This window comes from Thalia democratica, chromosome 1 (genome assembly GCF_965202585.1).
Source record: "Thalia democratica chromosome 1, ktThaDemo2.hap1.1, whole genome shotgun sequence".
Taxonomy (NCBI): domain Eukaryota; kingdom Metazoa; phylum Chordata; class Thaliacea; order Salpida; family Salpidae; genus Thalia; species Thalia democratica.
This window is the reverse complement of record NC_139165.1, coordinates 66982326-67054414: the sequence shown is the minus strand read 5'-3', so window position 1 is coordinate 67054414 and position 72089 is coordinate 66982326. Positions and strand designations below refer to the sequence as shown.

Below are 72089 nucleotides of genomic sequence, written 5' to 3'. Positions count from 1 at the left end.
AGCTAATTCAAATTGCAGACAAAAAAGGTTTAAGTATTCCTAAAACAGACAAAGTTTCTATCAAAAAAGCTATAAATCGTTTAAAGAAAGCATTTGTCAAAAACGATATTAGTATACCTAAATGTCTAACAACAGTTGACGAAATTGGGCAACCAAGAAAAGGAAGCGAAGAGGAGTGTATCAATAAGGAAAGCTACTTTCTTTCGTTACTACTCTTCATTACTAGACGTCCTTGGCTTCAACAGGTAGCTACGCAGCAAACTAAAGTCGAAACCAAGGCGGCCGTCGACAGAAGAGATGTAAACCGACTTTACGAAATTTTGTTGCAAGTGAGCATTTCGCAGGGAGTTGAACCGCCACCAAAGTGCGAGTTTAACAGTACGATTCGAATAGAAAACAACCGAAACTGCACGTTACACATAAACTTGCAAGATCAAAGTTCAGTTGAAAGCATCATGGAACAGCTTAACAACTTGATAGAAGATGAAATAACTGAAGAGACTTTGGAAACTATAAACAAGCGCTACGGGTCCAACATAATCACCAGCTCATGCGAGGAAACCAAAGTATTTATCATATAGTATTGAATAGTTATTTGCCTTAACTAAGAATGCTCAATTTACTGGGGTGTAAAGAGCTTATTTAAATAGTATTTATATAGTATTGATTAATTATTTTATACTATAATAGTTATCCAAACTTTAAAAATATTGAAAATATGCTTCTGACCGCACTCAAGACGCATTACTTTTTTAGACGATTTTATTTTTACCTGCTGGATGTTAATTTATATAAAAAATTAGCTAACGGATCTAGAGTAAAGTATATTACTTTTCTGTTGATAAAGCTTTTTTAATAGTTTGTAACAACTTTTTATTTAATAATTAAATAATAGTCTAGATATTTCGATAAATAAAAAACCTTAGAAGTTTATTCAAAAAAAGCATTTGAAGTCTTTGCAAAAATATTAATGTACTTGTAGTAAAAATTACAACATCAGATTTCTTCAGTTAAAGTTTTGTTGTAATAATAAACTACAAATTATCCTGAACAAAACAGCTTCTTTTAAAAAGCTAATAAATACCAAAGTACAATAAGAACGATTAAGTTTATCAAAATACATTGCGTTTCATGAACTGAGTCAATGTTGAAAAAAAAACAAACAAAAGCTAACTTTAACTTTTATTTTTAGCAACCACAAAAGAAACAGTCAATAGCTCCTTACGACTTATCAATTTACTTGAAGTTCATGCTGATGAACGAAAGTAACAGTGAGCTGCGCAACGTGTACGGACCTTTGTTACGTTCAAACATAACCTGGTATGAAAAGAAAGAAATGTTGGCAAACAACAACACCTTCTACGAGCTGCTCGTGCCCACTACACTAAGAGAAATACTTAAGGTAAACTTTACTTTCAAATTCGGTACAACAGAATGAATCGTCTTAAATGCACATTTCGGTTTAACGGATGTTTATTCAACTTCATTTTTAGCGAGAACAGCGGGATGTCCCCGATGAGTTCAGAGACCTGGTTTGGGAGTTATCACCCCAAGAGTTAAATCAGACTCTTCGCACTAACGTAACCTTGCAAGATGTAGTGTTTGGGGAATCGGCAGCTTTCTTCATGCGTTTGTACTCACAAGAGCAAAACCAGAAACTTGACAAAGCTCTCGACTTTTTAGTCATTATTGCTTTAATGTGTGGAATGACTTCTTTAGGTTAATTTTAAAAGTCTACAATATTTTGTTGAACAAAAATATCAAGTTTTTTAAGACCGTTTAGTTTCAAACAAATTGTGAAATTATGTATTTAGTATATGCTTATATTATAAAAGGTATATTTTTTATACACTGCGAAACATTGAAAAAGTATTCAAGAATTTTTTTAAACTATTGTTTTTTTCAAACTTTTAATTTAATTTTTTAAATAATGTTTTTTAAACATTTCATAAACCAGTCTTTTTGGTCGTAAGTAAAATAATACTGATATGAAATTAATCTAAGCGCAAAAACTTCCATGAAAAAAAAGCTCTCGGTATACTGAAACCATGATTTAATTTTTATTGAAAGTAATTAAGAAATCAACGCTAAAAAATTTTATCAAATAGCCTGATGAATAGAAAGACCTCGCAGTAATCGAGATATACGCCACTTTTTTTTTACTTAATTGCGGTATTTAAATAACATATTTTAATTGTAAATTTAAACTTTCATAAAAGAAGAAGAATCAAATATTTCTAAATTATAAAATCAAAGTACGACTTGTAACTCAAATACTATAAAAATTGTATTTTAATATTTTCATCATTATTCGATTTGAAAGCAAAAAAAAAAAAAAAAGTTGTTTTTGTTTTAATCGATAAATAAATGTTTAAACTAATTTTATATACAATGTAAAAATCAGGAAAACTTTGACTGACTAGTACTTATAATAAATTAACAACATAATGAGTCTATCGAGAACTTGTGATATAATGAAAGGTGTGATAAAAACTTAAATCTAAAACTATAAATTTACTTTTGCTTCATGTTACTATAATTAATTTTCTTGTTTAACTATTATTCCTATTAAAAATATAAAGATCAAGTATTAATAAAAGATAAGCGAACTGCATACTATAAATTTTAAGGTTGCACAATGACTTTCGAGGAAATTTTCAAGCACGCAAAGAAACCAAAAGGAGTAATAATAGCGCTTTTATCCCAGTTTATAATCATGCCTGCAGCCTCTTACCTGCTTGGCGTGGCCTTTAGCTTAGACACGTTTGCCGCAATTGCTGTTATGATAGCAGGTTGTTGTCCGGGAGGAAATTTATCAAACTTGCTTGCGTATGCACTTCGGGGCGACATGAACTTAAGGTACGCTGCTATAAATAAATTTACTGCTAGTTTACTACAACAGACATATAACAAAACAAACAAACAAATAATTTTTGTTTAATTAGTCAAGATAAAGTTCTGTTTGTTCAGTTTTTCTTTAGTTTATTTTGTATATAAGTTTTTTCCAATAAAAAAGTTGTTAAAAAGTAATTAAAATGTTTGTTTTTAATCCATTATAGTTTTTACCTTTATAGCGACAAATGTTCTTCAACACTTTTTTTTATGGTATAACGAATGTTTGAGTTGTTTGAACTATAAAGAAACTTTGAAAAGAAGATTTTAAAATATATAAACATTCAAAATGAAATGTTTGTTTATATCTATGACTTAATATTTTAAACAGTATACTTATGACTACATGTTCTTCAATTGTGGGACTAGGAATGATGCCTTTAAATATATTCCTGTACTCTCAGCTCATAATACCTGTAGACGCTGGCAATATAGTTCCTTATGGAGAGATAATACTTAATATCACTTTAACACTTATTCCTGTTATCGTTGGAATTATGATAAGAAACTTTAGACCAGCGTGGGTGGATTACATACTAAAAGTAAATGACCTTTCATTTTGTATGTGTTTTAAATTTAATATTTGAATACTGTTTATTATTCTATTATAACAATTTGTAAGTACTGTGGTAATACCAAAAAGTTTTGCTAAAATTTTTATAACTAAGGGTGGATTTACGTTGATGATATCGGCACAAGTTGGTATTGCATTTTGCGCTGGTTTTCTTTTCAAAGACTCATTCTTTAGATTCTTTCCGCTGGAATTAGTCGGAGTTTGTGTTTGTTTTCCTTTCATAGGTTATTCACTGGGTTACTTCTTTTCATTTGTTGCACGAGAAAAACCAAAGTGTTGGTAAGTGATTTAATCAAAAGCTTTATAGTTATAAATATTATAATAGTAATACGTGTTTAGTACCAAAACTGTATATAATATATTTTTATAATAAGGTATGAAAGTGGTTTTAAAATAATAATAATTTTATTTAAATTATCAAGGATTTTTTTAAATTTAACTGAGTATTTTTTTTATTTTTTGACTGAAAAATAAATCTTTTAATAATCAAATTAAGATGTATACAACTTTTTTTAATAAACTTTTAGTTTATTAATTAATTTAGTTTTATCACGTAAAAACTTAATATTATTTGCAAAAAAAAAAGCTGTGTACAATGATTTTGATTGTACTTTTTGCTTATAGTCAGATTTTTTAATTCACACACCAAACTCCAATTTTTACAACCAGATTTTGTTATGGTATCTGGTATACGCACAGTCAGTAAAACGATTAACGAAGTATAAAAAATAAATCCAAAATTAATACTAATTAATATTATTTAGATTTATAGCATCTATAACTACTATCTTTTTTTTTTGGCTGTATATAAACTAAACAATAACAAGTATTTAATAGCAACAAAAAGGGAAAAGCGTAAAAATTTACTTTGAAAACTTGTTTACTGCTTAGTAAAAAATGAAAAATGTTAAATGAATAAAACTTTGACAATATGCATACTCTTTATAAATGATTGACAATTACATTTAATATAAATAAACTAAGCTAAAAATTAATTTTGAAAACTTATTATATAGTTTAACTTTTAGAAAAATCGTCTTATTGTTATCAGAAAAGTATATACATATAATAAAATTAATTTTGAAGGTTTATGCGTAGCATCAATTTATAGATATTCAACACTTTTTTTTCTCAATGAATCAAGCTATTTTGAAAACTAGTTATACTAAAACAATTACATAATAAGTGCCTTGATGTTTTATTACCATTTAAAAAAAGTTGATTATAAACACAGAAAATTAATAATAATCCCTGTTTTTTTAGTACGATGTAGTTTTTATAAGCTCCCAAATAAAAGTACCTAGTTAATTTGTTGATGCTAAAACTGTAAGTTTTTATCTATGGTTTTTAAATTAATCTATGGTTTTTTCAGTACGATGTAGCTTTTATAAATTTCCTAATAGAAATACTTAGTTAATTTATTTGAGGCTTTAAGTTCTTCATAAGTACCTTATTTGTTACAGTCGCACCATAATGGTAGAAACAGGATGTCAAAACGTTCAGCTCGCTTCAACCGTCCTCAGGCTCGCATTTGACCCTCTTGCCATCAACATTCTCTTTCTCATGCCCCTCATTTACATGATATTCCAGGTTTTTGACGTGAAAATATTTGTTTACAAGTTTTTTCACCTTAATGTTGTTGATTTGTTTTGTTTGTTTTTCGTTAGTTCATGTTGGTCCGTAAACACTATTGCGTAGTCTTTAAAGTTTAGCAGCCTTTTAAGAGATTTTTTTATCACGTGTGATTTTATCTTGGTGTGTTTTTAAGATTTAGAGTTTATGACGCCAAAAAGTTTTTAGATAATTGTTGAACAACTAAGCAGAAATTACGGAATACGGTATAGATTAGGTAAGCAATAAGGTAAAAAAAAGTTGCTTTTAGATTTTTTTAAAGTTTAAAGAAACTACATTTTAATAATCAGTTTCCATTATAATAAAAGCTATTTAGTTGAAAGGTATAAAAATACCAAGATATATATTCACAATAATGGCTTTTTAATGCAATAAACAGCTATATAATGGGGATGGCTGGTTAAGTTAAGACTATGAATAAAAATATTTTAAGAATAAATGGTCAGTATAAAAGTTAAATGTGATCGACTTTTTTTATTGTCTGCCACTTTATTATTATTTTTCTTTTAATACTTTGAAGTCAAAAAAACTTCATACGGAAAAAATACTAAGGATTATTTAAACGAGGTTGTGTTATTCAGATATTATCTTTTATAGCTGAGAGATCTTTAGAACAATAGAATTTTCTTATGCTTACTTTAGAAAAATTAATCTGTAGAGTTGTTCATGTTTTACAATCAGCGAAACGTCGTCAGTCAATAAAGTTTTTGCGAACAAAAAAAAATGTTTTGTTTTTCAAATGAACCCTTCTCTAAGATCTCTAAGAATTAATACCTTATACGTTTTTATTGATAAAAACAATTAAACAAAAATTTCAGTTGATAGAAGCTTTTGCTGTAATTGGATTTTTGCGGTTAGCAGAACATTGTAAAAATAAAGGAAAGTTGATTGAAACAAAAGATATAGATGAATCAGATTCATTTAGTAAAGAATATTCCGATAAAGGTTACTTACTTAAAATTTCTAAATCGTAACACATATAAACTTTTAGAAGTAATACTGTAATAATTTAAACGTTTTCCTACTTTTAAAAACTAGCAAATGTAAACTATCATAATTATTTAAAAGTTGTTTTCAACACCAATTAATTTCCTTTCTCGGAATTTTTTTTATTTTATTAGTATTAAGTTTAGTTTTTACATTCTGATAAATTTTTCAATGATAAAATTTTTGTTAAGACTCCACTTTATGCAGAATTTATGTTTTTTTATTGATCGTAAGCAAAGTTCATATAATAATGAATTTCATTATTTTCCTTATTTTTCTTACATCCATAGAAATAAAATCAAATTTAGCAGCAAAACAAGTAGCAATTTGAATTAATTCAACGAGTAAATAAACAGTTTAATTAATTTAAATTATATAAATGGTAATAATCAAATCACTGCTATACAGATTCAATTACAAAAAATCGCGATAACAGTGAGCTTTTGACATTAGTAATACCAGAGGCATACAACAAACAAGCTCAAAATGGAACACCAAATAATCAAAGACCACATAGCGTCGAGGCTTTAGATATTAAAGAAGCATGGCCATTGCAAGGAAAACCCAGCGAGTCTTGTTTAAACTCATTCGAACAAGCGAAATCTGAAAAATTTCTTTAAAACTATTCTTTTTACTAATCTAAAACTTTTTATGTTAAATTAAGTCCTTTTTGTACTTTTTTTATGTAAAAATTCGTTTTATTTTTTTTTCAATGTCTTAGCCTCGACTTTTTAGCAATATTTAAAATATTTTGATGGCAACTAAACAAACTTCGATAATATAATTTTACTACATAGAGTTCTTTTTAAAACACTTATACATGTTAATGCGAAGAAAAATAGTTATTAAAATTTTAAAAAAATATAGTATTTCCTTTTGATCATGATTGCTCGGAGAATAAAATTTAAACGTTCTTTATTATCTTATTTAGCTTAAATCTTCCTAATTAGTATCTTTTAAAAACATTTCTATCAATTTTTCTTATTAAGTTTAATTAAAAACAAAAGTTTATAGTAGTAACTTTATATAACTGTGATTAAACTAGTTTTACTTAAATAATAAAGTCTTAGATTCCTTTTACTTTTTATTTTCAATTGAAATCTTTTAAATCACGTTTTTTTGTACAATTATAACGTTGTATTTTAGGTTGTTGAAAAAAGTATATATTTACTCGTAGATTTTAAAAATATTTAAATACTGGTATGTATTTTTATTTGCATTAAAAGTGTGGCTTAAAATATTTAACTGTAAAAACTATTTTTAAAACTTAATTTTGTTAGCTAAAAACAAAATACAGACAATATTTGATAAATTTTTAAAATCTTTTGCAAGTTATTACTTTACGTCTACTTCTAACAATTAAAACTTTAAACTAGGTCATACACAATTTTAATAGACAACAAGACTTAATTTTTTGTATTTACATTTTTGTCTTAACATACTTAAAAAAACAGTATGGATATATTGTTATTAATTTATTTACTAATAATTTATCTCTTAAAGACATTTTAAATTTATGTTAATACTAATTTATTAGCATGTCATATACCTTTAAACAATATAGAACTGAAGTATTTTTTGTACTTTTATCTCTATTTTTTTAACTTGCTTTTGTTTAAAGTAAAGCCTGCAAAGCTTGTATACACGCGTCTTAAATATTTAACAACTCAATAGATCAAACTAAAAAACGTTTTTTGTTGAATATATTTAGTCATTTCTAACTAGAGAAACATTGTAATAGAAGTGTTAAAAATCGCGAGGACTAATAAACTTTTTTAGGTTATAAAAATCAAAAAAAATCCAATTAATAAACTTAAGTTTTAGTTAACGTCAGTAGAGACAGTTTTCAAACACAAACTTGAAAATATTTTTTTAGCCAAATATACATTTTTAATCCTAACTTAGTTATATGAACTAAATTTGATGATACAACTATCAAAAATCGTTTATTATGTAAATAAAAAATAAAATATTAACAAGGTTATTACTATATTTAAAAAATACAGTACAAATAATTAAAAATTAAAGTAATTAAAAGCTTTGCTCATATTACATTATATTTTTTGTTGCTCAGCAGAGGTTAATTGTATTATAAAATATATATATATCTTAATATATTTATTCTATCGTTGTGATAATAGTTTGTTTTTATGACATTCAGAAAATCTTGAAAAATTTATTTCATGAGAACAAACTTTGTTATATTTCTTTTGTTCTTTAATATCTATACTTTAAATTCAAAAAACCTAAACATCTTGAACTATAAAAATCACTTATGTAGTTTTAGCATACTTTAAAACAACACCATGTATAATATACATAGTTACATATAAATTGCATATATGCTTACTGTAAATTACTGAGTAAAATTGACTGCTAACTATAACTCCTTAAATTAAAGCACTACAACAAAGTTAGTCGTTTGTCACCAAACAAATGTGCTAAATTTAAAAATTCTTAACTAAACTTTTATTTGTTGTTCATGTATGTATTTTTTTTAAACTTTATGAGATTTTTAAACAATTAAATAAAAACAATCAATAACCTTTAGTCCCAAAAAATAAGAATTTACAAAGCTAGAAATATTAAAAAATGACAAAGACGCGTGGCAGAAACTTTATTTATGGAAGAACATTTAAAAAAAAATTCATTTCGATAGGATTTTTATTTTACATTAAAAATCAACTACAATAAAAACACATCAAAAAAATTTTATATGTAATGTAGTTTAGTTTATTTTAATTTGTTAAAAGTAATATTCTATACAAAAAGAAAGTTAATTTTATTAAGAGCGTAAAAGCCTTTGGTCTCATTAAAAGAATTTTGAAAAATTAATTAGTTAGTTTTATCAAAAAAAAGTGCAATATATAACAGTAGTTTCTGTAGATAAATTAAAGTATTTATGTTTGTTTAGGGTCGCCAATCTTTTGAGCAATCATAACATGAATTACTAGAAACTGGCCTAATTTATCTGAAAATTTCTTGGTAAAGTCAAATAAACTTGGCACGTACGGTAATATTAACTTTAAGCCTATGGCTGTTTAAAATTTCATATACTCCACAACTACTAAGAATAAGACAATAAAGTTTGCAAAACACCTAATTTGTTTAAAAAGGGTAACAAACTTGACAAAATGAAACTTTAAAATATATAATTGCATAGTATGTGATAAGCTTATTGTCAATTAATTTTATAGAACTGCCTAATTTTTTTTTACACTTGCGTTTGGTAGGTTTACTTATAATTTTTCTAATATATAAAACAGCTAATATCAACATGTATTAATTGTGTTAATTGGCAACTTACTTTTAACACTAATAGTAAATGAGAAGATACTTTGAATGTCTATATAACAAAATACAAAAATGTATCAAGTTTCTAATCACTTACAACCTAGCTTCAACTTTCCTGAGTTAAAAAAAAATCAAGTTAGTATTAGTTAATTCGATTGAGTGACAACCCTGTTATATGAAGAAAGTTAGTCAAAAATAGTACATAAAATATAAGGCATGATATTTTTCATTATAGTAAACTAATCGAATGTTAGCAGAAACACAAAAATCAGTAACAAAAATTTTGAAAAAACAAGATTTATAAAATAATAAGGCTTTTATACCATTTGCTTCAAAACATAATAACTTAAATTATCCAAAAGTTTCATTTGTAAAAATAATCTAAAACTATTTCAACAAACAAAAACATCTACTACTAACAAATATGATACTAGTGATCACCATTATTAAACAAACAGTTTACCTAAACTATCTTGAAAGTTTATGTACTAATTTTTTTTTATCTTTAATAGAAAATCCAAATATTAGATGAGGAAATCCAGTTTTAAACAGTTGTATTGGCAATGAACAATGTTATCTGTACAAAGGAGGCTGCTGTTCTGGGACGATTCCATTTACTTTCATGTAACTGGTCACTTGGTCGGGAACTTCAGCCAAGACAGCTTTCGCCAGACGAGCTGAACTCATGACTGAGCTGCTGCCAGATTTCATGTAATCCATGAAGGGTACAAACTGTTGTAAAAAAAATAATCTTTTTAAGTTAAAGTAAATTAAAAATTTTAATGAGCTTTTTTCACCTTTTTATTATTTATAAAAAAGTCGTGTGTGCTCACCTTGAAAAGAAATCATTATTTAATTAAAATCAAAACTAATATAAAAAAAAATGAGTGTTGAAATACTAAACACTACAAACTTGTACGATGTCCCTTACAGCTTTTTTTCCTCGACTTTCCAGTCTAACATCATCTCCATCTAATTCATCCATAGCTGTTATAAAACATATTTTTAAGTAAGTTCTAATTATTCACCAATTTAATAAATTAGTTCTATGTGGTAGTTTTGGACACTAAATATTGTTCACTTAAATTTTTAATAGTGCTAAATCATAATGATTAAATTAATTAAAGATATATTGATATGCTATAAGATAGAAGAACACTAAAAATTTAACTATTTTACATATTAAACTATGTATTCTTGAAAACAAAGTGTAAATGATTTTAATGATTATTGTGAAATGTAAAATATTTATTTTTTATTATTTTAAAAATGATGGGTAAAATAAGTTTTTACACAATATTGCTAAAAATTACATAAAACTCTTTGTTTTTCAAAAAAAACATTTATATATTATTTTAACAACTTATAAAGAACCTAACACAACTTAAACAAAGTTTATTTGAACTATGAACTTAATATATGAACTTGTTAATAATACTTTTTATTTACAGCGGAAAACACGCTAACCCTCAAAATCGGCATCTCCAACGCCAACTATGATAATGGACAGTGGAAGACTTGACGCCCTGACAATTGCGTTCTTGGTGGCTTCCATGTCTGTTATTATGCCGTCTGTTATCATGAGAAGGACGAAATACGACAGCCTCTGTTCACCTTGCAGCGCGTCTACAGCCATCCTGTGAATTTTATCAACTTTTTCTATTACTTTTTTTATTAATTCACAATCATCTTGTAGATATAAGTTTTTTTTTATTACAAAAATAAATATATATGTTTTTTTTTACAATCTTTTAACTACAAAATTTTTATAACTACTACCTTTCAAATGCAACCAAATAACTAACTGTGCAACGTTGTTGATGATGGGTGAGAAGTTAGTAGGGCCGTACAGCTGCACACTCCTGATGCAAGACTGGTAAGCGGCTAGAACTCCGTCTATTCCGTGGCAAGACGGCTGATTAGGATCGAAGTTCTGGTGCATATCAAACAAAAATAATGGCATTTTCAGATTAAAACAAAATTAGTAAAATTACTGGCTTCTTAAATATAATTTTAATTATTAGGTTTTTAAGTAAAACAACTAAATCAAGATATTGAATAAAAAATCTAAATTGTTTAATTATATTTTTCTCTTACATAACTTGAAAAATATTAGTAATGTAAAACTTAGTTATTCTACATGCTTAAAAAAACTTATTTTTATATATTATTTATAAATAAAATGTTAGTAAAAAATTGTGTTTTTAATTTATTTCTTAGTTTTCTTACTGCAAATGTAACAAACCACTGCGAAATTGTGAGAAACTTGTCCACTTGGGGGCAGGCGAGCACCGAACCCATAAGTTGGAAACATTCGGTCTGTATCATAGTCTTGAATGATGCCACCTACCGACTGAAAAATGGTAGTACAAAATTAAAGATAATAGGATTAATATTATTGTAGTTCAACTATCTATAACTTTCTAATCCGTTAAAAACTGTAACCATTAAAATTTACGAAGTCAAAACAATCAATAAAACTTTTAGAGTTAAAAAAATTAAGTGCGTAGGTGATTATTTATATATATAGTTATTACATAAAATAATATTGCAATCAAATAAACCTTTATAAAAAATGATTAAATTTTTAGATTTTATCAAAATATATACGCTACAAAAACAACTAAGAAAGTTAATTATTAAAAGTTATAATATATTTTCTTAATTGTTTAAAACAAATTAAACTAATTTAACTAATTCATTAAATTACATTCCCGCTTATTGAAAAAAAAAATTATTGTTCGATACTAAATATAGAATATGAGTAAACATAGCTTAACAATTACTTCTATTGTTAAGAATTAAAGTTGAATTGTAAACAAAAACGCTTTCTTCAAAGTTTTTTTATAGTCATTGTTAAGAACTAGTTTTTAAAACAGTCAGTTTTTGCTTATTTTGAAATATTCAAACTATCAGTCATACTTTGTTTCTTATAATTTCTAACTAAATTTGAAATACTTAAAAACTATCCTATCAAACAAATTTTGCTTAACCTTAATTTTACAATATACAAAAGCTTTATTAAGTACTAATCAAACACTTTAAATTAATAAGTTTGAAAATATTTAACCAATTAAATTGTAATTACTTATACTCAATTAACGAACCATAGTTGACGATTGTTTACGCTGAACGAAAACCAATACTATAGGTTAAATAGTTCAATAGTTAAAAATATTTACTTTCTCAATACAAGTCATGTGATAAAAATAAGTAAATACCAATCAGTACTTTCCGCAAAATATTTCACTGCATGCTTTTTATAAAATTTTCCATAAACTATCAAAAAATCTACCAACTAAATTATTAGATTACTGTTATGATAACGATGCAAAAAAAATTGAGATTAATGAAAAAATGTTGTACGCTTAACTTTTTTAAGATTACTTATAAATAGTTGTTAAAAAAAAAGCTTTATGTTTAAAAAAATATTAATTAAGTAGTTTTTACTAAATGTTATACTTAAATACCTAAAATTACAAAACCTGAGAAAATTACAAATTTTAAAATATTCCAATAGATAATTTTATGAATCTACTTAGTACAGTTTAAACAACAGATAAATAAAACTTGAAAACAAACAATTCAAACCAACCTGTATGGCAAGCGAATACTGGTTAGGGCGTTGAGGGTGAATGTAATGCAGTGAACTAGGTTGTGTTGGGTTTCCATTTGAACCGGTGAAATCAATTGCAACAACAAAATTCATGTCTAACCTGGAATGTTAAATATAAATTATAAACTTGAAAATTTAATACTAGTAAAGTCATAAATTTTATGTCAGCTTTATAATAAGATTAACAGCTCTTTTTTACATATGCTGGTGTAGCGAGTTTAAAAAAAAATCACACATGTTTATTTGTTATTTGTATATTAAACTTTTTTTGTTCAAAACAAACTTTTATTTGATCTAAAGATCCTTTAAGATTAACATTTATAAACAATACTGTATTCCAATAGTAATGTTAGTTTTTTGCAAGACAAACAAAAAAAATACTGCAAAAGACAGGACTTAAAGATTTTATAAATCTTAATTTATATATATGTATGTGTATAAAATTTAAAAAAAAGCACTAAAGGCTTTTAGACTAAAAAAATATAAGGTACAACAGGCTATAGACCTATCATTGACGATTAAATATTAATAATGCATAGATTTTTTATTAAACTAATTATACAAAACTACAACAGCTCGTTTTAAAAATATAAAAATGTTTATTTTAATAAAAAACTTTAAAAACTTCAGATTTGCAATATTAAAAATACAGCTTTATGGTTTTATTAGTTAAAAAACTATAAGTACTAACCCTCCGCGTAAATATTCTAAAAACGAGTAATTTTTACGAAACTTGAAAAAATTAAGATGTATAGTTCCAGGACTTTTTTTCGATTTTTTCTTCGGATGTTCGAGCTGAAATTTAAAAGGAGTTTTTACAAAGCTGTCCACATTAAACATTTTATTTATTTTTAGAACTAACTAGATAGATTGATGTAAATTTTTAATTGAGAACTTTAGATATAATATTTTTAGTACTTAAACAAGTTGCTTCATTAAAGATTAATCTATACGTGCATATATTTGTAAATTTGTTTCAAACTATTTTAACAACAAAATTTAAAAAAAAAACTGTATTCCTTTAAAAAAAAAAAGTGTCAACTTCTTTTTTTAATTTTTTTAATCGAAATAAATTTTGGCATTAATCTGCTTATTAGTCCAAAGTTTTTTATACGTCAGAAAAATTAATTTTATAAAACTTACGGGATAAATATTATCATTTCCAACTCCATGTTCTAATCTATTCACAGATGTTTCAAAAGTTCCAATTAAGTGGTGGCTGCTTAATTTACAATTTTTTCACAAAAATATTAAAGTTTGTTATTAAACAGCGTAACATCTAATTTTAAAAAAATACTGAAATTTCTATTGCAGACCTTGTTAAGTGCGGTAAATTTATTGCACTAATGTAAACAAACTAATTGTTTTAAACGAAAATTAGCAAGTTTGAAATCGAAATCTTAACATATATTTCAAATCAAAACTTTTGTCAGGTTAATTTACCCTAATTTTTATACTTTAATCCTTATAAAAGAAATATAGAACTTAGTGTTCTGTTCAACTCTTATAAAATATAAAACAAAAATAAAAATGTACATTATATATTCAATTAATCACAAAACTTAAAAACTTACGATCCGTTAGAATAATAATCATAGACTTCAACTTTTATAGTTCTATCTCTGTCTCCGTTACAGAGTTTTTGAATTGAGTACTCCTTCCTTCTCCAAGACGGGTTTGCTCCACTAGTTGTCTCTGTTTTCGCACAAACAGTGTACCTATGAGACGATTATTAAAAATTATCAAAAACTTAGAAACTCTAAACAGCAATGAACATTTTTCATCGGCACAAACATTACTGTGATGGTTGCATTTAAAAGATAATAAAAGTGTAATTTTTAAAAAGCACTTCATATAAAACACACTATGTTATGTTTTTTAAAATTTAATGCTGAACCATAACATTGTTTTACTTAAATAAAATAATTAAAAAATAACAACTTAATTAGATATAAATCTGAACACTTATTCAGAACTTAAATTTCTTTTGACTTAAAAAATTACTTAAAAATTATGTAAAAGTAAATTTTTAGTGATCTAATTATATTTTTTTTAAATGACCTATCACGAAAAAATACTTCAATATTATAAACTCTATAAACAAACCTAAATGCTTTAGAAATATACCAACTAAGAACTATTTGTAAATTTATAGTTATTAGAACTAAAAAAAAATATTATAATAATTCAAGATTTATGAATACGTAATTTATAACATAACTGTAACATTAACTGTAATAATCAATTTAAGTATAAACTTATAATTATTGTAAACTTATACTAACTTATTTGTTAAGATTAGTATAGCAACGTTTAATGAATGAAATAATTCATTCAAAGCTGATTTAATGATTTTAGTAAACCTCCTATAAACTTCTTGAGGCTTTTCTTTTTAATTTTTCAATTTCAACAGGTGCTTTTCTGTTTGTTTTTATTTTTTTTCAATAATTGTTTCTTGCCAGAAAAATAACTGCCTATAGTAAGGGTATACTGGCAAATTTTTTTAACACAACGATCTTAAATAATAAGGACTTTTTATTAGAGTTTTTTAGTAATTTAATAATCAGGGGTGCCAAATGTTAAGATAGATTTTTCCTATAAACCGAAACTTCAGTACTTTATATGTACAATTATTTAAAAATCCATGATTTTCAGTAATTCTTTTTTTTTTTTCAAAAACTTTCAAATTACATTTTTCCAGGTTTTTTTATAACCTAAATTGTCAAACTCCAGGTTTTTTGAGGATTCAAGGTTTTATTGACAACCATGAATAATGTAAAACGAAAACAAGTTAACTAGAAAATATAAAAAAAATCACGTTTGTAAACCAACCTGTTGTCCTCGTTGCACCTTAAGAACACCAGGAAAGGGGAAAGGCCACTAAACCATTTCTTGTTTTCTAAATTTTTTCCATTAAAACCCATTTCTAAAGTGTCCTTACACTGACTAATTTCTTCTCCTCTCAATATTATCTCACCTTGGTCTCTAACTCTCCCTTCGCCTCTGTTGTAAAAGTTTTAGATAAAGAGGGTTATAGAGTTTGCAACAAAAAGTATGTATGATGATTGTGTTCTCACTTTTTACTTAAACAAAGTGACTCATATGACAACTAGTTTTTGATGTTCACGTATTTATTTTTAATAATCTATGGGTAAAACTATAAACAAAATAGTCTGAGTTTTATAAAAGTTTCATACTTCAATAAACTTACTTCAGACTTCTTTTAAACGTGGACGACGCGGAGACAATTTCACCTAAAGTGCATGTAGCACTTCCAAGAAAATCCTGTGTAAACGATAATTTATGTTGTTATCTATTTTAAACTGAAATAGACATCTTTTATTTCAAAACTTTATAAAAACTGATTATTTTTTCTATTAAATATGAGATATAAATTTTGAATAAACCTTGGAGGAAAGCAAGAGAAACAATTATCTCACCAGAAGTAAACTTGTTCAAATTATAGATAGAAAAATATAGAACTTAACTATATAAATATGATTAAAATTCAGTTTACTTTTTATAACAAAATTTTGCAAATTTAACTTAATAAATAGCTTTAAAAACACTAAAAAAATTTAAATTACAAAAACTTATTGAAAATAAAGATTGGTAATTTTATTAATACTAATAATACGTTATATGAATAACGTTAATAAACATTAATGTTTTAAAATGTGTTTAAACCACTATTATTTTGTATAAGTAAGTTTAACTTACATGATCAGATAGCTTTGATGATTCAGAGTCTATGTCATACCTTAAAATAAATATTTGTTATTTAGCTATTTACATAAATATAATTTACAATTACATACTAGATAACAACTTATAATTACAAAAGTACAGGCTGTTTATTTTTCTACTTAAAGTGTGACCATATAGAATTTTTACACAAAATTGCGCTAAAACATACGAAAATTATTATTTGTTGCAATTATAAAAAGATAAGTAAACATAATTTATTTTATTTTTTTAGAATACTTTAACTATTACTGTAAGTTAGTGTGTAAAGCTTGAGATGAATCTACTAGGTTAAAAAGGACCGAAAAGTTTGAAGCATCAAACAGAAAAACACTATAATTTTTTTAATTATTTAGTATGACGCACAAATATATTTACATGCTTATACATATAAATCTTAAATACTTATGTTAGTAAATACTTACTTATATGAAACGTTTATTTAACTATTTTTTTAATTAGAATAGTTACTAAAACACAATTTATGCAAAAAGAATAATACAACTTTGTTGTGTACAACTGTTGTTTGTTTTTGTCAGTTCAAAATATTATTCATTTATTTCAAATAACTAAAACAAGTATTTACTCAATAGTAAAACTATTTATAATAATACTCAATAATTTATGGTAATAGAAAAAAGACATGGTTGTATACAGATTATTTAAATATTTATATTCTAGCTAAAAAAAATTATTTAAACTTTAACTTCTTAATTTTTTTTTTGAGATAAACGGAATCAAGGCGTTTTAAAGTTTACAGGATACTTAGTTTAAACTCAACATTTTTTTTTGATACCGTGTACATACTAGAAGAAATCACTTTAAATATTTTTAAATAAACTGAAAGTTCAATTACAAAAATTTCATATTGCATTAAAATTTACTACCACTAGACTATTTAACTTATTTTTATGAAGTATTTATTTTACTTATATATTCAAATCATTCAAATAAACAAGAAAACTTTCCTGGAGTAATTATATTGAAAAATATATAAGGTTGAAATTTATAGATTTTAGAAATATTAAAACTTATTCACATTTTTTGTATATAATAGTCAGTACCATAAGAACCATAGAAACAATAAAACAAATACATTTATTTCAACTTACACATCAAAACGAAGATGCTGTCTTTCTTCAAAAAAGTAATCAATTACAAACTTTCGTACAAATTCAGGTTCAAGTGTGTTTTGAATTGCTTCTGTTCTACCAAACTAAAAATTTTTTTGAAAATATATTAGATTATTAAATTAGACATTATAATTATTAGAACTCTTTAGAAAAAATATTTAATTAAAAGTTAACAGTATAAAAAAAAGTGAACAATAGTTAATATTTATACCAAAATTGCCACTTTTTGAGGCAAAAACTCGAGCCTGAGTGACCAAAAACTAGCCTGAAAAACTTCAAACTAGCCAGAGTCAGTCTAAGTTTTTGCAAAAATAAAAAAAAGCAAAGCAATAAAACAAGAAATAAAAAATTGTTGATTGAAATTGTATACTAAAAAACAAAATAATGATAATAATAATAATTACAATAATAATAATTGTAATAACAATAAATATAATAAGACTAATATAGTTGACAGTACAACTTTAAAGAAAAAAGGTTAATCAAATATTCATAAAAACTAGCTTGAGATTTAAAAAAGATAAAATTTTCAAAAAAAAAGTTTAAACTAGTCTGAGTTTTTTAAACAACCTAAAAAATTAAACTAGCTTAAGTTGACCCAATTGTATTGTAAGCCTTAACAAATTATCTAAATTTAAGAATACTATTATTATAATGTATTTAAATATACTTATACTCCTTCTAACTGGAAAAAAAGATAATGTGTGATTTAAACTGTATCAACATAAAAATACTATCAATGATATGATAACAAAATTTAGCAGCTAGTGTTCTTACATTAAGGCCATAGGGGGAGTCTGACATCTTTTTTTTTTTTAATTAACTTTGGCTTTTATATGAAAGCTTTAAATACAAACTACAAGCCTATTTTTATTGAATTCAAAAATATCATTTAACTTTTGAGATATTTTATTTTTTGTAAAAAGCTTGTATGGACCGCAAATTTTTGGAGGTCAACTTTCTCGGGCATTTAAAAATTCAATAAAAACCTATGTCCTCCTTCATTTTTCAAGCAATCTTCTTCAAATTTTCAGGAAATTTTCTTATATTAAAAGGAAAAAATATTACTTATGAATTTTAATAATATAAAAAATAAAAATTTTATCACCAAAATTAAAATAAAAAGATTCTAAAGTAACATTTTTTTGTTATTTTATAAAGATTAGACTGTGAAAGTTTGAAGAAGATTGCTTGAAAATGTAGGAGGAGATAGATTTTAAATAAAATAGTCTTTTTTTGTTGTTTTAATTTTCGCTTCCCATAGGGAACCTAATATGCGGCCCAACTTTGACTAATCATATCTCAAAAAATAATTTGAATTTTTTACAACGATAAAAAGCATTTTCAAGCTTAGAAAAAACTCTATAAAATAAGATCAACTTGTAAAAAACATGGCTTACCCCCCCCCCCCCTATGGTCTTAAATCACAAATGTAATAAAAACTATTGCTACAAAACTAATTGAAAAACGGTTAACTTTTTTTTATGATGTTTACAAAACTATTAACAGCATATATCAAATGTTTTGATAAATAAGTATCTATTTCGTACGTTTTGTAAAAATTGTTCATAGAAAATTATTGCAGAAAATAACAATCGACAGTCATTTGTAATTACCAACATGTCAAAACATACTAACTAAAAACTACAATGAATTTAATGTATCGATCTAAACATTTAAATTTGTTTGTTTTAAACAAACTTAGATTAAATTAATAAAAACTGTTATTTATTTAAATTTTTGTAGACAAAATGTAAGCAAAAAACAAATTACCAAGCCATTTTATAATAAAATTAATAACAAAATTAGCGCGTCTGCGCCTTAAAATCATTGTAGTATTGATATCTTAAGTTTTCAAAACAAAATAAAACTTCTAGTATTTAAAACATTTACCTCTCTCCATTCTTTTGTTCCAAGAGCTTGAGTAAACAGTACGACCACTAAAAAATAAAAACACTTCACTATCCTACACTAGTTTTAATTTTAATCTATAATAACTAAATTCAAACAAAGTAGTATTTTAATTATAATACAAGAAAATATCACTTAAAGAACAAGGTATTAAATAATTAACTTACTTGGATCTGACTTTGAAAAGTAATCTGCATCAATAAGGTTTCTGAAATATAATAAATTTAAATTAGTTGTACATATGCTAAATTTCTATCAAATGTTTTCCTTTTTTTTTGATTTTTTACTAAAAAGTATAAGGTGACATGTTTGATTTATAATTAAGTTTTATTAAAGTAGAAATAATTGTTTTTAGAATTTACCAGTGTGATTTATACAATTTTAGCTGCAAAGAAATCAATTTTTATAAATCATTAAAAACATATACACATAATTAAGCATGTAAAATAAGATGGTAAAATTCATTTTATATTTAGTTTATGAGCTGTTGATGTAAAGTAGTTATTAATATATAAGTATATGTCAAATATTTTTTCAATGTTTATTATCTAACTTTAAACTTATTTTGTGTTTATAGTACTAAAAGTAGTAGTTTTTACATAGTTTTCTATTTTACTTTGTAAAATTTTCAAAAATCTTACACTTTTTTTTCAATCACTAAAACAGGTTGGTGACATGTTTTTATGGAAATTTATTCAGTAGTTTCAAAGTTCACACTTTACTGCTTTTATTTTAGTGTTATTGACAACAGAATATAAAAAATTGAATAATTTAACCTCATAAAAATTTATTTTATTTATACTATTCAGAAAAGAACTTAGTTAATTGTTGACCAGCAAATCAAAAGAATTCAAATTAAAAAATTTAGTGATGATTTTTATGCATGGTCTATTTTTAACTAAATGATTGATTTAGCAAATCTCTATTAAAAACAAGTAATAAACTTCTTTTGTCAGTTTGGAAAAGATTTAATTACTGATTTTCTAGTATTTAAATAAAACTTATAACTATTAGATATTAGTATCAATACTTAAAAGTTAAACTTAAATATAACTGTTTATACAACCTTTAATTATATCTGATAATTTTTTTGTTTCTAATTCAAAAAACAAAAAAAAAAAACCTTTGTTTAGTTTGAAAATTTGGATAAAAAAAAGTTGCAGTCCGTATGTTTGTATTAAAAACTTTTACATAACTGACTATATCTCAAAAATTAATTGCAAATTTTATTTTCTATTAAAAATCACTTGTATTTCATTTGTTAAGCATTCACATAAAACACTAGGGTTTTTATTAATAAAGGTCTTAAATTTATATAGCTTTAACTTAATTGAACAATTCTAATGATATATTTTTTTTAATTTAGTGTACTAATAAAGTTGTTGAACAAAAAGCACCAACATATATTGATAAATTTTTACCTGCATGAAACTGATACTTCAACTGATGAAACTGGCTGTGCATTTGTTGGATCTCCGCCTGCTCCAAACGATGGAGAGTAAGGAGGAGGGTTTCCTTGAAATGGGGGAGCAGAAGCCATTATTGTTGTTTGTTATCAAAAAATTAATTAACTAAAAGTCTAAACGTTAATAATTTCCACTATTAAATTTTTTGAAAACATTATGTTTAAGTCTTAAAACACTGGTGTCCAAATAAAAAAATCATTATACTTTCTTGAAAAGCAATATTAAAAACAGTAAAAACCATGAATACAAAATAAAATTTCATGAAAATATATTTGATCTATAGCAAAAGATCAATAAACAAAAACAAAGAATTGTATTAAAAATTATTTAATTTTAGCAGTTTTTCAACAGTAAGTAGAGTTTTAAGCAAAATTTTCTAATGCAGCAAATATTATGAAAAAATAAATTATATTGATGAAAAATTAACTAAGCAGTTTGAAATGTGAATTTAATTTACAGAAATTAAAAGTATACATTTCAGAATCAATTGTTTTTTTTAATTACATATGAAAATATATATTTACAAGACAAAGACAAAATACTATACTGCAAATATAGTAATGATAGTCTTTATATGAGATCTTAAATAAATTAAAAGATTAACTAAGTGGTACAGATAAGCGGCATAATTTAAATAAAATTTCATATTCTTTTATCAGGGTTTTCAATAAATCGTCATCTATTTTTACATTCTTTCAAAATTTCCTTGTAAGTTTTTTCATAATATTTTAAGAGTTGGTTTACAGCATGTTTCTTCATTGTCTCATATGGAATAAACCCAGCTTTATTGCAGTCTGTATACAATACTAAACAAAAAAGCACTCCCTTCTCTTCAGTTATGCCTAGGACTTCTCCTATTAATGAGTAACTTTTGAAAAATGTTGACTTTTTATTTTTATATTGTTGAAAAAAACCATTACTGTTTGTGATAGCCTCATATTGAGCAATCAAGTGTTTTGGAACTACATCTGATACCAACCAATCATCAGATTTGATTTCTTCAAATTCTTTAAACTGTACTTTATACTCTACAATGCCATTTTTTCCTATTCTTTTACCAACGATACAATCTATTTTGAGCTCTTCAACAGGGATTTGATTAATTTCTTCAGCTAAATTGTACAAAATATTTTTACAGATATCAACCTCTTTTTTACTTGGCTTTTCTCTTCTTAAAAATAATTCCGTAAAACTTTCAGTAGAACAATTTATATTTTCAGAACCAACCTGCGAGCTTTTTCTTTCATTTGTATGAGACCTTTGACTTTTAACAGCTACTTCAGTAAAACTTCTAGCTTCTTCTGTGCAATTATCATAAGCATTTTGTTTTAACTTAGACATAGTTTTATCAAAAAGCTGAAATAAAAATAAATAAGTTTGTTGGTAACAAACATGTAGGGGAGATGTATACTTTTTGCAATAATAATTATATAAAGAGCACTTTTAAAACTAATTTTTAGGACCATATGGAAGTAAAACAGTCTTTTTACATTTTAATTTGCAGATAAGTTAACAACAGCTTTTTCCTCTTTTTGAAATTCAAACTATAATTGAGATACAGTTAGGGTTCCAATAAAATTTCATAAAACTAAACCTAAGATTTTAAATCAAAATTGCAGGGTAATTTTTTATTAATTTTTCTGCTAAAAGGCCTAGATATATTTGAACACATTTTTATTTAAATATGTTTCCATTACTCTTTCATGGTACATCTAAAAGTTTAATTAAAATTAGTAAAGCTGCCATATAAAGCTTTATTTATATAACAAAACTATTTAATGAACAACTTGGTGTGCACAGGACTTTTCCATTGTTTATCTACAATGTACAATTTTTTAGAGTTAGATAACCACAACTTAAACTTTAGTTCATCTTAATCTTCCACTTATTTTCTAGGGCAGTTTATTCATTATTTTTATTTTTATACAACTATTTTTTTGTTTATTCATTTTATGTTCTTTATTTCATCATCGAATTTAAATTTACTTTTATAGAACAAAAATTGCTTCTTCATTTTTTTATTTTATAAGTTTAAAATATGCATGTTAACAAAAAGTATAATTAGCAATATATTCACTATCAAACTAAGAGTATGAGCAGCATACAAGTAGATAAATATAACAGATAATATATCATAGGCCTTCTGAATGCCATTATAAGACTAAAACATTTTTTAGTCACTCAAAATTTACGGATTGCACTCTTTGAGGTAAAATAGCCAACTTGAGTGATAAAAAAATAGCTTGAGTTTATAAGAAAAAATACAAATAAGAGAATTCAATCCAAAAACTGAAAAAAATACTGTTTATCAAGCTTAAATACCTAATACGACATAAGGATATGAAATTGATAAACATAAACTCAATTTTTAAGAAATAAAAAGGACTTTATAATTAAAAACTGCCTTACATTTAAAAAAATTTCTTAAGCATTTGTTTATATACCATTTGCAACTTTAATTGTTTATAATTAACAGATTACTCATTTTATTTTATATTTAATTTCACAAAGCTTTTCAAAACTGTATTAGTTTTATTGTCAAGTGGTAAATGTTAAATGAATTTGAAATTTTTTTTTGGTTATTAAACAGTTAACAAAAAAAAAGTTTAAATTAGGACGTATGAATTAATTTAAGTAAACACAAACTTTAGAGATTTAGCAAGTAAAACAACAGTTAAGATATACTAATTAATAAATAGTTAATAATCTTGCTTTTCCATCTAGTGCTATTTGTGTATTTAAATTGGTTGCTCTTCCTTAATCAATATTTATTCCAGGCTGTAGAGTTTGCTTTGTTTACAATGTTTCAAAACTTTAAAGTTTTGAACTTAGTCAGAGTTTTGACAGTGTGTGCAATCAAAAAGATGTTCAAATATTGCGCTGTTTTTATCTGTTCCACAGTGGTCTTTAATTAGTCGGAAGATTTGTTGTGATGTTTCTCTAATGTAGGAGATGCTCTGATCGGCAGATCAATTTCTTTAGTAATGTAAATTTTGCATAAAAATTCAAACAACCTGAGTTAGCTAAAGCTTTTTTAAAAACTTAAAACTAGCTCAGTACTATACAGTTAAAATACACTCAGGCTAGTTTTTAATTTTTGAAAAACTCAGTCTGACACTAGGTTGCTTGAATTTTTTAGTAAACTCAGGCTAGTAGGGGTATTTTCCTTATATCTCTGAATAGATTTTTAATTTTAAATCTTTTTCTGAGTTATGGAGAGTTTCAAGGCAAAATAACAGCATGAGTGACCTAAAACTAACATGAGTTACATAAAAGTCAGCCTGAGTTTTTGAGAAAATTAAAGAAAAGAAGTATAAGGAAAAAAAACTGTCAATCAATCTTTAATAGCTGAAATACAAAAATAATATCAAAAGGACTTGAAAGCTAGAATAAAATATCATAAGTCATTAAGAATACTCTGAAATTACACAAAATATCCAAACTAGCTTTAATTTGGTAGAAAAAATAAAACAAGCCTTAGTTTATCTTAACAAAATTCAAACTAGCCTGATTGTGTCTTACTAAGTTTTTTTTGCCATTATTTTGGTAATTTTAGGTACTTAAGGTTGATTATTATCAGTTCTGATTTTGGCTCATACTATTTTTTTTCAATTTTCTTATAAACTCAGACTAGCCTGATGTGACAAGTAGAGAGATCTCAACTGCTGGAGGAGAAGTAATATATTTATTTCTTTTATAAGGGATTTCATGTTCAAATAATGATAATTTTAGTAAAACGTGAATGGTTCATGTCTTACATAAAAACATTTTAGAAAAAAAAAAGTGTGGACCATTTAAAATAGTCATAATTAAGTGTATTAAAATAAACACTTTTTTTTTTGCTACAGTGAGTTAGAAAATTGAAGGTCTTTGAAATTTACAATCAGGCATATTTGTGTACAGTAACCTCTCGCTTATTTACGCACATTGTGTTCACATAAAAAGTGCGTAAAGATATGAGAGATCGTAAAGAAACGAGAGGTACCAAATATAATCACTATAATGGCTGTTTTTTAATATTGCTCCTAGTTAAAAGCAGACTGGACACTTTCCCACTTTTAACTATTTGTTTACTTCATTTATATATATGAAAACAACAGATAAAACTAAACATATAACAAAAAATAGATTTGAATTTCTATAAAATAATAACAATACGAGTAGAAATAATTTTACTATTTTAATACTAAGTAGAAATTATCTTTATCTTTATTTATATGTGACATTTATATTCTATTCTACTTAGAAAATTCAATTTATAATTAAGCATTTCTTAACAATTATAGTGGTGTTTATTAATATATAGGGCAAGACTGCTGTATTATTTCTTTGTGTTTTAAACTCTCATTATTTCATTATACTTTCATTATTAAACACAATCATGTTTATTTCAGAATTTTGATTTAATCTCTTATTGTTAACAAAATTTCTGATATACTGAAGTATAACTTAATGTTTATCAATTAGTCAAGGACCATAAATTTACAAAGTCTAAAGATATAGAGGTGTGTTAGCATTGAAAAACATGTTTTATAATAAAATATACATTAAACCTAATTTGAGCAATATAAAAAAAAAAAAATTTATTTTCTGAATTTTATAGAATTCTGAAATGCGTAACTAAACGAGAGTGCGTAACGTCACGAGTGCGTAAAGATCCGAGAGGTTACTGTATGTTATCAAAATATTAGAAATTTGGAAAAAAATTTAAAGACCCTTGAGAACACAGCAAAGTAAAAATTAAAAAAAAAAAATTTTTTCTAAGGGGCCCACTTAAAAACTCATACCCAAATCCAATGGATTTGTTTTTTAATCAAAGGCAAAGGAGTGTTCTCTAGAATAAAAAAATTCTTAGTTAGCTTTAAAATTAAGGATAATAATTGGATCTTAAGTTAATGATGTAATTTTGTTTCGGAGAATTCTCATATAAAGAGTCAAAGTTGGTATAAAAAAATGGTATGGGCGTCTTCCCTAAGGTCTGTAGTTTTGCAATTCAGTCTTTAATTTTTAATTTTTGACGTATTTTTTTTCAAAATTGACGTCACAAAAACAAGTCATTTTTCGTCATAAAAAAATAGTTTCGGAGAATTCTCGTATAAAGAGTCAAAAATGGTCTTTAAAAGAGGTATTGGCGTCTTCCTTAAGGTCTGTACTTTTGCAATTCAGTCTTTGATTTTTTATTTTTGACGTATTTTATTCAAAAATGACGTCACGAAAAAAAAGTCATTTTTCGTCATAAAAAAATAGTTTCGGAGAATTCTTACATAAAGAGTCAAAAATGGTCTTTAAAAATGGTATGGGCGTCTTTCCCAAGTTCTGCAGTTTTGCAATTTAGTCTTTGATTTTTATTTTTTGACGTATTTTTTTCAAAAATGACGTCACAAAAACAAGTCATTTTTCGTCATAAAAAAATAGTTTCGGAGAATTCTCGTATAAAGAGTCAAAGTTAGTCTTAAAAAGAGGTATTGCCGTCTTCCTTAAGGTCTGTAGTTTTGCAATTCAGTCTTTAATTTTTAGTTTTTGACGTATTTTTTTTCAAAAATGACGTCACAAAAAAAGTCATTTTTCGTCATAAAAAATTAGTTTCGGAGAATTCTAACATAAAGAGTCAAAAATGGTCTTTAAAAATGGTATGGGCGTCTTCCCTAAGGTCTGTAGTTTTGCAATTCAGTCTTTGATTTTTATTTTTTGAAGTACTTTGTTCAAAAAAGACGTCAAAAAAAAAAAGTCATTTTTCGTCATAAAAAAATAGTTTCGGAGAATTCTCATATAAAGAGTCAAAGCTGGTCTTTAAAAGTGGTATTGGCGTCTTCGTCTAAGCAAGTTGAAATAAATAAATGTTTCTGAAACCTATAAAGTTATCAATTTACTACACAATATTGTTGTTCATATAGTATGTATATTCTTTTTGTTGTTAAGTACTTTTTTCGTAGATAAAAAAAAATTAAAATACATGTTACAAATAGTTTACTACCATCCAGCTTTATAATAAATTAAAAAACTAAGCTTTTAAAAGCATTTTATTAACTATAAGTTAGTTGGAAATTAGTTTGTTTTACTTAATTATTAAAATCAATCAAAGTTTAGCATTTAAAAATCAAAGAATTTTAAAATAAACAAAATTTAAAGTAGCTATAGTTTAGTAAAAATAAAGAGAAAAATAATCATCAGTAATAACTTTTTGTAGATATAAAGTTGACTTAAAATGTAAAGAAACTTTTAAAGCAATTAATAAAGAACTGCTTTAAACAGTAACTTTTATTTTAAGACACTTAATTTGTTTTCAGAAGTAAATAATAACATCAAAAATTCTAAAAATAATACAAGAAGGAATTTTTGATTGAGAATTTCACCCCTTCAACATAAAACTCTGTAAAAATTAACTACTACAGTAGAATTTTTTGATATGTTTGATCTTTTATAAACATGACCATAAAAAAAACACCAAAAATCTACTTCTTTGTTCAAAAATAAAATAAATTTCAACAACCTAATAAAACAAAAAATAAAGTTCTTCTTAATACATTTAAATATATACAAACAAAAAAAAGCATTACTTTAATAGCAGCTAATTAAAAAAATCAACACTCTACTATAATGCAACGAAAAGTAAAGAATTCCAAAACGAAAAAGCTGACACTTTCTTCTTAAGAACTTACTTTTGTGATGTTTTCATTCTGCCCTCTTTGCTTGATTTTCTTTTCAAAATTTTTTCCATTCTTCTTCCAAACACGTAAAAATTTTTCAATAAATCTTCTCATAAATTCTTTGGATCTTTTTCCTTTAATTATTGTTTTTAAGAACACTTCTGCAGCTGTTCTAACACTACAATTTTCTATGTGATATAGTAGAGAACAGTCAATAGCTGTCTTAATAAATAGCTCCTCATCACAAAGTTGGCTCAATGGTGAAATATTTTTTTTTGGCATTTTATTTAGTTCTTATATCTATAATTTTTTAACAAGTATTATTATTATATAAAAAGCATAATGTTGCTAAAAATATAGTTTTAGAATTTAAAATACTTATAAATTGAATTTAATAAAGAAAGTTTAGATTGTTTACAAAAATTGTTTACACAAAGTTAAGTTAGAGTTTGTTTTGCTGTGGCAACCAAGAATCGTAAAACTATGGACTTTAAAAAATATGTTTTTGTATTCAAAGCAGAAATGTAAAAGTTTTGATAGTATAAGAAGGTTATAGTGATATAAAATTTAAAAAAGCTTTTATAACCTATCGCTGATTAATTAGACAAGTTATTTAACAATAAAAAAAAAAAAAAAAAAAATGAACATATAAATATAGCATCGTCAGTAAAAATTCCTCTGACATTATAGTTTTTATTTTTATCGTTTTTAAAGAACAACAAAAAAAGGAAAACTATACTTCTTATATTAATGTTGCATAAAAAAAACATGATAATCAAAAATTTGTTTGTACAACAATTTGATTACTGAATGTTTTAATACAAATTACACCACAATTTATCTAGTTTGTTTTACAAACTATAATTATCTTTTCAAACGATTATCAGTTAATAGCTATTTACAAAAACCAAGTAACTTGTTTTAGTTAACTTTAATCTGAATTGATTAAACTAGTCAGTTACTCTATTAACTATACTTTTATTTTTAAAATTAATTTTAAATGTTATTACTTATTGTGCTAGTGTTTTGAAAACTATTTTAACTTTGACAAATACATATTTTATTAACTTGTTTTTATAACTAGTTATATGTTTTTTTTATGTGCCGTTTCTACTTTTTTTTGAAAATTTTTGTAATTAAACTTTATTTTATTGAATAGAGTAAATTAATATTATTAAAAATTATATAAAGAATTAAAACTTTAACAATCTTTTTGGAAATTGTTATGTAACCATTAAAAATTATTCAATGTAAAAAACTTTATAAGTCATTATATATTAGATTGACTTAAAAATTATATTTATAATCAATTTAGGTTGAACAAACTAATTTAAAACTTAAAAATTAGTTTGAAAAACTATTGAGCAAAAAGAGGACGGAACGGAAATACTTTTTTTAAGAAATAAATTTAAATTTTTTAAATCTAAAACGTCTTTAAAACAATCAAAAACTGATTTGCAAAATTACAAAACTTGATAAAGACTCTTAATCTTTTCTTATCACTTAATATTCGTTATGAGGTAATACACTTAAGAAATAATTAAAAAAAAGATTATTCTTCTATGACTTAATTGTAATAGAATCGATAAACAATAGTCAATTTTCAAAAAAAGAAATCTTGAAGAAGGAGCCTATTCTATTCTGAATAATTAATTTTAATATTTCTAGGAGAAATGTTCGAAACAAGTTTTTTAAAGCAAAAAATGATTTTTTGTGACGTCATTTTTGAAACGTTTTTAAAACAATCAGAAACTGGTTTGCAAAACTACAAAACTTGAGAAAGATTTTTAAGTTTTTTTATTACTTTATCTTCATTATTAGGAAATACTTTAAGGAAGTGTTTTAAAAACGATTACTTTTACATGAATTAATTTTAAAAAAATAGAAAGTCAAAAAAAATTTCAAAAATAAAATTTTTGAATAGATGCAAATGTCCCATACTATTCTAAATTAACAATATTGCCTATTTATAAGAGTATTCTTTGAAACAAGTTTTTTAGGGCGAAAAATGACTTTTTTTTATGACGTCTTTTTTGAAAAAAAAACACGTCAAAAATTAAAAATCAAAGGCTGAATTGCAACACTACAGACCTTGAGGAAGACGCCAATACCATTTTTAAAGACCATTTGTGACTTTTTATAGGGGAACTCTCCGAAACCATTTTTTTAACGACGAAAAGTAACTTTTTTTTGTTACGTCATTTTTGAACAAAATACGTCAAAAACTAAAAATCAAAGACTGAATTGCAAAACTACATACCTTAGGAAAGACGCCCATTCAATTTTTAAAGACCATTTTTGTCTCTTTATATAAGAATTCTCCGAAACTTTTTGATTATAGCAATTGTTTTTTTTTTCTTTGTGACGTCATTTTTGAAAAAAAATACATCAAAAATAAAAAATCAAAGACTGAATTGCAAAACTACAGACCTTAAGGAAGACGCCAATACCTCTTTTTAAGACTAACTTTGACTCTTTATAGGATAATTCTCCGAAACAAAGTTTTTTTAGGATATCAAGTAGAGAAAAAGAAATACTACTATTGTGACGTAATTTAAGGTAATTTAAAACTTATATACTTAAAAAAAAAAACTGTTTTCTAAAACTTCAGACCATCCAGAAAAAGAAGGTACTTTTTTTTTTGGTATATACTTAACTTTTATATGATAAATTATCTTTTTAAAAAAACTTCGAATACTTGGCGAATACTTGGCGAATACTACACTAAATGCTGCAACGTAACTACACTACAGTAGCCAAGCTTATTCTAAAAATTTACTGAAATTCTGAGTAAAAGATAGTAATTCTACAGCTTTGGACTAATATTCACAAAAGTATTAAAACTGTAAACTAGATATCAGCGACCTAGTTTTGGTATAATGCAGCGGTTCTTATCTTAACCTTTTATTCATGTCTTACCCCTTTTTGGAGAATATTACCAAATTTACCTCTTTTTGGAAGGTAATTACCAAATTTACCCACAATATATAAAATATTGTAAAACTTTGAGGAAAAAAACTAATATGTTGTTTAACTTTAAACTTTTTATATATAAAGTCGTAATGTTATAGAGTTTATTTATTTAAAAAAATTTTAGTTAAATAATAATTTTACAATAAAAATACAATAAAAAACATTGATTTACATAACTTGTAATAAACAAAATTTACCCTCTAAAACAAAAGAATTTACCCCAGCTTAAGAATTGCTGGTATAATGCAACATTATGCAATCTTTTCTAAACTTAACTCATAAGTCATAATCTATATAAATAAAGACGAAGTTACTTTGGCCAGAGTAGCTTTTTTTACAATTATTAAAAAATGTCCAAACTTTAGATCTAATTATTTTTTTTATCTTTAACTCTAACTTGGAACTTTTTTTGATTTTAAAGAACGTTCTTTTGCCTTTAATTTAAAAAAAAATCCATCTGATTGGGCTTTGAATTTTTGAATCGGGTCGGGCCCTTTTAAAAAATTTACGTTTTTTTAATTTTTTCTACTTATTTTAGCTCTTCCCCAAAAATATAATAACTATTTTTTTTTTAACTTACTAATTAAACTAGGTTTATTGTTAAGGATTTTTTTTACCCTTAAATTTTTTTTTATAAGATATGACATTTTTCCTTTAAATGTTTTGTTTCCAAAATGTTTGAATTTATCATGGCTTAACTGCAAATATATAAAATATAAGTTTTATATTAAGAAAATGTTACTTTTTTCGATTTTTTATTTTTCTATTATATGACCAATGCAAGTTTTATATAAATTTATAGCACTTGAGCAAGAAGTCCCTAGATTTAGCTCGATGACCGAAAGGTCTTTCTCCACACCAATCCATCGACCTTAGTTGCGAGCGTTCACATTTTTCTTTCTTTTTTAATGTAAACTATGCTATGAGTTAATGTAAAACTTGCATAGGTCATATAATAAAATAAAAAATTCGGAAATACTAATATTTCCTTAATACAAAACTTAGTTAGATAAGCATATTGATTTTTTTTTTCAAAAACTTTATATATTTGCAGTAAAGCCATGATAAATTTGAACATTTTGGAAACAAAAAATTTAAAGGAAAAATTTTATATTAAAAAAAAATACTTTAAGGAAAAACATAATTTTCTTAATAATAAACATAGTTTATTAAGTCAGTTTAAAAAAAATACAGTTTTATTTTTGAAGAAAAGCTAAAATAAGTAAAAAAAATTGTAAAAAGACGTAAAATTTTTAAAGAGGCCCCACTCAAAACTTTAAACCCCAATCAGATGGATATTTTTTTTAATAAAATGCAAAAAAAAAACATTCTTCAAAATAAAAAAAGTTCTAAGTAAGCTTTAAAGATAACGAAAATAATTGTACCTAAAGTTTGGAATACTTTTTTTATTACAAAAAAAGCTATACCAGCCAAAGTAACCCTCGTTAGATAAAGATCGATATTTTTTTAATAAAAATACATTAAATCACATTCTTAGCTTTAAATTGATAAAAAGGCAAGTTGATTTGCATAAAATTATTTTGGGTTAAATTTTTCTTAATTTTATAAAAAAAAGTTTGTTAAAAGTTTAGGAAAATAAATTTATACTGTCCTGGACATAACGTTAAAAGGTATCCGTGGTGTGCGACCCGATAACCGAAAGGTTTATTTTCCAGGTTTAAGGACCAAGTTTTTCGAGCGTTTTTTTTTGTCGTTTAATGAACTGTAATATACCTTTTCTAAAGTATTTTTAATGTTAAAAGTTTTTTAGCTACACTTTTTTCTACACTTATACACAAAGTACTGTATGTTAATTTATTTTCTTACTAAGCTAAATTGTATATTCATAACAGCCAAAAAATATAAAAGTTTTTTACTTTGATAAAAGATAAAACATCGATTTATAAATGTTTTGTTTTTTGGAAAATTATAAAATATATAAACTCCTATCAAAATAAAATCTAAAACAGTTTGTCTTTTTAAATTTAATGTAATAATGGTTGGAGGAGCTTTTTTATATAGTTTATTGAACGATGAAAGAAAAAAGCTTTCAATGTTTTGTTTTGACAAAAGTCATAAACTTATTTTATTCTAATTAATATTATTAGGGAAAGCATTATATAAAAATGTTTTATAAAAACGTTTATAATATTTTAACTAAACGGTTTTTATTATATTATTAGAAAATGTGTAACTCGAATTTAGCTAACGTTATGTTTTGCTTAAGTAAAGGAGTTACAATAAGTAAACATAAGCTTATTTTAAAAAATTTAATTATAAAAGTCCATAGCTAAATAAAAATAGTTTTAGAGTTTACTTATATATGCGGCACCCTTTTTCCAAATAGAAAAAATTACGTATTTAAATTTAAACTTAAACAAGTTTTAACTTTAATTAAAAAACGATAACGAGTTTTTCAGTATCAGGAAATTACCAAGTTACGCTCAATCCCATTTATAAATGAATTCGAACAAAAAAAAAGTTTGAACAAAAAAAAATATATATATATTTTTAAAGTAGGTTATGCTAACAAAAATAAAATGCCAGCTAAGTTCATTATAAAAAAGTATAAAATTTCAATAATCATAGTGTAAGCTAGAATAAATTGTGAAAATAAGTGAAAATTATCTTAGGTTGAAAACAGTAACATTTGTTTTAAAACTATAAGAGTTACGCATTTTAGTTGATTTAAAAAGCGTCTCGTATTTTATCCATTTCCTTGGTTGTTACTCCCTGTTGTAAACAAGTAAACCAAATTTAAAATTTAAAAAATGCATTTTACCACATATAAAAAAAAACAAGATTTTATTACGATTGATTAACTTTTAGGTTTTTATTTAATTAACTAAATTATATTAATTTATTTTTATAAATCTTAATGATAACAAGAATTTTTTTATAATTTAATTTAAAATAAAAATTCCATACTAGTAATTAATATAAAAAGTCGAAAAAAACAATAATATAAAATTACTCGTAATAGTTACATGACAATTTAAATTAAAGTATTTAAATTTTTAAATGGTTAGAAATTTGCTGAAAGGCTTTTATATGGTAGTTAAATTATCTAAAAGATATTTGATAATAATCAATAAAGTAACAGAAAAAAAACAAGATTTTTGAAGTTTTTTTCACGTATAAAAGTAATAATATAACAAAATTATAAAAGCTTGCAAAAACAGTTCTTAATATAAGATTTGAACTTTGTTGTTACTCTTTTATTGCTTTTTATTTTTAATATAACAAAATTGAAAAAAAAAACTATACTTGATTTTTAAATATGTTTTTTTAATTTACCATAGTAAGTTTATATTTTTGTTTAGTATATGTTATGGACTAAAAATTCAAACAAAAAAACTAAATTTGTTAATTATTAAATAGCTAAACATTTTAAGTACTTTTACATTTTAATGAGAACTTAATTTCTTTTCAAATTTAAGTTTATTATTGGTCCTGGACAAGACGTTTAAAATTATCCAAGTTGTGTGCGACTCGATAACGTGCACCAGTTCCTAGGACCAAATATGTTGAGTGCTTTTTTGTCGATTAATAAACTACAACTGTATCTACAAATTTTCAGTTCTTAAGTTAGAACTACAAATAATAATAAAAGTACTGTTTATTAAATTTACTAATTTGTTTAGAGTTTTAGTTATATGTTTGTAACCACAGCTTTTTCAACAAACTATTTATACTTTTCTCCATTTTAACCGTTATGTTTTTACTTATTAAACGGTTAAAAAAAACTTTAAAATCTATTTTAAATACTGAACTCTTTATTAAAAAAAATAATTAATTTGAATTATTAATAATTGTTAAATTTTCACTAGAATGACTTTTTTTCTTTATAAAGTAAATTTGTTAAAAAAAAACTATAAAATTAAAAGATTAATCTGAAGTTGTATATGTGTATTTCAACTGGTTTAAAAAATGGGATACGGAAACTTTATAAAAACTAAGTTTAAGTTTGTCACTTTTTATTGAAAGTTCTAGTCATATTATGATGGCGAGTGAAAAGATACTTTTGCGAGTTATTTTTAAGTAGTTTTTCACTAGTCTCAAAAATGTTAATAGATTTTCTGTGTTACAAAACTATATTACGATAAAGAAAATTAAGTACAAAAGTTATAACACTAGCATTTAAATGTGAACATATTCTTAACCTCGTGAAAATTCAAAAAACAGGCTCAAATGATTTCTATAGAAGCATACTTTAAACTTTAGAGTTAAGAGAAGAATACTTATGATTTCTATTATATATTTTAATTACATAGTAGTACTTAAAACTAGAAGTTTAGTTTGTAATAGTTTCACTCAATTAAAAATGGAGTTTTATCGGATACTTATAGAGTAGTAATATCAATACGATACGTACTTAAACAAGTATGCTTCCGCGTAAGGTATGCAATAAATCTCGAGTGTATTAAAAATTTTATGATTAAAAACGGTTTTGTGATAATTTGTAAAACGCATTAGACAAGCGGTTAGAAAATTTTCTTAATACGATTATTTGAAATATCACAAAAGTGTTTTTTTTTAAAGCTTTAGAACTCTAGAATAAAGTAAATTTGTCCGTATATTTTTCTTAGTAAGTTGATTTAAGTACTTATTCGGTATAAAAACGGATATAATTTGTCTAAAACTGCATTGTACGCTTTTCACGTAAGACAATATTTTTGCCTGATGCGTAATTTTGAAATTATCGATATCCATATTGTAATTCATTTATTTTCAAACACAGGTAAAAAGTAAAAGATAATGAACAGTGGCATTGTAAAGATTTATATTTAGAACTAAAAAGTTACAAAATAAAAATCAATCTGTTAAATACGTTTAATTATAACTTAGCAATTTTTAATAACAAACACAACTGCTAATAAAAGTGAAATAAAGTAACTATAGATTTTATTCTCCATTACTTTTTTTTACAAAAAGTTTTAGAACTAAGCTTAGTTAGAAGTAGCATAGTACAAATAGAGTAAATTATTTACAAAATGTATATTTATTAATACTTAAACAGTTTTTAGTACGCATTATTTTTGATTAGACTTTTAATCTACATCACTTAAAGAATAATAAATTTGAACTTAACGTAGTTGAAACAACAAAAATTTAAGTTTAGAGTTATTTGACTGGTAAAGTTCTTAAACAATATAAACATACATTTCCACTTTAAGTTTAAACAAGTAAAATGTACACGACTCTCTTTTTTATTAAAGCTTAAAGAAGCGTTGGTAGTTGAAAACCTAAAGAAAGAAGGTTATATAGAGTAAAGACAAAAACAAAGTCGTACTGAGGTTGAAGTTCTCTGAAACAAATAAAAATTCCTAAATAGTAGTTTATATTATTTTAAGAAGAATTAGGACAAATGCTTGTTTTAATTGTCATAACTCGTGATACTTAAACTATTATCAATGTAATTCTTATTAAAATAACAAAATTTATAACTTGTTACATTTTTCAACTGCATAAATTGAAAAAAAAAAACTAAAATTGTTTAAGTAAATATAGTTAAAAGTTTGTTCCTTATTTTTACGTTTTATTTGATATTTAAAGCTGCTTGTTGCAGTATTTAAGCTTATGTTGTTCAAGTTAAGGGATTTTATTAAAACATATTTGTCTTAGTTTTAATTACTTTTAAAAAATCAACATAATTTGATACAATTTTCTAGTTTAATATGTTTAAAAATATAAGAATGTAAAACAAAACTAAAATAAGCCTAAATTTGAATTAAAATATATCAACAATAGGCTGATTTTATTAAAAACACTGGTTGCTAGAAAATATTTTTTTTAACAAACTACAATTAAATACAAAGAAATAAAAGTCGCTAAGTACATAAAAGTTGATAAAGTATTACTTAATTTTTTCATTTTTTTTTGTTTACACAAGTTTACAAAACTATTTTCAACATTTAAAAACGAATGACTGGAAATAAATATCAAACTCCTTTTAAATAACAGCTGTTTTAAGTATTTTCACCTATAAATAGCTTTACAAAGAATAATTACAAACGTATAACTCAAATGTAAAAATATCAACGGTAATGAACGTTAAATTACAAATTTTATGTTTTTTCAATACCAAAGCTTAATATGATAATTTTATGGGAAATTTAGCTTTAAGATTATTCATGTAAATCATATTATTTTAAAATTATAGAAATATACGAAAAAGAATAATGACACAAAAAAATGTAAATGCAAAATAGTTTACAAAAAATGTTTACAAAAGGAAATTAAGAGTTCAAATATTTTACAGGTGAATGCATATGTATAGTCGGTGTTGTATGAGAAGCTATCGAGTTAATCAACACTTTCGAAATTCAATACATCGTAACACTGTGTATTTTTTTAATAAGTATCTCGTTTTGAGTTCGCTTGTTCGTTTGCCTTGTATAATTTTTTTAAGACTGAAATACAGAGCTGTATGAAATTATTTTAAACATTTTTTTTAGGACTTTAATAACTGTGTTTACCTATTATTAAAATAGAAATATGTATAAGGAAATTGTTTTTTAAATTTAAAAGAGGTTTTATTTTACATATGTACTCTTTAACAATTTTTTTATTTCCCATACAATTTTTCCCAACAGTTTGAATCTTTTTATTCATAGAAGTGTAGCAAGTTTGGCTTAATATAAATCTAATTTAGATGAATGTTTTATCAAAAATATTAAAGCTAAAGCAAAAAATCTAAAAGACAATTATTCCTTATTAAAAAGTTTAAAAATTAAACAATAACGAAAAAATTCAAAGATTGCTAGAAAAACTAAACATAAAAAATCTAAATGTCCTAAGGTTATTACTTTTAATTGAGGATCCCGAAATAAACTACTACTTGTATATTAAGATAACTTTATAAGAAAACTTAGTGAGAAAATTTCATTTTTCACTTGTTTTTTTCATAGTGATTCATTGTGCAATAGTCGGCGAGAAAGGCAAAGATAAAAGCCACCGTTATCAGCTATGCTAGTCTTTGGATTTCGCGTTTGTATTTGTTTTTACTTAATGAGACTAAAGCATACTTTTAAGTCTTCAGTTTGTCTTAATTGTTTTGGCATGTTTTTTTTTGCAGATAAGTTTATTTTAAAGTCATGGTCTTGAGATTAGACCGCAAAGTGCTAAACAAGTTTGTTGTTGAGTTTAAATCAATATACGTCGTAACCAAAAAGAATGAAATTATAGATATAACTAAAAAAATAACTACCTATAGTTTTTATTAGTAAAGAATATTTTTTCTTTTTGTATATAGCAAATTAAAAATAGCTTGACACAAAAAACTAGCCTTCTTGTCATATTATTATTATAAAAATTTTATTGAAAAATTTAGCTTTAAGTGGTGCTCATGAAAAGTTTATGAGTACTTATTCACTTGCTCAACTTAAATTGTTTTGTTTTGGTCGAAATATTTAAATATGCAAGTAAAATATGAGATTAACTTTTTAGAAATTTCTGTTGTTTTTAAGTAAAAGTAAATAAAATTAAAGTACTTTTCTTTGTCTTTTGCTTCAATATGGTTTAAGTAAGTAAGTATCTACTACTTTGTTTTAGATACTTCAATTTTTTCTATCAGTTGTTATTAAACAATAATTCAATATAGTTAAAAAATGATTCGTTAACTTTATCGAACTTTGTTTAAACTATTCAAGCTGATCATATAATCAGTTTGTTTTTATCTTTTTTAACAAAGGACTTAGTAACAGATACTTAGCTTTCTTTAGTTGACAATATTGCATTAAACTTAACACAACTAATGTTATAGAAGTTAAAAAAGTTCAAATAGAGCATAAAATTGTACCTACATAGGCGCAGTAGAATGAAATTACAAAGTTTAAGTTTTATGGTTGTAAATTTTATTCTTTTGCTACTAATTAAGCACAGTAAGTTTTTTTGTTTGTTTTATACTAGTGTTTAAATACTTTATAAATTTAATAGTAATAAGTTTAAATAAGCTATACAGTTTTTATGTTTTGTTTTAATTAATAAACTTATAGTTATAAAAATTGATGTTTCAAATTACCACTGTAAATTTTGTTACATGTGTTGAAAAATAGCTTAATTTTGTAATTAGCTAATTTTCTAAGTACATCAATAGTGTAGTGTTACACTTTTTTCTTTAAAATTTTTTATTGAAGCAATTTCTTACAGTTAGCTCTTCAACATTATTGAAAAACTCATCATTATTGATAAATTCAGTCTGTAATAACGATGAAGATTGTTTTAACAATGGTACATGTGAATACAGCTTTGATAATAAAAAGATTTGTCATTGTGAAACACAATTTTTTGGTTTAAACTGTGAACATGTTAGTAATGTCTTATTACATAACCCTAATTATAATTAAAGTTTTTTAGATAAAGAAGTTAAAATAGGTTTTTGTAATTTTTTAACATTAAACCGTTAGATATATTTTCGCTAGCAAGCATAATGCTTTATTAAAAACTTTTATAAGTTTACAGCAACCTTTTTATTAATTTTTAAAGGTCCTATTTTGTCTCACTGAAACCGGGTAATAAATAAAATAATTATAACAGTTTACTTTTAATTTACACTATAAGTAAAAACTTCTACTAACTATAGTTTAAAGGTTTCATCAAATGCTTTTTTAGACAGTTTTCTTATTTTAAAGTATAAATATTTTTTCTAACCTGATATTTTTTAATTGTTTTTTTTTATTAAATAATATTTATTATATGTTTAGTTATACTTAAGTTATCTAAATCATATGCTATAATTACACTATGCTTAATAATTTTTAAAGTTATAATTCATTAATTTTTTAAATCAATAACATAATATCTAATTCTAAAAGTTATATATACAACAATAGTAAATAGAATAAAAACAAAATATTAATTAAATAAATCTTGTTTATAATAATTGAAAAACCAGTTTTTTTTGTTACAATAGTTTTTAATCAAAAGTCCAACATGTAACGCATTTTGAATTTTAAGTATTGCATAAAAATGTGTGACATTCAAGATAAGAGGAACATGCCTTGCTTCAAACTGCAATGACAAAGGAAACTGTTACCACAACAATCGAACCGATCATTCTCACAAAGCTGATTTGTTGGCGAATGGACGCAACGATTTCTTCTGTCAATGCTTCAAAGATGCAGGATGGGTAGGGGACAGGTGCGAGACCAAGCTGACTTGTGACCAGTTTCAATGCCCCGATGAGAACGAACGATGTTATGACGATGGAACATGGCTAATGTGCTATTGTAAAAAAAGTATGAACCAATTTAAATATTTGTAAAAGGAACCAATGTTTTCAAACGACCTTAAAACTCAAATTAACTAATACTTAGTTTAAATGCATTTTAGTTACAGTGTTAGCTTTATGTACTAATCTAATTTCATGGCTTTTTAAAGTTTGCAAAAAATAGTACATTGAATATTTTTGTTTTGGTATTAGTGTATATTCCAAAAATGGTATGTCAAAAAGTTTTTTTTTTTAATCTTAACTAATGTTATTGTTAATGAATTTTGAAAGTGAAAACTACATTAGCTGTTTTTTTGTTTATTCTATAAATTCATACACTCAAAATTTATTCAACAAATAAAGTTAGTTTATTTAATTTATTTAGTCTAAAAACAATAAAATTTTATCCAGATACTTACTACAATACAAAGTATAAATATATTTAAACTGAAACAATATCTGATAAACTTTTTAGACTTGTCTTATACTTTAGTCTAAGTTAAAAGCTTTATGATCGCGTCAATCAACAATAAAACTTGTATTTATATTTAATGCCGTATAAAATGGTAAAGTTATAGGTTTTCTACACTTTTTATTTGTCGTAAAATATTTTTTATTTCAAAACCAAAGTCAGCTCGAAACTCCATATAGAAAATAAATTATGATACTAGTCTTGTTTTAGGACTTTGTAAATAAGTATTTCTTTCTATGATTGATTATATAAATGTTTTAAGATCTTTAAGTTGTATTAAGCTAGTTAGATGCATTAAGTCTACTTAGTTTTATAAAGGTTGTTTAATTATAGTAAGTGATTTCCAAAGTATTTGGTTACCGCTATTACAAGTTAAAGTTTTTATCGCTAGCTATTTGCTACCTTTATTTTCAAAACAACTTTATATCTATTTATAAGATTTTACTGTTTATTATCATCAATGTTTAAATTATCAATTAAAATTTCAAACGTTAACAAAACTTTGAACCCAACAGATTTCTACAAAGACGAATCAGACACATGCATCCTTCCTGCAAACAATCAATGTAAAGAGTGGAAGCCTTGTAAAAATGATGGACTTTGTGTTGATTCCGAACAAGGATACTCATGTAAATGCAAAAGTGGTTAGTGAAGACCGTTTTTAATATGAACTCACTAAAAGTGAAGTAATTATGTTTTATTTCTTCGAGTCAATAAAAGGTTCAAACTTGTGTACATTTATTTTAAAGCTTTTACAACTTTTAGGATACAAAGGTGTCAACTGCACCAAATACGAGCCATTTTCTTGTTTCAACGAAAATAATGAGGACCTTTGTCAGAACTCGGGATTTTGCAATATTGAAAACAGTGGAAAGTACGATTTATTTGCTTTTGGATAAAAATATTTGTAACTATAGATATCATTAAAAGTACTTATCTAATTGCGATTTGTGAAAGCTTGAGTCTATTTTTTTAATCCTATCGTTTACCACTTTTCTAAAAGAGTTTCTCATTTTGCTTTGTTACGTCACTTAAAAAATATTTATCATAGTCGTTCCATAGAAAAGCATTTATTGTTGTAGTAATATTTAATTAGAGCTCTTTTTCAAACAGCTATCATGATTTGTAAAATTTGCCATGTGTTTATGAGTTACTTACACAAAATTATATTGCAGAACTTGTACTACTATTTACTATAAATAAAAATATTTCTTTTTGCATATTATTTAAAAACCAAGTCAGAGCTATATTTTATACCACTTATTATCAATATTTTAGTTTTGAAAAGCTACAAAAACGTTCAACATTTAAAACTTACCACATAAGTTAAAACTCAAGTGGTTTTTTGTAATCCAAAATTATGTTTACAGTGACGTATAACTTTATTTAACCATAAAATTGTTTTTGAAACTATTAATGATCAACAAACAACTTTTATATTAATAACAAAAAGTAATAGTATCAAACCTATGTTATTCTCTATATAGAAAATTTAGGCTTATAACTAGGTTTTGAATTTCGATTAGTTTACTATAAATCTTTTTAGAATGCAGTGCTTGTGCCCGAAGTTTTACAACGGATCTTTTTGTGAGCAGTCTACAAGCAGATGTGATGTGAATAATCCTTGTGAGAACAACTCAACTTGCATTGTGGACTACCACCGCCATCCCTTCTACATGTGCAAGTGTCTGCCTGGCTGGGAAGGAGTAAACTGCCAAGATGAGGTGGACGAGTGCAAAGTTAAACCGTGCTAGTAAGCCTGAGTTTATTAAAATACTATCGTGATTAGAACAAGTAGCTCGGTGATATTCCTTTATCCTGGAAAATGAAGTTTACCTGTATCCAAGTGGTATACGACTTTATAACAGAAAGGTTCCTCCGTACACCAAGTCTTTGAACCAAATACTTTGAGCGCTTTTTTTGTCGTTCAATAAACAATAAGTGTCAACTAATTTTTTAAAGTCTTTAAATATTAAAGTAAAGATGTAGCTTGCACAGTAATTAGAAGCTTATTATCATTAATTGCAAATATTTTATAGTAAGTTGAAATTAATTTTATTGTTTAGAACGTATCTATTTTATATGTTTCTAGATAACTTATTCTAAACATGAATGACTAAAACTTTAAATGTTTGTATATTGTTTCATTATTGTTTAGTAGCATTTTTATTTTAATAACTTTTTTATGATAAAAAAATCTTTGACTTTTGTTACAATTGTTAAACTAAAGCTCATAGTTATAGCAAATTAAATGATTAGTATGGATTTCTAAGTATCATAAAGTTTTTTTGTCATATAAAACTTATATCTAGTTATTATAATAATTTTTATTTTTAGATTTTAACACTAAAAAAGTAAAAAAAATTGTCTTATAATATATTTGTAAATTTTAGCAATGGAGGAACATGCGAGGATAAATTGAACGGATTCACATGTGAATGTAGGTACGGGTGGCAAGGTGAGTTGTGCGAAATTGATGTAGATGAGTGCAGGAGTGGAGTGACTGACTGCAGTGGAAGAGGAAAGTGTTTAAACACGGTTAGTTGTAGTTTTATTTAACGATTTTTTTATAAAAATTTGTGCTAAGAGCCTGTAATTTTAGGTTCTATAATATAGATAGATAAAAAGCAAAATACATACACTAGTTTTATAACTTCAAAACACTAATAAGAGTTTTGTAAAGTTTTTGCTTGAGTTTACAAAACACGAAACTTAACTAGCTTAAAATTTGAATATTGTAAAAAAATTAAAACCTTAATTCAAAACTCAATGTTTTATATTATTTTAGAAAGTTCTAAAATTTTTGCTGTGAATAGTTTTTCAGGTAATATGTTTAATTTAATTACAAGCAAACATCAATTTATTTTTGTTTAATTTTTCGTAAGACTTAAAAGAATTCATTTATTGCTACGATAAACATTTAAAGTTTATTTTTCAACATAAAATCGTTTTTAATAAAAAAACAAACTAATATTTAAATAAATATCTATTTAAAAACAAATAAATTTGAAAAAAGTTAATTGAAATGTTTCTTTAAATGAAAGTTTTACAGTTCATTAAATATTAGAAAAGCTGTATATTTAATTTCTTTAAAAAACAATAAAAAGAAAAATAAATTGTTTAACTGGTCGTTAATAAGCGTACAAAAAACAACATTCACGAGACAACAATTAAAAAAAAATTATTTTGAAAAATTAAGTTTTTAGCTGAATTCAAAGTAAACTCCATCAAGTTTAAACTCCATATATTATTTCAGCTAGGATCATACTACTGTAAATGCGAAAAAGGTTTTGAAGGTATAAATTGCGAAAAAGACATAAATGAATGTGATAGTAATCCTTGTTTTAATGGAGGAGAGTGCATTAACTGTTAGTGTTACTACTACATTTAGCAAAGCTTTAGTTTTTTTTTTTGTTTCAACTTATTAAAAGAAGCTAAATAACAGTTTTAACAATTATTTTTTCAAATTTAAAAATGAAAGTTTTTCTTTATTTTCAAATTCAATAAAAATTAAATTGCCGTAAAAACGACAAAAAATAAACTATATTTTAAAATTTTATATACTTGTGCAATTAGTCACAATAAGAAAAATTACACCTTTTTAAAAAGCTAACATTTACTGTTCATGATTTATTTTCTCATAAAACTCTGAAACTAAAAGTTAATGTAATAATAATTGCATTGCCGTTCCTTTTTGAACTTAGTAATTATTATTTTGTTTAGTTTTCTTTGATTTTTGTTTTATTGTTGCTTTTAGTTTTTTAAAGTAACTAACTTTATTTCACATTTTCACTTACAAAAATATGAATATATTACAGATAATGGAACTTAAAAAATATATTGCTAACTCAAAAAAAAAACCTTTAAAACTTTTTAATTAATTAGCCCTGCTGATTTTAAATACTGGAATGCTTATAAAAACTTTTTTTTTTGTTTTACACTTAGAAAATTTGTTTAAAAAACTACTTTAAAAAACTTTGTTTTATTACGATAATTTTTCTATTTGATTATTTTTTGAACATAAAAAATCTAAGTAAAATGGTGTAATGTAATAAAAATAAGCAATTTTGCAAAAAGAACAACACAATTGTTTTACGTACATACTAATCAATTGTGTTAATGAAAAGCTAAAATGTTTAATTTACAACTAGCATGAAAAAAAATCAGTTTAAAAAGAACAACTACTAATAATAAGTTTTGTTTTTAAAATTTTTGTAAGAACTTTTTGTTAGTTATTTAAAAAATAATTTTAATTTGTTTTTTAGAAGTCTTTTTTTTTTTTAAGAGCAATATAAAACTGTGTTGTAATATCACTTATTATCATTTTTAATCTTGAAACATCTTTTTTTATTGTTTACAGTGGTAGGAGAATTCAAATGTAATTGTAAAAGTACTGGTTTTTATGGAAATTTTTGCGAAAATGAAACAGATGAATGCTTAAAGTTTAAACCCTGTCAAAATAACGGTACTTGCATTGATTTAATAAACGATTATGAGTGTATCTGTTACGAGGGTTATGAAGGTAAAAACTGCACGGTTAGTTTACAAAAGTCCATCTAAAAGTTTTAATAGCTGTGCACAGCTGATTATTTACTCTAGACTGTAAAAACTGTTGTTAATTAAGTTTAAAATAACCATAATAACATTTTGATTACTACTTCTAGCAAAAAGTAAATTATAAAGCTTAGTATTTAAAAAACAAATATTTTCTAAAAGTTAAAAAAAAAATTAAATATTTGTATTAATATACTTGTTACTTTAGGTTCAAACATTAAACAGGCTTCTTAAAATTTAGTGCACATCTGCTGAATTAAGGTGTGCAAATTTTAAAACACGAGAAGAAAAATTCTAAAACATGCTTTTTCAAATCGTGTTAAAAGTTTATGAGCTTTTTTAAATTACACTTTTTATACTCAAGTTTTTAAACCAAACATAAAAAAGTTTTATACAAGGTGTACTTGTAAAAAATGTTTTGTTAAGTTAAATAAAACTTAAGTTATATTTATGAGTTGTTAAGTATAGTAAAAGAACTTAAGTTTTTCCGAATTTTTGTTTGTTTTTAAACTCAAGTTTTTTACAAGATTGATGTTGACGAATGTGCCAGTAATCCATGTCAAAACAACGGAAAATGTCTAGAAAAGTCAAATGTTCAGCTATATGGCCACAACCCTTTTTTTCCTACAGTATTTTCTTTTTCTGATGCTTATGGATTTTATTGTGACTGTAGTCCAGGTATAAGATGTTTTAGTTTTAATGACTAGTGTAGGTAGTGTTGTCGTTGTTTGCTTAAAAAAAAAAAATAGTTTTTTGTAAAAATCCTTACAAGACAAAGTTATTTATTTTTCATTTATAATTTAAAAAGTATGAAACTTAAAAAATCAGTTATGTTAAATGTTTATTAAAAAAATGAGGCAGATAAAAGAATTAAAATCATTATCTAAACAAACGAGCAGCTATGAATTGTTTCAGTCTTAAATTTTTTTACTAAAAGAAGTTTAATAAAATGTTTAATGTGTAGCAACTAAAATTTTGATTGAAAATAATTTTTAAACATGCTAAATAATTGACTACTAAAAACATCAACAGGTTACACTGGCAGCTTGTGTGAAACCGAAATAGATGAGTGTGAACTATGGAGCCCGTGCTCATTAAACTCGAGTTGCATCGATCTCGTAAACGACTACCAGTGCTTTTGTTCTGTAGATTTCGGCGGGAAAAACTGCAGTGTTTATTTGGAAGGTTGCGACCATGAGCCCTGCCTGAACGGGGGATATTGCGAGCCGTTCTTAGTCTCAGAGATTCCTGATATAGAACATAGACACAGTTGTATGTGTCAGCCTGGAACTTCCGGACCTGACTGCAGTGAAAGTACGTCCTTTTCGTTGAAGTATGCTAATAGAGGGAAAAAAGATAATGTTGTCGTGATTCCGATAGAAGAAGATCAGAGAGATTTTGAAATAGGATTCAAATTTAAAACTTCTTTTGTTGACAAAGAAATTCCAATTGCTGCATTGTACTCCAATAGCTCAAACTTTTGGCAGGTAGTTTCTAAAATACAAAGTTCTAAAACATACTATAAAATATTTTATATTTAGTATTGTCAAAATTTTGTTAACTGTTTTTTTTTTTTCAAAAATAGTTATTCTTATGAAAACTTTATATAAAACAAAACAATAGTTTTACAATCAATAATTGTATACTATTTTTTATCTAGTTATAAGCAATTATGACTTTTTGTTTCTGGCTTAAACAGTATTAAAATAAATTGGTCGTATATGACAGGTAGTTTTGACGAGTACAGGAATAAAAATGATCTGCAAAAATGAAGTTTTATTTGTGAGAAATGAAAATTTACTTGATAGTGAATGGCATGAAGTTAAAGTCAGCAACTCGTGTATTATTGAAGTTGATGGAATAGTGAGAAAAAGCGTTCAAACTAACGACAATTTGATATGTAAGCGAATGTTTTTTAAATACTTATTTATAAATAAAAATAGAAGAATTTTATATTTCATATTTAATATTTTTTTTTACCCCACTTATACATTAGTTAGCTAATTTATATTTTATAAAGTAAATGCGCTTTCTTAATATTTGAATAGTTTTTTGGTTTGAGGTTTTAACTAATTATTATACTTGAGTTTATTTTTAGTTATTAAATTTACATATTCTAAGGTAACTTACTACTTACATTTTGATAAAAAATTAACTTAAAAAAGTCTTATTTTTATAAAAAATAAATGTTTTTATAAAATACTTACTTTTATTTAGGACATTAAAAGTTTCTTTTTAAACTACTTGGAAAAGGTAATTGTATACTTTCGTATATATGTATATATAACATAAATTTTATATTTTATAAAGCATTTATTTAAGTTTAGACTTTTGAAGTTCTAAAAGCTTTTTTTAAAGTTTATCCTTCATAACTAGCTTATAAAATTTGAAAGATTAAAATAATAAAAATGATAAACAAATAACATTTATTAGTAGGAGCAACTCAGTTGACCTTCGGTGAATCATACGTTGGTTGTATCAGTGATGTGGAAATAAACAATAATGTTCGAACAGTAACTGATATTAGCTTGCCTCCATTAGTCACTGAAGGTTGTAATCGAACTAGCTTTTGTGAAAACAATTTAGCAACTTGCTTGATGCGCGGGAACTGTGAAGATAAATGGGACGACTTTAAGTTTGTTTTTCAGACAAAAATGTTTCGTTTAATATAAGTATAAGTCAAATGATTTTTCTAGGACTTAATAAAGTTCTTGGCTTATTTTTTCGACAACAAATCCTTTTTTTAATTGGCTTATTTTTTAGTGTGCGGCATTTTTAACGATTTTAGTTTTAAATCTACTAGTCTTGTTAATATAAATTTATTGTAACTATTATGTAATACTAAATAGCCTCTTATAAATAAAATTATTAAAAACGTTTGAAAACTTATTTAGTTGTGTTTGTGACCGACCATATATTGGTAAGACTTGCAAAGAAGAATTACTTCCTTACACTTTTGGGTTTATGAACAGAAACAAGAGTCATGCAGTGTTTAAGGTTATTAAAAAAACATAGTTGGTTTATTTAAACTGTAACAACCAATTTGTCAATTTTATCAAACTATAATAGTACCTTTAAGAACTGTTTTCTCAAGTTATGTATTTTGTTAAAGTTTTTGATATTATAAGTACATTACAGTTAGAAAACTTTGTTGATGAAACAAACTTAAACCTTTCGTTCTTCATTATATTTTCTGGTTCTAGTTTTGATGAGTTTTTAAATGTTGAGCATCCTCTTTTTGGAAAAATTTGCTTGAGTTTATCTGAAAATGCTTTAGAGGTAAGTAAAAGCTAGCTCCTCAACTTTCTTATAGAACTTAAGTAAAAAATATATTAAATATTTTAATTTCATGTTTTTTTTTTTCTAAATTTTACACATACTGCATTATCATCTAAAGTTACTGTTCCAAAAGAAAAAAAATATATATAGGAGGAATTATTAGATAAATGTTTTTAGATTAAAGTTAATAAAGAAACAAAAAAATCCAAACAAAGCTACATTGAATCTGGTATAACTCGTCATGAATTTCACCTTAATATTGTTAGTGAAAATGAAGAAAGTCAATTGGAAGTTTTAGTTAATCGAACAGTGTAAGAAATTTTTTGGTTCATTAAATAACAATAATAAAACATTATATTTATTTAAAGTAGTAAATTAAACGTTAAACTTTGTTTGAAAACTTATCAAAAAAACTGAAACGGTCTAAAACTTTTATAACAACGTAAATACTTGTTTATTGTTAATATTTTTGATATGATATGGTTATACCTTATAAAGTGTTATGAACAAACTAAAATAAACACACTTGATAAATCTTTTCCTTTTTTTTAGTAAACAAACATATAGGTTTATGCAAACTTCGATTTCTAAGCTGATAAATCCAAGGAGTAAACGGAACGTTGATAATGATTATAAGATAACTTTTGGATCTTTTGATAACAATTTTAAAGGGTTGATTCAAGATCCAAGAGCTAACGGTTTTCGATTATTTTTTAGTGAAGACGAGAAAAACAAAGGTTAAAATCGTTTAAATATTTTTAAATAGTTATTAAATTACAAAGGGTTATTATTACTTATCTACAAGTACAGTATCCTGCCGCGTTACTACGTAAACAAAAAGTTTTTGTTTTTTTTCAGAATTTTGTGTTCTTTACTTTATTATACTTTATATGTGGTAATTTATATTTCAAGTTAATACTAGTAAAAAAACTACGATTTTCTTTAATTCTTGTTTTTAAGTTGTTATAATAAAAGGTTAAGGCTCTTTTATGTAAAATAATTTTTTTTTTCTAAAATTGTTTAATTATTAGTAGTTGTTACAATAAGTAATCACATTTTTTTTCTTTTTTGGTCACAAGTATTTATTTTAGTTATAAATAAGTTTTAAATGATTTTTTTATAACTTTATTTGACATTATTTGACAAGAGGTTTTATCAAAAACCAGATTGAACGCTAAGTTTAAATCTCCAGTTCTTTAAACCTGTCGTATATACTTCTAAACTTTTGTCTTGTAAACATAATTTGTGTAACAAAGCGGCTGATTATAATTCCAATTGCTCACTATTAATAATGCATTAAACTAGCAAAAAATTACTTAACTTAGCAAATTAATATACTTTGGTTACTTATAACTATAATCGAATTATTACAAAATCAAAATTTTTTAAATACTAGTGAAACAGTAGTACATAGATTTTGCTCATTATTTAAGAATTTAAACTTAAAAAAAACCAAAAGCTGAAAATTTTATTTCTAATAAAACCTTAAAAAACTACAAACACAACAGGAGAAAACGCGAACCAACTGGCAATAGTTGCAGAATCAACAAACAATTTAATGATGGGTAAAGTTTCTGACCCACTTTGCGATGCAACAGATCACTGCAAGAATGAAGGTGAATGTGTATTAGGTTTCAACACATTTACTTGTAACTGCAGTCCCGGATGGGGAGGCAAGTCTTGTCAGGAAGCGCAGTTTTGTAGGTTTGTAGTTCTTTAGAGATTTTCGATTCAATAAAATAGTAGTTTAAAAAAGTTTTTAGTCTCAATAAAGTTTGTGTTTATAAAAAAAAAACTTTAATACCTATATACTAGCATTAACTCCTGCGCAAAAGGACTTACTTGCCACCAAGTTTCAAATGCAAGATTTGAATGTCAAGGGCCCTTTACATTGGACGGCAAACAACCCTCGACAAGGCTTTTCCGCATAAATGATGATAGTTTAATTGAAGAAGACGAAACAGTAATTAATTTTGGATTAAGAACAAGGTTTATATATTTATGTAAATGTTTGATTTTTAGTTGTACATACATAAACATTTTGTAATTTGTATGTTTTTAGTAGGTCAGAAGTAAAACTGTTAAAATAATTGTTTATTTTAAAGTTCAAACTTTGTAAATACAAACGTGACAACTTTTAGGAGTTTGGATACAACTATTTTCGAAATGGATACAAAGAAAAACAAAAAGAAGCAAAAACTTAAGCTTATTGTATCTTCGAAAGGAGTTTTAAAGGTTCAATTTGTTTCGAAGAAGATAAGCAAAGTATCAAGTATTTTAAACAGAAATTCTTTTTCTAATGGATCTTGGTATGACGTCAACTTAAAACTTGGAAATAAAAGGTTCAAATATAAACTTTTTCGAAGGAAACAAAAGTATTTTTTCTAGACTGTATACTTAATTATTATTTTTAGCATAACAATCTCTATTGACGGTTTAGAAGATAAAGTAAGCATTGATGAACTCGACTTCAAACTAAACAAGGAATTTTTGTTTACTTTTGGAAAAATAAAAGGTGACTTTGAAAATATTTAAAACATTTTCGTTATTATTATTTTTTATTTATTTGGTTTTAATTTTTTTCACAAAAAAATCTATTTTTTATGCAGTTTTTTTGTTAATAGTCACAACTAACTTTTAGTTGAAGTTACTTAGTTATAAAAAATAATGTAACTTTACGGACTAAACTTCTAAAATTTTTTTTTTAATAAGAAGCCACGACTTGACGACATATAAAAAACTTGCTTGAATAATTACAAAAATACTTGTGTATGGAATCATAAACCCACGAAAATCTGAAATAACTAAAAACTGTGGATACTTGATTAAAATACCTAAACGGCGTTACAGAGTTACAACTAAAACTTAACCTAAAACCTAAAAGCTTATATAAAATATTTACCTTTTAGGTTATAAAAAATTAATAGAACAACTTACTTGAAGGGTGCTTGAAAGATTTACGAATAAACGGAATGTTGCTACCGGTATTATCAGACTCAGGACTGCAGATTCCAGCATCTTACAAACACCCAATCGAGCTCGTTGAAGAGTCGTTTCCGGTGCAAAACGTTGGGAGCTGCAGAGGAGATTCTGTTTGCGTGAATTCTCACGCTGGTGGTTCGACGTGTAGAAACAATGCAACTTGCGACGACTTGTTTAATGAATTTCGTTGCAATTGTGTCAGTGGTAAGTTGCTCTGTTTGAATTGTTTTTATATATTTATATAAAAGACTGTTTAATTCTTTCAAAACATTTTTTAACTTTTCTATTTTTTAGTAATAAAACATTTAAGTTTTATTATAGACTTACATTTTAATAAAAGGTATTTTATTTAAAAAACTATATCAAGGTTTGTTAATGATTTACCTTTGAAAAATCTAATGTAAAAATTGTAAAAGTGAACACTGCGACGGGTTTTACTTAAATAAAAAAAAAACTACAAAATACTTTTAACACTAACACATTAAACGTTATATTTACTATTAAAACTATGTATTTTGAAATCAATTAATTTATTTTTATTTTTTACGAAGGATTTAGTGGTGAAAGATGCGAAACGAATATAAACGACTGCAAGGATAATAGTTGTTCTGAAAACGGTGTTTGTGTTGATTTGATAAATAGTTACAAATGCCAATGCAACTATGGGTATGAGGGAGACAGGTGAAAAACTTATTAAAAACAATTTTTTATTCTTTTTTCAGTTACCTTGTTAGTATATTTTTTACACAAATTTTAAACATATGTTTTAATGAAACTTCATTTTACCTTTTCAACGATAAAAATCTTCAAGGTTAAAAGCTATCTTAGCATTTAAATCTCAAAGTATTTTTTTTAATTAAACCCAGAAAATTTTTAGTTTTGTATAGAAGTGTAATTAAATTTTTAAGTAAACCGATCGCTAACGAAACTCTGCTTGCGTACTTAAGTGTTGTAATTATTTTAAAGCTAAACTCACATATTTTTGTGTAAAAAAATTATGCACTTACTTAGATGTGAAAATGACATAAATGAGTGTGCTGATAACTCGACATGCCTGAACGGAGGCAAATGCAGGAACTATGAGGGAGGTCACCAGTGCTTGTGTGTCGACAATTATTATGGGGTTGATTGTCGTTACTCTGGTCAGCTGTCATGCGGAGCCAAACATTTTCCTTGTCAAAACGGCGGTCTGTGTACTGACAGGAATAACTATCTTTATACAGAGAAGGTATTTTAATGGTATACTTATATTTTTATTGTAATTACAGTGTAATAGCTGAGGTCTATATTACGATTTATTAGATTACGATTAAAACTTATAAAAGTAGATGTCAGGATAAAACTAATACTGTTGAAACAAGTACGATTAATTTGCAGAAGTTCGAGTGTAAATGTGTTTCACCTTACAAAGGAGAAGTTTGTGATCAGTTGCAGCATCCTTGTGCTGATGTTGTTTGCCATAATGAAGGTGTGTGCCTAGAACAGAAAGTAAGTGGTCTACCAATTTAAATATTATCTGGTATCATTTACAAATATGGTTTAAATAAGCTTCCATTACTTTATGATTTAATATTTTTTTCATTATCATAAACAAATACCAATCTGTTGAAAATAAAACCAAGTTAATAAAAAAAAAACGTTATAATTTTTTATTTTTTTTATGTTTATATGTTTTACTGATTGAAAATAGTTATTGAAACATTTATTTTAACAAAGGGTCAAACCTATACATGTGATTGTGCGTTTGGATACGGTGGTAAACATTGTGATGTAATAACTGAATGTTCAAAAACAACTTGTTTTAACAATGGAGTTTGCAAAAACACACCACTTAAAAGTCGTAAATTTGAGTGTCAATGTCCTCCAGGTAGCATTGCACATTTAATATTAAGATAATAAATAACAACAATTTGCAGTTACACTTTTTTTATCAAGTCTTTTAATACTGTTTAAAGATGTATATGCTGTCATTTTAAAACATTGTCTCATTTTAAGTTATAAAAAGTTTTTGGACTTTAAATCATTAGTATAAGCTAAAGTTAACCTACCAAACTTACTAATAAGCTTTTTAAGACTTTTTAATTGTAGATCTTTAAATATGTTAAGTATGTAAAGACATGTTTAGCTGTATTTGACCAAATCAATGTTTTAACTAATTGATCAAAAAGTTAAAAGTTTTTATACATGAAAGCAAAGTTTATTGCAATAAATTGGTTGCTGATAATAAAGTATAAATTTAGATTATTATAATTTAGTAAGTAAAAGTAACTAAACTGTACAGGTATTATTGGTGAAAGGTGTGAGGTGATTGACAGATGTTATGATAAACCCCTGCCAACCATTTCATTAACCACTCCAACAGCAGGCACCAATAAATTTTGTCTTAATGGAGGAAAGTGCAATATGATCTACTATCTTAACGACACTCTACCAACTTTCACTTGTAATTGTTCCATTGATTTTGTCGGTAAGTGTTATCATTCTTGTATTCTACATCAGCAAGTTTAAACTCGTGTAACATGTCTAAAACGATGTAACACTTACTGTGATAATTCTTATGAAAAATTTGTTTATTAAGTTCTTATGTATCTTTCAAACAGTAAAAAACAAACGTTAAAGTTTAAAGTTTTAGTATTTAAAACCTTTTAAGACAAATATTATCTTTATAAACAGGATTCCGATGTCACTTTTCAAATCCCTGTTTGAACAAAACTTGTGACAACGATGGAAAATGTGTCGTTATTTGGCCAGACAACGTTGTTACTACTAGGCGCTATGAAGTCATAAAAAAATCTTACCCAGACAAAATACCAAGTTGGAAATGTGATTGTAAGGATGGATTTATTGGGGAAAACTGCACAACTGTAAGCATTTTTTGATTTAGTAATTGAAACTAATGACATGTACAAGTTTTTTTTTTCAAAGTAATCATAATCTTGTATATACTTTATATATATATCTTAATATATGATACCAAGAAAAAGACTTCAACAAAATTATTTAAATATTTACTCTAAAGTAAAACACTTAGTACACAAGGTGTACAAAGTTACTAGAGATTTTAAATATTTAATTTAAAAAAAAAGTAGCTGTTTTGTTATACTATTTATGTAGAAAATTTTATATTCGTTATTTATAATATCTAATATATGTAAACGTCTAGCAAACATTATTATCTTTGTAAGAGCAAATACTTTGTATGTCATTTTGTATATGTCATTTTGTATATGTAATTTTTATAAACAGTCGACAACAAAGATGGCGAGAGTTGTCACAGTTTCGATTTCTGCTGCTACTGGGTTCGCTCTAGTGGTTGTCATATTTTCAATCGTCATGATTAGAATGTGCATGAGCAGAAGGCAGAACAATGGAAGGTACAGACCTGAGAAAACTGAAACGTACATCAACCACAACAAACCAAACGGATACAAAATAAGTGAGGAAATTTTAAGATCAAACGGATATGTCCCATCTAATTTACCGTTGAGCGAACTTAAACCACCAGAAAAGTTGCCCGAAAGACTTATATGAAAGTGTTTGTCCAAATGTAGACTTTATAGTGTTCAACAGCGTGCTGAATCATATAATACAAGTAAGAAGGAAAGAGCTATAAGCACGATAGCTGATATAGTTAATTTAATTAGTTTTATGTTTTTGCGAAAAAAGCTTTAATGTAGTAAATTTGAGTACATATTTTTGAAAGATGTATTTTTGTTATTAAATTTAGTTATATTTTATAACTCATTTTAGTACAGTTTTATTTTAAGCTAGTGTATGGTAAAAATTTAATTTTTTAAAGCTAATTTTTTTTGAATAAAACTCTTTATAAAAAAATACTTAAGTATACTTTTTATTTGCGCTAGAACTTAGTTCTTTATCAGTTTTTGGAAAAAAAAAAACGATATTGAATAGATATATTTTTGTTAATTTAAATTTTAGAAGAACTATTTGTAACAGTATTTTTTTAAAGTTCCATACGCAACATAAGTGTTGTTATTTTTTTTGTGTTTAACTTTGTTTTTTAATAATCACAAACTAAAACTATAATTTTTCTTTAAAGTTTTTATAAAAACTCATTTTGTTATGATGAAAACTCGTTTGGTACCCTGTTTGAAAGTATAAACTAAATTACATTGTATAACTTTTAAATGGTCGTTCTAAAAATATTGCAAATTTTTTCTTTAGTTTTATAGGATAGGAAAAATCGAATGAACTATTCTGACTTTCACAAACATTTTTTTTGCAATAGTTACATTTAAAATATAAAACTAATTTGTTTTGTTTTTATAAATCTTATTTTTTTTTAAATTATCTTTTTAAAAACTCAAAGAAGAACTGATTATTATTAAGTTCCATAAACAAGATTGAAAAAAAAAAGTAAATTTTTATTTCACACTGCATTTATTGTGTTTGTCTTTGATTACCAAAAGTGACCTTTAAAGTGTTCAATTATTTTTGTTTGAACTTTAATCTAAATGATGTATTTAAAAAAAGTTAAATTATTTACAAATGAAAAATATTATGGTTGAAATTACTAGTTTAAATTAAGTTTATCTAATAAAAGCACTTTTTTTTATTCATGAATGTTATTGCAAATTTCATAGTTTAACTCATTTTGTACCCTAGTGTTTAGTTTACTTTTCTATTTATAATTAGAATTATAGTAAAATTAGCTTAAATACCAAGTATAAATAGTTCTAATGATTTGAATTATAAGGTTTATAAAATAATTAAAATCAAAAGTATTTTAAATTAAACTCAGGCAAAATTTTCAGTTATTAACTTTTTTTTCATATTAAAAAAATAAACTTGAAATATGTTTTTATAAAAAAAATTATTTTAGATATTTTATTTTCACTGTTTTATATATTGAAGTAAAAAAAAAGGCAACGTACATTTTTATTATAACCTTATAAACATAGATTCAGAATGATAATGAATTAGACATAGAATAATTAGACATAGTTGTTATAAATTCTATCATACAATCAGCTTATATCAAGATATTAAGATATCATTGCACTGGACAAGACGTTGAAAGGTATCCAAGCGGTGTACGACTTGATAACCGAAAGGTTCTTCGTTTTGTTTGAGTGCATTTTTTGTCGTTAAATAAAATATATTTCTTAACTTCAATTTTTTTATCAATCAAAAAACAAAACCAAAAGTTTTTTTTTATTGGATACAGAGAGAAATTTCTATGACACCAATCTCAAAATATCTTCTTGTATTGCAGAATATTGTTAAACAAAACTTATTACAAATTCAAACAGTTACTATTTTTCACTGCTATCCGTTTAAAGGTAAAACTCAGTAAATATTTGAATTTGTAGTAAATAATTTTCAATAAAATAATCTCAGATTAAATTGAATCCTTTTCTTAATATGTTTTAGTCATATATTTAAGAGTATTGAGCACAAAGGTATAATAAATCCTAAATTATATTTAAATTTAACGTCGTAAAGTATAACTATTCAATTCATTCTGATAATTAACAATAAACGATACATTTAAAAATGAATTTAAATACTACATATGTGGTTTAAATTTCGATAAATCTAGCTTTAAAATAATATATACAAATAATAACTGTTCTATGGTAAAAAAGTAAATCACTATAACATTATAAAAAGTAATAATATATGAAAAATATAAAAAAAAAAGTGAAAAAAGATAGTAATATAAACATGAGAAACAAACTAAGATAAGAACAACTTTTTTACATACCTGAGGAAATCAAACCTTTAAAATGAAGATTTTAAAAAATGCAATTTTAGCTTAAACGTAAAAGGCTTAAAAGCATGTTCTCTATTTAAGATATTTAAAGTAGTTAATATACATAAATAAATTGTATGAGTCTACGGAAATAAGGAAATATTAAACTCAATATCTATTATCAAACTAAAAAATTGAGTGATTCAAAATTTTAAGATAACATAAGACTTTTTTGCGATAGTAATTGTTTCATTTCGTTCTTGTGCACTTTGCTGTTTTACATTTAGCTCATTACGCTCAATAGAGTTTACTTGTGTCTTTTTAGGGAACGCTTTGTTATAAATTTAGTTAGGCTTGTTTTTTTGTACATTCATTAAAAAAATGACTACTGCTCATTTTAAATAATTGGGTCCCGGTCTATTTTTGGAGAGCATATACCAAAACTATTGTTCTCATTACGCTCAATAGAGTTTACTTGTGTCTTTTTAGGGAACGCTTTGTTATATATTTAGTTAGGCCTGTTTTTTTTTGTACATTCATTAAAAAAATGACTACTGCTCATTTTAAATAATTGGGTCCCGGTCTATTTTTGGAGAGCATATACCAAAACTATTGTTCTACCAGTTCGACAAAATTAGGATCCGACCGAATCTAGATTGTATACCCGGTAGATCACTAATTAAAATTAAGTGTTATTATTTTTGCAGCTCAAATTTTTTTAATTACTTCAATATACCTCAAACATAACTAGTAAAATATTAGATATGTTATTTCAGATACAGCTTGTGATAATTTTGTTACGGATTGAAACACTTCTGTAATAAAAAATTAATACCTTTAATTTGCTTATTTCATTTATTTAAATCATGAAGGATTTGTCGTACTGTATTATTAGTGGTAAACTAGTTATACATTTTCAAAACATAGTTTTTGCTGTTCTTCATTTTTCAATGTGTATCAGCTATGAAAATAATTTTACTCTTAAATGAAACAGAAGTTAACGATCTGTTAATTTATGTTAAAACTTACAAGTTTTCAACTTACTAGAAACCTTGCTTTTAATAAAAGTACTTTAGTTTATAAAACATATCGATGTTATCAGAAACAGTCGTATTCTAAGAAAATTCTTTGCTCGATGACTCTAGAAAAATCAAAGTAAAAATACCTTTTTGCTATAAATACTTATATCACTGTATCATTTTAGTATTCAGCTTTTTCTATTTGCCTTTTCTGACATAACACAAAAAATTAAGTTAAAATTAGAAACAATTTTTTGTGTTGCCTCAATAATCTGTCTATGTACTAAACGGATTTATAAATGTTCTAACAATCATAAAAACTATTTTTTCTTAGTTAAGTAACGTTTTTATGATAATTTTATGTTAGTAAAATAAAGAATACTGTGTAACAAATATAAACTTCAGTCGATATCTGAACCATTTTAATAAAACCATAAAAATAAATAACCATTTCCTCATTAACGACTAGAAAATGTCGCAATGTTTTTTTTGTTTTATAGTTTAAACAAAACTAATATAAAATAGATTAGGCTTCTTAATTTTTTATTAGTTTTATGACTTTTGCAAAACTACTTGAATATAAGTTTTAAAGAAGGTACTGCTTAATTTAAAAACTATTTGTATTTTTATCAAAAAGTATGTCTGAGTCGTCATATCAGTACAGCATTATATATACTAACTTAAACTATTTAAGAAGCTTGTATTTTTTTTTGTTATATAAAATAAACGAATTAATGCTTTATAACAAAATTTTTAAATCTTTAACTTTAAAGGATCCTTTTGTTAAGAATTTATGAAGATTAAATACTAAAAAGCAGATGTAAATTACAACCGACTAATTTAGAAAAATTAGAAGCAGCATAAAAAATTTAGTGGTCATGTAATAATTTAGCTATTTTGAAAAAAGTAAACGATTTTTTTGGGTACTTAAACTAATACTACTTTATGCTGTTTAATGAATAAAACAAATAAAGATAAATTACTAAAGCTAATTTATTAATTATAGGAAATTAACTTTAAATTAAAAAAAACAGTAGTTTGGTTGGCTAGTGTAACAAAAAAAAGAAAAGATTGCCAAAATAATTGCATGGAATAATAATAAACTAAAAAATAAACTACTACAATAAAAAATTATAAAGAAATAAAGAAACAAGTAAGTACACTTTAAAAGCCTTGTTTAAAATATAGAATATCTAAAAAAATCAATAACTACGCATTTTATCTTTTTTCAGACTTTAAGCTTGTTTATTGATAGAGTTTAACTGTTTAATGCACATTGTAGAAATTAATAACATTTAAAAAAGCGTAAGTATAGTTTTGTAAAACTTTGAGACTATACATACAAAAAAACCATATAAGAATTTTTACAGAAACACTTAAGCAACAATATTTCTGTCAGTTTTTAACAAATTATACAGAACAAAAGGTTGTATAGAAAAATTTAAGTAAAGCAAACAAAGTAAACACCTTAAAAATCAATGAATGTTACAAAAGTTAAGCTAACAACAAGTTATTTATATTTTAAGCTATATATTGTTTTACTGAACAAGTTTAGTGTAACTGAACCAAGAATAAATTCATTGAGCATAAAGATTAATTATAAGAAGGTCAGACGTGAAGTAAACTAAGTTTAAAAACGCGAATTAAACTAAATTAATACAACTGATCAATATAAATTTTCTACTCTATTTTTCTATGGTGCATCAAACAGAGAAAATAAGTTCAGGTATTTGCCCGTCTTCCACGGAGGTGCCATTGTTGTTTCCTTTCACGTGGTGAAACGAGAACTTGACAGTTTTGTCCTTACTCGTCAGAACTTTCATTTGTCGACTCTTGCCCCCCGTCCCATAGTAACTTTCCTGGCCCTTAAAATATGGATTATGTGTTGTTTAAACTTATCCTTATAAATGATGATTTCAGAGGGCGTGTTTTAAATTTTTAACCAACATGGATAGAAAAATGTTTGCTTTTTAATTTAAGCAATATAACATTGAAACATAATCTGCTTGAGTAGAATACAATTATAAGTTAGAATAAATCATGAAATAGATCCTAGTAGCATTTTTATTTTCAGTAATATAAAATTACAATATATTTTTTTTCCAGGGTTGCCACAGACCAAGCTGAGAAAAATTTCCTGACTTTTCCTAACTTTTTCCAAAAATTTTCCTGACTTTTCTAAATCAAACTCTTAATTTAAACTTACTCTAAAACACATAATCAAACTTTTAAAACTATATAAAACTTTCAATTTATTTTTATACATATTAAAAAAACATTTCTTTTTTTCTGAATTCAATCATCTAACTTCCATTACATCACTTAAACCATCTGTGTATGACTGATGTATTTGCAATTAACAGGTCTATCAACAAAGTACTTGTATTTTCTAACTTTATAAACACATCTTGTCTGAAAAAAGAAACAATATTTTAGCATTGGAAATTGGTAATTTTGTAAATTTATAGGAAAATTTTGCAACTTTAGCAGGACTTTAAAATATTTTTAATTAATTTTTCACCGTTTAAAGAGTCTGGAAAATAAGGAATTTTGTAAATTTGAACTGACAAAATCTAAAGTTTTTTTGAATTCTGTCAAATTTCCTGACTATTTTTCAAAAACCCTATTTTTTCCTAACTTTTGTCATTTTTTCCTGACCTTGTGGGAGCCCTGATCTACCTAACAAGTTTTTTGCAATGCTTGATTAAAACTACTTTTTAGAAAAACAAAATCTGCTTTGTATTATACTACAAAAAAAAAAATAAATAGTAATTTTAGTCAATGTATAAGTATTTTTTTTTTAATTTTCAAGATTTAGTTTTAATCAAAAATCATATTGTTGAAAATTTACAAAAATAAACTTTACTTTTTATATCTTAATTTTCGTCATAAAAAATATTAGCTTTTTGTACAATGCTACTTTTTAAATTTATAACACATCCATGTGAGGATGTACAAAAAAATAAAATTAAGAATTTGTATTTATTATCTTACATTTATTTGAATTTCTTTTTTAAATCAATTAAAAAAACAATAGTTTTCAGTACTTATAAAATGTTAAAGATGTACGTTTTATTTTCTTAAACTGAATATTTTGACATAAACGTATTTACAAACTTCACATAACCTAAAAATACATTTATCTGGCTTATTATTTATTTTTTCAATAGTTATTTTTTAATTCTATATGATTTCAAGTATTTAAATTTTAGCTATTTTATAATTCATTTTGCTAAGTACACAATTTTAAGTTTACAAACGATTTTTTTTTATAATAGCTGTTATGATTTACGGACAATAAAATTTTGTACTAACGTTAATTTTAGCTGACACTATGTAAGGAAACTCAGCTTTGATTTCAACTGGTCTTTTGAACATAATACGGATTGGTTTTTTAGAGCCATCACAAATGAATTCAACTGAGTTATTTCCAATCGATTGTCCATTGTCGAATAATTTGCACTGTAGGTATATGTCTTCTATTATATATGGTTTATTAAAAAGACTGTATATACATTTTTAATTTGAATAACTTGAAACAGCCATCAAGTCAATTATGTTTTTATTATAAAAGTTTAATGCATTATACTTAATCAAAGAACCTTAAACAAGAACAACATACGTCTATATCAACTTGGTAAGGAGTTGGCCCCATTGTTGCTCCATATACACCTAAACCCAACAAATTTATTTTAGTGTTCACTGAAAATCTTATGGAGTCTGAAGTACCGGAATAGCCCCATCTGTTTTTGAGAAAGAATTTTATTTACTGTACAGAAAAATTGAGTTATTAAGCAGCTATACCTTTCAGCTATTCCATTAAAACGGTTAAAAGTGTATTCTTTTCCTGAAGCAGAATTTCTGCTGATATTCGAATACGCAATCTTAAAAAAACAAAAATAATTTTCTTAAAGTCCAAAATTAATCACAGAAGAACAAAATTATGGACAAATTAATATAAAATAAATGAAATTTAAAGCGTTTGAGTCTTAAAACTTTTGAAATGAAATTACAGTTAACGTTCAGTTAATAAACTTTATTTTTAATAACAGAGCAAAACTAACTTTTATAAGTAATAATGAAACCAAACTACTTCTTTAATAAAAGAACACAAGTACTATTAGACAACTCACCGGGTTGTTAGGTTTCGAATGAAAATACAAAAATATTTTAACAATTTCGCTGTCCTTCAGAGTTCCTGATTGTGCGCAGTGTTTGGCGAAATCTTCTACGAGCATCAGTGGAAACCTGATCAAATCGAGCACAGATCCCAGAACTTTTCTTCTGTTCACTCCGCATTTCTCAATTCCTTGACGATCACACTCCGCGTTAGCCCAGCTTTATTTAATTTTTAATTTAAAATAAACAAATATAGTTAAATAAGTTGAAAACAATTTAAATGCTAATACTTGAAAATTTTAAAAACTTCAAAATTAAACTGGATTTTAAGACATTTCTGAAATTTACTAAAGATATGCTGTGTTTAATAAACCAAATGTTTACATTTTGTTAAAAACAGTGTTCAATAATCTACGTTAAATAACATTAATCCAAAAAAAGTACGCCATTTCTTGATTCATATGTATTAAAGTTAATGTGTTTTATTTCTACGATAATTTCTTAAAATTTAAAAGGTAAGATAGTTTTTGGTAAACTTTTACTATGCAGACATCTCAAGGTATAACTTTTCATAAAATCTACTAGACAAAAACTGTTTTTTAATTTGTTCTTATAATTCTTATAAGATAAATTATGTAAAATTAAACTTTAGAATAACACCTTATAAAGATATTGCAGTTAGGTGTAATATTTTTTAAGCTTGATATTAAGATATAAATTGGTATAGGAAACAATAAAATAAGTTGAAATAATTTAAGACAGCTGTAAAAAGTTAATAAAAACTAATATTTTGTTAACGAATTTAAAAATATACTACAATAATTTGCTACGATACTAAATTTTTAATATTGAAATAAGTTTTAGCGATAAAAAATTTAAATTCTTAATAAACATTCACGTAAAATGTTTACTTATTATTTACAGACTTAATGATATAAAATAGATTCAAGCAAAAGTTTTAACGTAAACCTTAACACTTGAAAATTTTCAATGTTTAAAACAAGTTAAAGTGGTTATACAAAAGAGACTATACCTTTAAAAAACGTATTATACATATATAATAATACATTAATTATTTTATCATTATAAAAAATTAAAACAAAAACAAATAGCGACCTTTCTACTGCAATGAACAGCTGATACTCTTTCATTCCACCTAAAGTGTCTCTTTGCAAAACTCGTTTCAAAGTTTCTATATCGATGTCCAAAAACGCTGAATTAATTAAAGTATAGTTATATTGTTAGATCAACTACTACATTAACACACAAATAGAAAGTAATAAATAAGAGCTACTACTGTGGTAGACTATTTTCTAAATACAAGAAAAAAAACAAATTTTTAAAGTTTAGAAACATAGGTAAGAATTTTCAAAACATATAACACAGTAATGTAACAGTTTTTATAAACTGAGACGTAGATCTTTTTTTGGCTAAACTATGTGTTTAATTTTCAAAACGAGTTAAATATCAAATTTATCTTTGTGATTTTAAATAAAAAAAGATATTATATAAAAATACTTATCATTATTTTTTTTTGAAATTCCTAAACAATTTTCAAAAACAACAAATGAATTTCATTTTAATAATTAAAATGAAATCAAATATCAAAATAAACGAAATTTATTTTATGTTTTGCACTCAATAGTAACAGTTTTAAAAAAATATTAAACTCGATTTTACTTTCAGCTTTGAAAGCTTCCTTGGTATTTTGATCGATGCAATTAAGACAAAGAGAAGCCAGTTGAGGTTCATCAAATATTCTTGCCTGTCCTAATAATAAAAACGCGTTTTCAGGTTCTAAGTTGTTTTTCAAAAACTCAACACATTTCATTTCTAATGCTGGTATAACATACTTTTTTGCTGCATATCTGAAAAAAAACAATACTTACTTTTTTACTGAACAACTTTCGATAAATACAGCCTAAAAGTAAACTCTTTAAGTTATTTTTGTAAGAGAAACGTACACAGCTTAATACTAAATAAACTATATTTTTACATTTTTTAGATTAAACTTATGCAACTGTTAAAAAAGTCAGAATTAAAACTTTTAGAAAATAATACTTACAAAGTTGTCATAACATTATCTGCATTTATAGTGGCTTTGTCGGTATAAATAAATTGAAGCATTGTATTAAATGAAGAAGGTTCAATGTCAGGAATTTTTATTTGTTTATCAGAGGTTGCCAACAAGCTGTTGAACATGGAATCAAAAACTGCACTTCCAACGCTAAGTATTAGCTGAAAAATAACACAGTACATTTTAAAAATTTAAATAAAGTGACACTATTCATCACTAATATCTATTTAAGCACAGACACACTTATGTATTTAAAAACAAAAACAAAAAATGTATTATAACTCGGCTAATTTTTTAACCATCTAATTATTCTAAAATTTTACACTGATTTTACATGAAAAAAAAATACTTAATAATAATTTTAGTAAGTTTTATAATTAAAAAAAAAATATTAGCTAAACTTTTTTTCTTTAATGACAAAACAAAGTTTCATCCAATGTATATGTCACTGCTTGAATTATTGGAAGGCGTATCATCATTATCAATTTAACTTAACAAGGATTGTCCTGGGCATGACGTTAAACTGTTCTGGTGTATGACTCAATAACGAAAAGGTTTTTTGTACACCAGGAACTTTGACCAAATCTTTTGAGCAAATTTTTTGTCGTTCAATAAACAATATAATGTGGATCAAAAATAGGTAAATTGCTCAATATACTCTTATTTAGTCATATTATTGCCTAGTTTATCTCTGCCTTTTTTATACAGGTAGAAATGTTGTGTACAAATTCAACCCTCGGTCAATGAAAGTATTAAATATGCAACACACACCATCAGTATAGCAATATTTATATTATTAGTTTTCAATGCAAAAAAAGCTTATAAAGCCCGCTTTTAATGACGTGGCAAAATATTAAGAAAAACAATTAAATTTACGAAAATTTCCTGAACAATTTAAAATGTGCAGAGAAATAAATGGATAGCAGATATAAAATTTGTCTAGAAACATATGACAACTTTCAGTTGTTAAACTTCTGTTTATTTAAACTTGTAGACAGAAAATCTGTAAACAACAATATGTTTATAAGTTTAAATAGTTTAAATAAATAACTTATTATTTTGTTTTGGTAATGTTTTTTATTTATTCAGATTTATAGCCTTTTTATCTGTTGTCAATAATTTTTTGATGCTTCAATTCAAGTTTTTCAACTCAAGTTTAAATCTTTAGACAATAAATTTATTTTTGGTTCAAATAAATTTGATAGTTATAAAATTTTACATTTGTCTTTCTATGGCTTAATAGTTCATTCATTGCACACTTATTAGTTTTTATCTTTGTTAACTGGTGAGAGCTAAATGATAATGAAATTGTAAACTTTCCAAACTTTTTAAAATTGCTGGATTGTATTTAATAAATAAAAAAAGGACAAAGACAAAACTATTTTAAAATAAACATACTTCAATTATTATGTGAGAAAACAGTCTATAAATATAAAAATTAAAATCGAAAACCTTATGGGCCGAAATTTTTTTAGCCAATGGTCCTTTTCCGACCAAAAAATCCACGTCAGTTTGAATTGAGTTGGTAAGAATAAAATCCAATCTGTCTTTCACACTGTCTTTGGTTGCCTGCCAATTGTGCATTTCCTGATTATCTTTTGCATTTTTTGGCAAATCATTTGTATTGGTTAGTTCTACAAATTAAAAATAAATGTTTTCTTTCTTGTTAACATAAAAAATAAACTAATGTGAATCAAAAAATAACTATAAAATATAATAAATAATACTAGAAAAATTATGACAAAAAAACTTACTACAATGTTGTAAGGAAAAAACACACAAACAACTTGAATTTATTTTAAGTTGAATTTTAGTAGTATGTAAGTTTAAATATACAATTTTCAAAATTTATATATATCATAACATTAGTAAACTTTTTATAAAATACTGAAATGTACTTTAATTTGTTAAAAAAAAAAAGAATATATAAAACATTTATTCAGTGCAATTAAAGTAATTTTAATGTTTAAGGTAAACAGTAACTGTGCTTCCTCACTTATCCGGCCATAATGGGCAAGCTTTTTTTATAATTTTGGCCAGATAACTACAAACATTGTATTTTTTTTCTAATAAAGTACCTATTTTATATTAAACAATGTATACAAAAAACAAACACCAAATTTTTAGTTATTTTACCCTTATTTTCTTTTTTTTTAAAGATACAAGCAACATATTAAAACAGTCAAAGAACAAAAGAAACAATACTTTATGAAGTTTAAAACTAATTTAACAATAAGAAACTCAAAAAAGCTTGCAAATGAACAAAAAAAAATTTTAACTTACAGAGCATAAAAACTATGAATTATAACATTAATTTGAGAAAATTTTAGAACTGAGATGTAACTATGACTGCTTGCTTAGTTATAAAAGCTGAATTAATCGTGTTTTTATAGTAAAACGTTGATTTCAACTTCAAACTTTGAAATTTAACTACCAAAAGAGTGTTTCACTCGTTTAAACAATTTAAGCATAATCTTCAGCTATTAACAATATCTTATCTAATATAAACTATTAAATATAATGTTATAAATATTATTCTCCTTACTTAAAAGTTACAAAATTTTATTGTAATCTTGTAACTTAAAAGTACATGAAAAGATTGATATTTTAAACTTATTTTAAATAAATCTACTTCTTGATCAAAATTGGCCTGATAAGTGAGGAACCCAAAAGTTGATGACCAGAGAAGCACTGTACTATATAAAAAAGCTCCGTAAGTGGACTTATCAGTTACTTTTGAAGTTCTAAACTTATTTAACATTTCTAAATATTATTTATTATTAAATAAAACTAGTATTATATCAAAATAGTTGTATTTATTAGAACTTAGTAATCTAACAAAGAAAAATAAAAGTTATTCTAACTTATTTTGTATTTAATTTTAACCTTAGTTTTTCCTCACACTAAAAGGTAGTTTCTTTGCTCTTAAACTAACATACTCAATAACAAAAACTAAAAGTTTTAAAAGTTCAATGAACACTTAAATAAAACTTGCAGAACTATGCTATTATTAATAATAAAAAATAATAATAAATCATTTTTTTTTATTAGCAAGGATTAGCATACAGCTAAAGTATGCATTATAAAAAAGTTTAACATAATATGAAATTTCAGTTAATTCTTGAGATACAGGCATATTTGTAGAAAGTTTCCAGTACAAACTAATGATAACAAATTCTTTACTGACAACTATTTTAGAAATTTAAATAACTTCTAATATTCTACCTATATTTTTTATTTTTTGAGCAAAATAATTTAAAGTTTTTATGCAATTTATTTTTTATTAAAAAGTAAATATTTTACATCAGAAAAATTAAAAATAAAGTTGCATATTACATGGATAATTATATTTTTTAATGAATTAAAAAAAAAATTGTAGGGTGAATCGATAAAACATAAGTAATAATCCAGGTGTAATAAGTTGAAGGGGATTGGTTTTAAAACGAAGTAAAACATGTATATGTTTTTGACTTACACTTTCCATAAGGGGCCTAAGAAATTCACTAACTTTAAATCCTTATAACTCTTGAGTTCTTTTGATTTGTTTTTGAGTTAATAAAGGTTTTTGATAGGTATGATTAAACTTTATAAAAATAGATAATCTTTAAAAAAAAGATTTCTTTGGCCTTAGTTAAACTGATTAGAAGCATTTCTTAATTTAAATACTTTTATATTTTTCATAATGTTCAAAAAAAAATTATATTGTTCAAACCATTAAGGATCTAAATTTAAAGTAAACTTTTTAATACTTTAATGATAACCATCAAGTAGATTTAACTTAATTAATTTATCTCAAAAACAGCTAAAGTGATCACAAACAAATAATATCACTACTTATGAATATCTAAATAATGTAAAAAACTTGGATCTAGTTAAAAATATGTTATAGAATTATTAAGCATTAATCATTTCCTTTGCACTGTATAGTATGCACTGTAGGTGTATTATGACATATAAAGCTTTATTAAATAATAATAATCTAACTATATAAAAATTTGTTGAAACTTCTGTACAAAAATAAATACAACAACCTTATTATTTTTAAAAGTTAATGCATTTAAAAATATTATCGATTAGAATGCTATATGCTAAAATAAAAAAAATCTAACCACAGACTATTTCATTGTTGTAATTTGTTTTACTTGAATCAAAACTACCGCTGGGTTCCATAATAATTACATTTAAGCAAATATATCACTGTAATAAAGATAATATAGAAATAAATACAAGTCCCAATTTAATTTTATTCAAAAAAATACACAACTACTACATTTAAAAAAGATTAGTTTTTACTTTATGTTATAACGTATGTGTTTTAGGTTAAAAAAAAGTCCCATTACTTCTTGAAAAAATTACATAAAATATTTAATTGATAAAGAATTATCATCACTAAAGAAACTTAATTTAAATTAATGAAATAACTTAAATGTTTCAAACACTAATAAATGTAAAAACTAAAATATGAGGCTATTCATGATTTAAATGAAGAAACATTAAAAAATAGGTATGCTAAAGGTTACAAAATACTGGTAGTAGATACCATTAGGCACATACAGCTTGTGCTGGATCCAGCCTCAAAGCAAATTTATCTGACACAACTTTTTTCAGGTGTAAATTTTGTAGTTAGTAAATTAAAAAAATGTTTCCAATAAAGAATAATTGACTTTTTTGTTGAAAAAGTATCAAACTAAGAGCTGTAAAATAATGAGTAGAACTGAGTTTCATCTTTTCAAAACTGGTTTTGTTATTTTTTCTCCTTAAAGTATTTGAGAAGTTATGTAAGCTTAAATTCCAAATTTTTCTTAACTTATGTTTAAAATTAACGCAAACTAAATTTTATTTTCATGACAAATTAAAACTTTCTATAACTACAAAGAAATTACCTGAAACTTTTATTTATACATTTCTTTTTTACATATTTTAGATGATATAGTATGAAACCCTTTGCTATTGAAATAACTAAAGCTTTTAAATTATCAAAATGATTGAAAAAATATTTTAGTTATATATATGTATATATACAGGGTGGCCAATAGTTTTTGAGAAAGTTTTCTAGGTTTACTGAATTTCTTCCAATTTTTCTGACTTGTATTCAAACTGAATTTGTTTTAAGTTTAGTTGTTAAGTTTAAAAACTGTGTTAAGTAGTGCAACAGCATTAAAAAGGTACTATAAAGCTGTTTTAAATTTGTGTTTTAATAAAATAAAAATTTGATGATGACAATTTTCTTAATCAATATTATAAATTTTTTGTGTCAAATCAAAATTTTACTACTTTACACCTAAGAATTGTTCAAAATTTCAGGTTTTTTAGTGGTTCTTGTCCAAAATTCCAGACTTTTTCAAAATTTCCCAAATTTCGGATTTTCTTAGCCTAAATTATCAAATTTCAGGCTTTTCAAGGATTCTAGGTTTAATGGCCAACCTGTATATATAAAATGCAACAAAAGCTTCATCTTTTTATTATTCAGGAATATGTAGTAGAGAAATTAAAAAAAAAGGAAAGTTTGGATAAGGCCCAAAGTTTTAAAAGATTTTTTAAGCAACATTTTAAAAACTTTGACTTTTTTTTTGAATCAATCTCCTTCTTTAACTTTTAGCCCTTTTTTTAATCTTTCTCACTGATCAATAATTAAGATTAATTTGTAAGAAACGTATATATATATATTTCTGATTGTAAAGTATACTTTTTTTTCAGTTAACTGTTTAAGTGTATTTTGAATGTATATTCTTATTTGTCATTTTTTTTCCTAATAAATATAAAGATAGGGTAGGTGGAATAACACATGATGAGCTTAAACTCACTTGCTTGACCTTCAGAAAAATTTTATTGATGCAGAGGGGAGAGTGAGTTTTAATGATTTTCTACCTAAAAAAATAATTAATCTTATATATTTTTAAATAACAATACTTATTATGTTTTTGTAACAATCTTAACTAACTTTTATTTTATGAAGAGCAAATATTTATTAATCAAATAAAGTATATGCTAACAAAACAGTTAACTTGATTATAAAATAATTAAACAACTGAAAAGTTATATATTAATTAAATATTATAGTAATTTGTTTACTTCAGATTGCAGTCAAGCATTAATTTGTTAGCATGGTATAGAGAAAATGGTTGTTCACAATAAAAAAGCAAGAATGTCAAAATTATTTCAACTATAAAAAATATCATTTAACTATTTTCTAAAATTAACTCTATTATGATATGTAAACGTATTTACGTAGTCTATTGAAAATAATATATTTTGTTTATTCTCTAAAGTTTAGCTTTAATTCAGAATAGGAAAATTATTATATTTTGAAAATAAGTTAAAAAGAAACTGTAACCATAGTTATATAACTCTAATTAAAAAATATTATTTGTACTAATAACACATTTTACATAAAAACTGACTTTTTATAAATAATTTTTACTATAATTTCCTGAAATAAAGTATTTTCGCTTTGCCTAATTCATTACGTTTTGGTGAAAAAGGTATTAATGACTAAAATATAAACTTCAGTAGTTGTAAGATCGAAACTTGCAAAACATATACAAAAAATGGTAGCTTATGTAGAATTAATCTTTTTTTTTTTGCTCGAATAAAACTTATTTAATTTAAACTAGATATATATTTTTTCCATCAAATGACCTTTTGAAAAATTCATTACCATTAAAACTGATGATTGCTTAAAAAGCTTTCACTATTTAAAATAGCAAACTAGTAGCCAAATAAAAAAAATAGCAAACTTTAAGTAGCAAATCTCGATAACCAAAAGCAGGGTTCGTGCGCGAATTTTTTTTCATTTAGTCTGACTGAGACCGATTTAGCCTGACATTTTTTCAAAGTAAGGAAAATACCCTTTAGAAGTCATTGTAAGTATTGGGGGGCCTTGATTAGTACTATTGTAGTATCCGATTTCAACCAGCTTTATCTCAAAAATATTTTGAGCTTTGAAAATCTGTAAAAAGCAACTCATAGTTTAGTTACAACAATAAAATAAGACTAAATTGTGAAAAAGGTGATTTTCTCCCCTATGCTCTTAACATAACAAATTCAGTGATAAGTTTTAAAACAAGTGATATATCTAATTTATTACTAGTGTAAAAATTTAATATATGTTACTAAACACAATTGTTTAATTTAATTAAACACTAATTAAAAACATATAACCAGAAGATTTATAATAAAACGACGTGCATTGTCGTGTTTTATTAAAATTTAAAATGAAATGCTTAAACACGAGTATTAAAGTAAGTTAAAATGTTTATTATAGTATTTTGACTAATACTTAAACTTGATACATAATTATAAATTCTAAACTCTAAATAAATACAGTGATTGTTGATGTCATATCAGATTTAAAAAGCTAACACTTAAATTAAAAAAAAACCTTTAATGTTTTGTTCTTGTAAAGAAAAATGAATTGTACCTAAAAATTGTACTCCCACAAAACTTAGTACGTATATCCTAAATCTAAGTTTTAGTGTTGTGATTATCTCTAATAACTTTAAACAAACAGTAAAATAAATGAATAAAGCCTTTAAATTAGAAATTAAAACAGTTCAACCAATCAAGATCTGAAAAACATAGCTGATGTAAACAAATTTAAACAGACAGCTATATTGTTGAACTAAACTGTAATGTTTAAACTGTATTTCTATAATGAATTTTCATAATTATGACGTAAATGTTCTACTCAAAATATAATAATGAAGATTCTTGAAAAAAAATTTAAGATTCAACAAAAGGTTTTAAGCATTTATTTTTACAAACACTGACTGATTTTGTTTTTAGTAACTA

The 72089-nt window shown here is 24.8% G+C and overlaps 3 protein-coding genes across 4 annotated transcripts; 1 reads left to right on the top strand and 2 right to left on the bottom strand.

Moving 5' to 3' along the window:
• Nucleotides 1–8817: 8817 nt before the first annotated feature.
• On the bottom strand, nucleotides 8818–21355 carry LOC145832122 (copine-8-like). 2 transcript variants are annotated; one of them, XM_082939480.1, is made up of 16 exons: nucleotides 21205–21355; nucleotides 19951–19991; nucleotides 19766–19812; nucleotides 17852–17955; nucleotides 16716–16755; nucleotides 16207–16280; nucleotides 15828–15998; nucleotides 14570–14713; nucleotides 14139–14217; nucleotides 13687–13790; nucleotides 12975–13095; nucleotides 11625–11732; nucleotides 11185–11312; nucleotides 10847–11016; nucleotides 10293–10366; nucleotides 8818–10111 (listed from the first exon to the last, which is right to left on the bottom strand). In XM_082939480.1, the coding sequence occupies exons 1-16, from the start codon at nucleotides 21321–21323 to the stop codon at nucleotides 9953–9955; spliced, it is 1683 nt and encodes a 560-aa protein (XP_082795606.1). In that variant the 5' UTR covers nucleotides 21324–21355; the 3' UTR covers nucleotides 8818–9952. The 2 variants fall into 2 exon arrangements, with proteins under 2 accessions (XP_082795606.1, XP_082795613.1); XM_082939487.1 differs by having other exon boundaries at nucleotides 14139–14214.
• A 17277-nt stretch (nucleotides 21356–38632) lies between these two features.
• On the top strand, nucleotides 38633–55133 carry LOC145849196 (protein crumbs-like). Its single transcript, XM_082954310.1, has 29 exons — nucleotides 38633–38752; nucleotides 39021–39178; nucleotides 39856–40108; nucleotides 41068–41196; nucleotides 41318–41426; nucleotides 42099–42305; nucleotides 42946–43090; nucleotides 43809–43920; nucleotides 44913–45088; nucleotides 45634–45784; nucleotides 46139–46593; nucleotides 46835–47006; nucleotides 47540–47741; nucleotides 48001–48103; nucleotides 48245–48385; nucleotides 48563–48696; nucleotides 48953–49122; nucleotides 49894–50089; nucleotides 50201–50374; nucleotides 50527–50727; nucleotides 50800–50900; nucleotides 51329–51571; nucleotides 51919–52048; nucleotides 52379–52595; nucleotides 52745–52855; nucleotides 53084–53234; nucleotides 53649–53834; nucleotides 54041–54231; nucleotides 54614–55133. Exons 1-29 carry the CDS (start codon nucleotides 38689–38691, stop codon nucleotides 54896–54898), a joined length of 5067 nt encoding a protein of 1688 aa, XP_082810436.1. The 5' UTR covers nucleotides 38633–38688; the 3' UTR covers nucleotides 54899–55133.
• A 4089-nt stretch (nucleotides 55134–59222) lies between these two features.
• LOC145837489 (BTB/POZ domain-containing protein 2-like) lies at nucleotides 59223–68491 on the bottom strand. The gene is made up of 10 exons (XM_082945123.1): nucleotides 68408–68491; nucleotides 65751–65932; nucleotides 64287–64459; nucleotides 63902–64089; nucleotides 63338–63434; nucleotides 62236–62440; nucleotides 61907–61986; nucleotides 61725–61845; nucleotides 61418–61564; nucleotides 59223–59967 (listed from the first exon to the last, which is right to left on the bottom strand). The coding sequence occupies exons 1-10, from the start codon at nucleotides 68466–68468 to the stop codon at nucleotides 59806–59808; spliced, it is 1416 nt and encodes a 471-aa protein (XP_082801249.1). The 5' UTR covers nucleotides 68469–68491; the 3' UTR covers nucleotides 59223–59805.
• Nucleotides 68492–72089: the final 3598 nt, after the last annotated feature.

Coding starts and splice junctions, on each gene's coding strand:
- LOC145849196 (XM_082954310.1), top strand. CDS start 38,689: ATGAAATTACAAAGTTTAAGTTTTATGGTTGTAAATTTTATTCTTTTG. Junction 52,856..53,083: donor GTGTGTGCCTAGAACAGAAA/GTAAGTGGTCTA, acceptor ATTTTAACAAAG/GGTCAAACCTATACATGTGA. Junction 53,835..54,040: donor TTGTTCCATTGATTTTGTCG/GTAAGTGTTATC, acceptor CTTTATAAACAG/GATTCCGATGTCACTTTTCA.
- LOC145837489 (XM_082945123.1), bottom strand. CDS start 68,468: ATGGAACCCAGCGGTAGTTTTGATTCAAGTAAAACAAATTACAACAAT. Junction 64,090..64,286: donor GATAATGTTATGACAACTTT/GTAAGTATTATT, acceptor GTTTTTTTTCAG/ATATGCAGCAAAAAAGTATG. Junction 63,435..63,901: donor GGAAGCTTTCAAAGCTGAAA/GTAAAATCGAGT, acceptor TAATTAATTCAG/CGTTTTTGGACATCGATATA.
- LOC145832122 (XM_082939480.1), bottom strand. CDS start 21,323: ATGGCTTCTGCTCCCCCATTTCAAGGAAACCCTCCTCCTTACTCTCCA. Junction 16,756..17,851: donor CAGCATCTTCGTTTTGATGT/GTAAGTTGAAAT, acceptor ATTTATTTTAAG/GTATGACATAGACTCTGAAT. Junction 13,096..13,686: donor TTAGAATATTTACGCGGAGG/GTTAGTACTTAT, acceptor TTAACATTCCAG/GTTAGACATGAATTTTGTTG.